The 72089-nt window shown below is 39.1% G+C and overlaps 1 protein-coding gene across 1 annotated transcript; it reads right to left on the bottom strand.

Moving 5' to 3' along the window:
- Positions 1 to 30025: 30025 nt before the first annotated feature.
- ANKRD46 (ankyrin repeat domain 46) lies at positions 30026 to 71824 on the bottom strand. The gene is made up of 5 exons (XM_036735593.1): positions 71647 to 71824; positions 47774 to 47869; positions 43805 to 44145; positions 40035 to 40193; positions 30026 to 32499 (listed from the first exon to the last, which is right to left on the bottom strand). Exons 3-5 carry the CDS (start codon positions 44113 to 44115, stop codon positions 32283 to 32285), a joined length of 687 nt encoding a protein of 228 aa, XP_036591488.1. The 5' UTR covers positions 44116 to 44145; positions 47774 to 47869; positions 71647 to 71824; the 3' UTR covers positions 30026 to 32282.
- Between the last annotated feature and the right edge of the window lie 265 nt (positions 71825 to 72089).

The following is a 72089-nucleotide window of genomic DNA, read 5'->3' as shown; positions in this document are numbered from 1 at the left end:
TGGTGTCTACATTTTTCCCGGTTCTACTAACTTTACTCTGCATTAGTTCATTGGCTATTCTATCTACTGTCTCTGCTTTTCGCTCTCTCTCCTCCCCATTACCAACATCTGTCCAGGACATCATGATGCAGACTCAGCCCCTTTGAGGAAGATTTTGGGAAACAAACTCAGAGTAGTTTGAATTAACTTCCCCCTTGGGTGGATTGATCTGAAACACCATTGAGGGCCCTTTGGGTAAAGAGCGTATAAGAACTTAGGCCTCAGGAGACCTTCTTGAAGGCTACTTTTACTCGCAGGTCTCCCGGTACCTTTTTAGGGAATGTAATTATTGAGTAATTGTTTACGATTACTTTAGCATATAATTGCTGCTGCCCAGAGGCTCCAGATGTGAAACCCTTCTTGAAACAACATACAAAATTAATAGAAGATCATTTGCAGGGGTAAGGAAAGGCGCTGGTAGCTAGGGGATCTGGGAAGATCTCATGTAGGAGGTGAGATCTGCGCTGAGCTTTGAAGGACATTAGAGATTTTACAAAAAGGGGGTGAAGAGGGAGTGCACTCCAGGCAGGGGGAAGCAGATAGCGCAGATGCCTGGAGATGGGTGATGGAGGTTTGTGGGTGAGAAGTAATGAGAGAGAGAGAGAGAGAGAAAGAGAGAGAGAGAGAGAGAGAGAGAGAGAGAGGAGTATGAGTTAGCAAAGGAAAGGAAGATTGTTATAGCAGGGGGAGGGAAGGAGGGGGGCAGGGATTCTACTCAAGTCTGTATTTTTTCAAAAGGGGCTCTTCCTCATAGGGCACCTACAGTAGCTTGAGTAGTTAGAAAAAAACAAACCCCCCCAAATTTATCAATTAAGGGGAAAGGAAGGGACTACGCATTGAGTACGTGCCTACCATATGCCAGGCACTGCATTAAGCACTTTACAAATATTATTTTATTTGATCCTCACAACAACCTTAGACAGTAGGTCCTATTATGATCCCCATTTTACAGTTGAGGAAACCGAGGCCGACAGAACTTAAGTGATTTGCCTAAGGTCATACACCTAGTAAGTGTCTGAGGACAGACTTCAACTGAAGACTCCAAGCCCAGTGTTCCATCCATTCTACCAAACAGCTACCAGTTAAATCCCTGCCTTTCTGGTGTTTGACAAAAGGGACTTGTGGTTTGCTAGGAGAAAAGGGATGGCTGACTGGAGCTTTGGCCCTGCCTCCCCCAGCGAACTTGGCCGTGCCCCATTCTTAGGGTCTGAGAGCACGAGACGAACACACGTTCTGAGCTGCCTGGAAACTGTTTTGCTGACGAATTGAGGGCTGGGCCATCGTTATTTATTACGATGCTCTGTAAAGCATGGTGGACAGATAAGTGCTTTCAGCCAGAAGGAGACTGCAACCAAATAGCAAACATTCATATAGTGCTCGCTGCGTTGCAGGTACTATAGTAAGAACTTTTCAAATATTATCTCATTGTATTCTCACAACAACCCTGGGAGTTGGGTGCTATTATTATCCCTGAGGTAAATAGCTTGTAAGTGACTTGCCCAAGGTCTCACAGCTAGTAAGTGTCTGAGATTGGATTTGAACTCAGGTCTTCCTGACTCCAGGCCCGGCACTCTATTCGCTGTGCCACCTAGCTGCCCAAATGAATTAAATTAACGTTAAATAACAGAACTGGGATTTGAACAAATATCGTAGGCCCATAGTTGGAAGGGGCTTTAGGGGTCTTCTAGTTCGACTCCTTTATTTTACAAATCGGTGAAGGCAAATGACTTTCCCAAAAAATAGCAAGCATCAGAGGTAAAATTTGAACTCGGTTCCTCTGACAGGATTGTGAGCCAGGGCTCATTCATTCCACTTTGCTCTGTTAGCCAGAGCTCTGAGCTTCAATCTTTCACATTTTGGTATCCCAGAGCATCAGTGGAGTGCAAAGGAGTACCAAAGTATTGGTGGGTGCAAGATTGAAACTTAGAGCTCTAAATAGTAATATATTTTTTAAAATTTCCCCAGGAGAAGAATGAAGTTGTTAATTCTCTGAGTAAGAAAACAGGTCAGGTTCTGAAACTTCCTGCTGGCTTCATATGGGCAAAGATATCAGATTGAGGCTAATGCTCCCCACCCCCATCTCCACAGTCTGCTGGATTCGCCCTTTGTAGTCTGAATTGTCATACCTTGTAAACTGAAAGGGGATACTGTAAACATGGCGGTCAGAGCACCATGGGAACCTGCCTTTGGTTTTCAGGGTTATTAAACCTCCAGGCTTCTTCTCACATGGCTCTTAAAAAGGCCAATGGCCTTGCTTCCCTGCCCCTCCCCCTAAGTAAGGCAATGCTGAATTTCCTCTCTTTACCCCATTTCTCATCCAGGCAGCCTTCTGCATTTGGTTTGGTTTATATCTTTCATAGCATAAGAGGGAGGTTTTCAGGGCTAGCATGAAGCAGATGTGTAGGGGGAGTTTCATACAAGCCTCCTGGCTCCCCTCCAAGCTAAGAAAATAAACATCTCTACCCCCCTCACCCCCAAAGCTCAGACTCCTTCCTAATCTCATTCTCCCCTCTGTTCTGTGTGTCTCCATTTCTAGGCCCAAAGCAAGTCATGTTAAATGACAGATTTTGATTCTTTGTTCATGCCTCATCAAAAAAGCAACAATTTTTTTTTTACTAGATGGCTGAGACCATCAAGTTCAGTTCATACCTGAATAAGACTATTACTTTTTTTTTAACCACAGGCATCCTTAACCCAGGAACTGTGAACTTGCTTTTAAAATATTTTGATAATAGTATTTCAAATATAATTCATTTGCTTTGTCATCCTATGTGGTTTATTTAATACATTTAAAACCATTATTCTGAGATGGGGAGCACAGGCTTCACCAGATTGTCAAAGGAGTCCATCACACAAAAAAGGTTAAAAATCCCTCTTCTACAACATTCTGACAAGGGGTCATAGGGCCTCTCCTTGAAGACTTCCAGTGACAGGAAGCCCACTACCCACAGAGACAGTCATTTCTTTACATCTTCTCTCATCAACTTTCAGGATTTCTTGGGGGATGGTCAGTTAGTCATGAAAGTGGCCCGCCACACACAAGGTCAGGGTTGAGTGTGGAAGAAAAGGAAGCCAGAGTGGTAAAGGATGGACCAGGCCAGGGGTTCCTAACCTGGGTTCGATTAACTTACCATTTATATATTTTGATATAATTGGTTTCCTTTGTAGTCCTATGCATTTTATTTATACATTATTCTGAGAATAGGCTTCACCAGACTGCTGAAGGAGTCCATGATACCAAAAGGTTAAGGATCGCTGGCCTTGGGAAATAGGGAAGGATAAAGGGACTGGAGGTCAGTGAACTTGGGTCAAAGGCAGATTAAGTCTGGGTGGAATGTTTCCTTCAACAGCATGTAAGCTCCTTGAAGTCAGGCACAACTTCATTTTTGTCTTTGCATCTCCCTAGGCTAGGGGCAACAAGCATTCATTAAGTCCCTACCATACATCAGGCACTGTGTTATCTGCTTTCCAACATTTGATCCTCACGACCACCCTCAGAGGGAGGTGCTGTTATTATATTCATTTTACAGTTGAGGAAATTGAGGCAGACAGAAGTTAAGTGACTTTCCCAGGGTCACATAGTACTCTAACCACTGCTCCACCCAGCTTCCTATATAGCTAGTACCTTGTACATAGTGGGAGCTTAATAAATGATTGTTAGTTGATTTATTGATGAGAGATTGTGGTCAAGGAGTAGAATTTAAAAGTTTAGAATCTTAGAGGTAATCTTACTTTGTGAGATGATGATCTCTGAGGGGTAACCACAGTGCTGTATGGCTGAAGTGGGGCAGAAAAGGAGGTTATCTTTAAAAACGGCAAATTGTAGATAATATAATTTACAATTTCATATATGATCCTTTTGTTATCGTTCCTTGTACACTGAAATCTTCATGTTTGCTTTTTCTTCTATTGCTTTGCCTATTATTATTTATTATTTATTCTATATGCTTTGCCTATTAGCCTTTATAAAAACAAATCAGTTTTAATTGAATTTTTTAATTCTAATTTTATCTCTTTTTTGATTTTCATAATTACTATTTTTGTGGAATTTTTAAAAATGTGGTTAACAATTTTTTAAAGAAGAAAAGAAAAGGAGGTCTTTAGGGGTGGGTAAGACAAATGACCTCTGAGGTCCCTTCTGGATCTAAATCTATGTATTCTAGGGATGACAGGATGGGGAGTGGGTATTACAAAAGGTTTTCTTCTTCTCCTTTCCCCTAGTCCCCTTACTACCCTTTATTAGTCTAAGACCTTCTTTCCCTTTCCAGGAAACGCTTCAACCATGACAATGTAGCTCCATGGCATGGGTCAAGTCAAGTCGATGAGAAGTCAACAAGCATTTATTAAGCATTTACTATATGCCAAGCACTCTGTAAAGCCCTGGGGGTACGAATATAAGCAAAAACAAAGACAGCTTATGAATTGCCCTTTACAACTGTGCCCAGTCTGTGACATGAGAAAATTTTAGAAGCAAATTTTGCCTCTTCAGGAATACTGAGAACAAGGCACCAAAACAATCTCCTCTTTTCACATATAGCCTCAGGCCAACTGTGATACAGAAAAGAATAGAGAAAATCTTCTAGGAAGCATGGAAGTTCCTCATACCTAAAATCTGGGCCTTTGCCTATCTTTCTTGTTGGGACCTACAAGTGGTGAAAAAATATTAATTCTGAGATGGCTGCCTTTTCAAGACCTCTTCCAAGGTCTTGGGGAGGATGGGGTAGGAATGGACCTTCTTGCAAGGTTGGTATTGCTAACTTTGGTGGAATCAAGTGATAGAGTGGATGTGATGGACGTATAAGCTCTGCCTTATGTTCTTGCTAGTTAAGTATACTTTCCTATACTGCTATCACCCTAGGGGTCACCAGGTTAAAGCTCATGGTCTGACGGAGCAGATTTAAAGTTCCAAGTTCATAATGTAATAAGGAATATCATGTATGGCTCAGAGGTAGGCAAAAAAAAAAAGACATCTCTAGCATCTTCTCCCATCCTTCTACAAGGAAGACTTTAATTCTTGTCAGAAAGAGAAGTAGGAAGTTGGAGCCAGAAGTTGATTCCTCTAATGTCCTCAAAGAAAGAAAGTACTGACCTAGAATTATATCTATTTGCTCCCTTAAATATTATTACTCTAGGGGATATAATTTTTAGGTTCAAGCTAAATTCCTGGCTATTGTTTCTTAGTGGGGAAGGGATAACTTCAAGCTTTATATCTGAGGCTTGACTTCTTTCCTGCAAAATGCCAATTCCACAATAAACATTGATAGCAAAAAGTAAAGAAACCCACTTATTCAAGTCAATAACAAAATAGGAATCAGAGGAAGTATGCAGTTGAGAATACATAGCAGAAAATACAGTGAAGGAGCTCTCCCACTGAGAGTGAGATTAACTAAGCTCAACCAAGAGTGAGAGTTCCGGATATTACCCAAAGGGAAATTCCCAAATGTCTCAAGTGTAGCAAGATGAGAATGAGGACATGATAGAAGTTTTACATGTCAGCTTCTTCTCAGAGTCTTTTTCTCCTTTCAGTGACCTAAAGAGAGGTTGGCATCACCCATCTTCTTTCTCAAATATGGAAGCCAGAACAGCCTGAAGTAACTGAAGAGGCTAAAGCTCTTTTCTCCTACTCTTACCAACTCTGCCCCACCTCTCACACAGGAGTGGGACATTGATCTCCGCCCAAAGAGGAGAGAATCTCACCACAATAAGTTTTGGGGCTTAGGTTACATTCCTCCCCTGGGCCAAAATTCTTTGTAATCCCTTGCAAATATCAACTCGGAGCAAGTCTAATATCTATAACTATACAGTATAAACACATACATCAGTGCTTTGAAACAAGAATGATTTTCCTGGTGTTCTAAGTAACCAACCTTCAGTACTACTGAAACTGAAATAACACAAATGAACATTAACAGTACACATAATGGACATGGCCCTATACAGAGCATCGCCTAGGAGGATACTATAAAGACACATGCACATTTCAACAGTAAGTATGTATCCATAGTAACCTGAGATCAATCCAAAGCAACAAGCATGGCTAACCAACAAAGCAAAGCTGGTTGGCTGCAACAATAACACTGTCAATAGGCAATATAAAATATGACTTAACTATAAACAGTATCATATATGCCAACAATGAACAGACATTGCTATAGCATGAACATGACAGCAAAATAAGAAAGAAGCATTCACAAATAGGCAGTAATTCACATGTATAGCAGCAGATACACACAATTACATTTCATGGTCCCTTTCCCATGGGCACTGTTGCCTAGGAACATGTGTTACTATATCTTTAGGTTCACCTGCACTATAACAATAACTCAGTCTAGTGACTGTTCTATGTAGATCGAGTTCTCTTGTTTCTGACTGATCTCACGCTTCCTATACTAGAATTAATAATTGGTACGGACTGACCATTGGGATCATTGTAGGCTTTTTTGTCTACACCTGAGCTGGTAGCCAGGCCAGGTTGGCTATCAGTATGCTCATGCTCTTTGAGTTAAATCTATATCCGTGTGTCTCTGTAGCAGTTTTGGGCAAGGAAAGAGTTGTCTCTGGCTTTAATTCTCCCACTATGCAATAATACACACAGTCTCCTTCACTGGATAGTCTTTGTATAGCTGGGAACAATCTCTTTTCCTCAGCCATTGACAAGATGAGTGTCTATCAACTCTCGCTTAGAAAGTACAACTAACTCTCCTGCAAACAATAGATGGTTGCAGTATATAGTCTTGATACCCTCTCTGCCCCACTCTACGTGATCCCATGGAAAATGATCATGGGTTTTTCTTGATGAAGATACTAGAGTTATTTGCAATTTCCTTCTCCACTATGCCCCCATTTTACAGAAGAAGAACTGAGACAAATAGGGTCTAAGAGACTTGCCCAACGCTATAGCTAGTTAGTTCCCGAGGCCAGGTTGAACTCGGACCTTCCTGACTCCAGTGCACCACCTAGCTGCCCCCTTGACACCGTACTCTAGAATAATGTCATTGATCTTCTAAGCTGAAGCTGTGGCTAGTTGGGAGGCATCCCTCAGCTTCTCCTTCAACTGAAAGATATACTGAGTTTGGATAGCTGCACCACCTCGTTCATCTGAGGTCAATGGTTCTTGCCCAAAGATGAGGAGGGATGGTATAAAGCCTATAGCATCATTCCTGGTAGAACTGTATGTACTTACTAAGAAGTGATAGGTGACTCCACTGAGCCTTTTGTTCAGGCTGCAGGGGCAGCTAGGTAGCCCGGTGAGTAGAGCACCAGCCCTGGAGTCAGGAGGACCTGAGTTCAAATCCAGCCTCAGACACTTGACATGCTTATTAGCTGTGTGACCTTGGGCAAGTCACTTAACCCCAACTGCCCTGCCTTCCCCCCTCAAAAGACAAAGTTCAGGCTGTGGGTCTCCTTAAGGATAAGCAATCCTAGATTTTTTTTTATACTTGCCAAGACTAATATTTCCTTGAGTAACTTGTTTTCCAAGTCTCTACCTTGGTCAGAGTGATTCCTGGCAGAGGATTCATATGCTGAAAAGAAAAAATACTTTCCCCAGAATATTTTTACAAAAATAGATGTTTTTTGGTTTCTTGTGCATACCTAGTGAAATAGTTACCAAGATTGTTGTTGTGGAGTTGTTTCAGTCATATCTGACTCTTTATGACCCCATTTAGGGTTTTCTTGGCAGAGATACTAGAGTGGTTTGCTGTTTCCTTCTCCATCTCATTTTACAGATGAGGAAACTGAAGCAAATAGGGTTAGGTGACTTGTCCAGGGTCACACAGCTAGTTAAGTATCTGAGGCCAGACTTATCCTCCAGGCCCTGCACTCCTAGCTCCACTGGAGCACCAAGATAAGGCCTCATATTTTTTCATCCTTTCTTTTCCCTCTTTCTGAGAATAGAAAATCAGTCCACACCTCTCCTCTGATTGTCTCCGGTCCTGTGACTGCAGCTCAGTGCTGTGGGGCTGCTGTTCTGCTTTGCTTCTGTGGTTTATACTCAAGAAGGTGTAGAGCCAGCTGAGAATGAGACCTGTGGATTATATCGATCCTTGGAGTTCAAGAGTACCTATCTCAACTCAGACTTTGTTGACAACAGTTTCTGTGTCTACATGGATCCGATGAAATAAGATACACAAGGGTCTCATACCAAGCTCTGGTTCAATCTCTGCAGGGCAATTTCCCCTGCATTCTCAGGATTTATTATACCTCTCTGTATCAGTCTCTACACTCATTGCTCTACCCTGAGGAAAAACTCAACAAAATTTTCTCATTAGTACCAAACAGTATTACAGACAAAATTAGCATTGGAATCTTCTGATCTGCTCCCCTTAAATACCCCTGCTAACGTTTGGATATATTCATGTCCAGTTACATCTGGCCTTGCCTCTGTGAGGCACTATGAGGTACTACCACCACAGCTGTTCTCTTAGGCTATGTGTCAGTCTCATCATTTTGGTTCAGGGGCTTTCCAGTATCTAGAGTGTGTCTCAGGCACACTCTATCGAACTAAAATCTCCCAGGATTGTTTTAGAGGACACGGTTCACGTCCAGAGAAAATGACAATTTGGGGCCTCGGGGAATCTGTCTACTACAAGGAGTATGGCTTCAGTCTTACTCAAGATGGAGTATAGCCTCAGTCTTACTCATAAATTCCTTGGTTTAATTGACTTTCAGTATCTGTGTAGGAATGCCTCCTACCTTTTTAAGCAATTCCTCATTCTCAGAGGGTGGACAAGTCTGAAACTACCAGGAATGACTCCCTAATGTCAATTTCTCAGGTAAATCTCCATAGTGAAAATTCTTATGCAATATTAGAAAAAGTCCCTGGGTTTTCTCACCTGCCTTAATGTCAGTGGCCTTAATTATAGACTTCTAATTCTTTCACTTTTCTATCCAATCCCTAAAATGTCCTCATTTTTAAAGTCTGGGTCTATTCCTACTGTTAGGAGGCCCCTATGCTTTTAAATTGCAAAAGAAAGATAATACCTCTTAATCATCTTAGTTTCCATCTTTTCTAGATACTGCTCCATGCGTACCCATATTAATACCCAAATATTAATGCAATTAATAAATGTACAATATAGCAGCAACAGTCTATTGGATTAACATCCTGTGCTTAAACAACACAACACTATAGCAAAAGACATGAATTCAGATCAGTAAAAAGTGTAGTCATTAATTATACATATAGTTGCATTCAGATGTCTAAGAAATATACCATATACACTTGCATAACAGCAGGATAAAGCCAAGCCAGGACAAGCCTTTTCATCTATAACAATGACAATAATGAAATTCCAAGACACAATTAGGAAAAAATAAAATTATTTGTGCTTTTTAAAAAAATCTACTTCCTATAAAGAAAAATGCAAATAAAAAGTATTTTTTTCAGAATGGGAAGACAAAATTCCCTTGAATAAATGACCAGAGTAAAAAAAAAATCACAGAAACTTTATAAGTCAAAGAAGTTTCCCACACTCAGACTTGTTGCCTGAGACAACATCCATTTAATGTCAAAGGGCTGGGCAAAGGAGATGGCCTCAGGTTTCATCATCGCACACACAAAAAAAATCAGTCTGGGGAAAAAAAATCTTTCCTCCAAAGTTTCTCACAAAAAAAATTTGTTAGTTTATAAACTGTAAACCAGACTGTTTGTGGAAAACAATTCCTATCAAAACTCATTCCAACAAGCAAACCTAAAACAATGGACTTTATAGAAGTGAAGGCTGGAGCCTTTAGTAGGCATTCAATAAAAGCTGGAGGCAATTTAAGTTAAAAGGTGTACTCGAATAACTCCATTTAGAAAGAATGTTCTTGGGGCAAAATACTAAAGAATCATAAGAAAGACAGAAAAAAATATGTCTACTGCTTTTAGAAATACTAGCAAAAACCACAATATCTTATCAAAATAAGAGACTAGAAATTATATTTCTATGGAAAGAGCTCCCATATGTAAAATGGGATATCACACGTGGCTCACAGGAAGACCAGAACTGATATATCTCCAGCATTTCCTCCCTGTTACCTTCTCCAAGGAAGATTTCAATTCCTGCCAGGAGGATAAATAAGCAGGATGTTGGGACCAGAGTTTGTCTGTCACTCTGCTCTACTCAAAGAGAGGGTGTACTAGGCTAGAATCATATTATCTGATGCTTTAAATATTGTTACTCTAGGGAATAAAATTTTCAGATTCAAGCTAAGTTTCTGATCACTATTTTGTAATGCAAAAGGTGGACCCCAAGCTTTATATCCAAGGCATGACTCCCTTCCCAACCAAATACCAGTTTCGCAATGAATACACAGAGCAAATAGCAAAGAAATCCATTTATCCAAGTCCATAACAAAACAGAAATAAGAGGAAGTATACATGTGAGAATAAATACCAGATAATACAGATTAAAAGAGCTCTCTCATTGGAAAAAATGCAACTCAGCTCAACTGAGAGAGAGTACCAGATCTCACCCAAAGGGAAATTCCCTGAAATTTCTAGTGTTTAAACTAGAAATAGAGACATGATCGAAGTTCTGCATGTCGGCTTCTTCCTGGAGTGTTTTTCTCCCTTCAGCAATCTAAAGAGAGGTTGGCATTAACCATCTTCATTCTTGGAGCCTGAAGAGACTAGATTTCTCTTCTCTCTTGCTCTCGCCAACTCCATCCCACCCCTCATATCAATGGGTTTTGGGGCTTGGGTTACAATAGTAATTCTGCTCTTGGAAATGTAGTTATGAAACATATTGAATGGCTCGTTACTATGCCTCAAATCAGAGGAAAAACTTTCTAACAATGTGTGATGCCAATCAGTGATTAAAGATCTTTCCCCCACCCATTCAATAGGCCTCAGGTGGGGCCAGTTAAGGGAGGTTTGATTAGAAGCAGGCCTACACCCTTTATTTACTAAATGCTAAGCCCCAGGCCTACACCCTTTTGCTGATTGGGTGTCAGGCCTTTGGGCCCTAAGAAGAGTGTATATACGCAGAAGGTAGCCATTAAGGTCAGAATTCAGCCCAGGGAGAAGAAGTGAGAGCTTTTGAGACGACAGAGCTGAGAATCTGCAGACTAGTGAGTTACAGAACTCAGAGAACAGAGAGAGGGCAGAGCAGAGAGTGGAGACCAGAGAACTGAGGGGGGAGAGAATGCAGGCAAGCAGACAGTTGGGATTTGTGAGTGTTATGGGGGGGAAGGTTACAGGATGACTTGGTTCTTTGCTGTAATACTGTGTTATAATTTCATTGTCGTTACATTGAGGTGGACTTACTGGTTTTTGAATACAATTGTTGCTATGTCGAATTGGAATTATTGGTTTTGGGATTTGATCCTCTGGAGTCTAAATAAATGTTATACTTCCCCTGCCTTCTACCGAGAGAATCTCTTATACTTTGCGATTCTAAACTGTACAGGCATGTTCATGGTCATCTTTGAGGTCATGAATCTTGCCTTACTAATACACAATGGGTTGGGGAAATTTGGCATACCAGCCCTCCAGATCATTCTTACCCCATCTAAAAGAAGCATCACACTTCTAAAGTCATGCAATGTAAGCAACCATTAAACAGACCAGGAAAGTGGATTGAATGAACATCAATGAAGGTGCTGAATGCAGCCCTCAGAAGGGCCACCTGACCCTGATACCATGGTTGGAGCAGGTCCAAACTGGTTGGGGCCAGTCTTATGAAACTCCCAGTAGCTGCACCTGGAGCCTGTTGTTCTGACCAGATGTCACCACTCCCCAGCCTCCCCAGACCTATCTATGGACCTTCAGTTGTTATACAAAACAACATGCAACAGCTTGCTGGTCTGTACTTTCCATGAGACTCCCTCCCTGCTGAAATGTACTTAAACCCTGCTTCTTCTGCCCCCTTGGGCACTCCAGTACTTTGGTGCTGTGTGGTACCCTGAATTGCAGTTCCTTGACCTCTATTAAAGACCCTAATTTTTGCTACTTCAGTAGTTCTCTTTATTTCAGGTTGACATAGGAAACTCATTACTCACCTGTGACCATATGAAGATGTATAAAGTTGGGAAGGACCAGGGAAGTCAGATTAGAATCAGTCTCATTTCATCATAGTGAGAACTCTCTCCACTGACTTCAGCCAGTCGACTAACAGCTTCAAGTCTTATGTGAGTAGCCTGAGGCTCAAATAGGTTAAGTGACTTGTCTGTGGTCGCACAACTAGTAAACTTCAGAGGAAGGATTTGAACTCAGGTCTTCCTGACTTTATGACCAGCATTCTATCCACTCTACCAGGCTGCTTCTCAGACTCAGTGGAGAAAATCTGTACCTATCTATACACATAATTACATGTTGATAATTACCCTTTATGGTCTAACCATCTGACAGCTTTCTTGAGTAACCCACAAGCCTCATCAGATACAGGGCCTGTCCTGTCAAGTCAGGGACTAGAAATTTGAGAGTCGGGTGAAAATCTGAAACTAGTCACAGCATATCATTGGAGATACCTCCACTTCTAGGCTCCAGAGGAGGAGAGAGAAGAGGCTTGAATTCTTAAAATAGTGAATATATGGTGTTCAGAGTTACTGACCTGATTTAGAGTTTGAGTTTCTGTGTCTGTTTCCAGTCTCCATCAGGAGACGTTTTTGGTGGTAAAGTAAGAGACCTGAATTTATCTGTTTTGTTTAAGTTGATTAATACTGCCGTGATAGTACTATACATTTGGAGAGCACTTTTTAATTTTTCAAAGATCTTTCCTGTAGAATCATGTTGGTGTTTGGAAGGATTTTAGAGATCAGGGTATCCAACTTCCCTACTTTGAAGGGACCAGAGAGAGGGGAAGTGATTTACTCAAAGTCACAGCTAGCTGATGGCAGAACTGAAAATAATAATAATGGCAGCGATGATGATAACTTACATTTATGCAGTGCTGTTTGGTTTACAAATTGCTTTCCTCACAACAACTTCACATGGTATGTAGCATGAGTATATTATCCCCTTCTTAGAGATGAAGGAGCTAGGGTTCATAGAAGGGCAGGTAGGTACAGCAGTGGATAGAGCACTGGGCTTTGGAATCAGGAAGACCCATCTTCATGAGTTCAAATCCGGCCTCAGGTGTTTACTGGCTTTGTGACCCTGGACAAATCACTTAACTGTTTGCCTCAGTTTCCTCATCTGTAAAATGATCTGGAGAAGGAAGTGCCAAGTCACTCCAGGATCTCTGCCAAGAAAACCCCGAAGAGTTGAATGTGACTGAAATAACAACAACAAAAAGGGTTCATAAAAGTTAAGTGATTTGCCCAGGATACACATAGCTATTGTGTGTTAGGTCTGCTCCTCTAAGCCAAGTCTCCTGACTATAAGTTCTTTTTAATTTTTTGACATTCCTGGTCCCCAATTCAGGTTCTTCCTTTCTCCAATTAGTCTAAATTAATGAGCTCTGAACTTAAGTAAAATCAATTGATAGTAGTAGGTAGTTTTTAGTAATGCCACTAGAATTTGAAGGGCAGAGAAATACTTTCCTTTCAAAATTTCTTTGCAACCTTCTCCTAAGCCTGAAATGCCCACATTAATTACTCAGGGAAGGCTCCTGTTCACAGGCAAATGAATTTTCTGGGAGCCATTGACTCTCTAATACAAGCCTGTAATCTCACTCATCTTCACAGCAACCCTGAGGGGCAGGCAGAAAAGGCACTCTTGTCCCCATTTGACTGGGAAATGAAGTGGATGAATCTTGCCTAAGGTCCCCCAGTGAATAAGTGGCAGAAATGAAGAATGTCCAGTCCTTTTGCCTCTTAGCCCTCTGTTTTTTCTGTTATATTAAAAATAAAAGCTGGTTCTTCTGTTGGCATTCAGAAGGAGGAAAGAATTTTTACTATTACATAAAAAGCTGAGAAGATGAGGTTCCATGTTGGATTTAAGAGTTGGAGGACTTGGATTCAAATCTCAACTCTGCCGCTTACCCTCTATGTGACCTTGGACAAGCCATTTCATACTGCTGAGTTTCTGGCTCAGCAAAATGAAAGGTTGGATTAGATGAATTCTAAGGTCTCTTCCAGCTCATAAGCTACCAGCCATACCCTCATAACCATAACCATGAAGGTGGCCCAGAAATGAGAGATTGTAGCTTCTCATAAGTGGGGGAAGACAGATACATGACCAGAGGGTCATTATCATCAATAAGGCTATTGTGCAGATGGGGCTTTTGCTGAGCACCGTGAAAAGAGGTGGCTAGATTTGGCTACTGTCCTTTGAGGGGTTCATATGGGGTCTCGACCTACAGATTTAGAAGCACTGAAAGGGTCATGAGTAAAAATGTTTAAGAAGTTCAGAGCAGTCAAAATCCCAGAATCGTAGTCAGAAGGTCCTCTAGTCTTATCCACACCCACCCAAATAAATTATTCCCTCCACAATATGCCCAGTGAGTGATCACCTTGCCTTTGCTGGCAGACCTCCAATGAGAGGGACAACACGACTCCAGATAGTCATTCAACTTTGAGATTGCTGCAATCTGTAGAATTTTCATTTGTTATTGGGGTAATTTACATTAAATCTAAATTTCAGCTTCCATCCACTGCTCCTGCTTTTGTTTGCCTATTGGGACCAAATGTCCAGACCCATCCCTCCTATGGGACAAACTACCATAAGATAGCCAGACCCAAATCTGTGTTCCCAAGACAGACCAGTTCACATCAAGTGGGATATCATTCTTTTTGCCTTGCTCCAGTCAATGACTGGTTGAGTTAGCTGTGTGGAGCAGGGGGAAGGGTCCTAGAGGGGAAACTGAGACACGGGTTCTTATCCTACTGTTGGCACTGTCATTTTGTAAAGACTCAGGCCAAAAGTTAAACTAGACCTAGCAGGGCAGCCAATCTCCAAAGAGAAAGGCCAATTCACAGTTAACACTGGTGGAAGGAGGGAAAGTCTTACTCATCAAGGTTAACACTATGTGTACTGTTCTCAGGAGGAAGTGGGAATTTCCATATGGGAAGTTCCCTTCCATGTACAATGAATTACTATCTTTATGGGAAACCCGTGGGCAGCTTCATGAGAAGAGAAATGTGTTCACTGAATGAGAGAATTCACCCTCTTTCTTTTAATGGTGACACCATTTTTTTTCCTGGAGGGGGAGGGGGTGTATGCATTTCTATATGCAGTTGCACATTTGCTGATGCACATTTATCTGTCTGACTGTAAAGTGCGTGCCTGGTAATTGTTTCCCTTGTCCAGGATGTGTCACCTTTGCCACAATTGTACTTTCTCTGCCACCCCCTGAGCACTACGGAGACTAAGTGTAGGCTGAAAGTTTCCCAGCGTTCCAAGGCCAAAATGGGAGAAAAAAAAGTCCCCTTAAAGCAGGGGAAGGCCATTCACTCTACCCAAAGATGGGAAGAGTCAGGCAGGGTTAAAAGAGCCAGGAATGGGGCTGCCATGCGTTTCTCACTTGCTCTCATTTGCTCTCTTCCTTTTTCTCATATTTCTGTTCTCTCATCCCTATACTGGATAACATGCCATTAAGTTCCTGTCCCCATTCCCGCCTGTGTGCCAAGGTTTCCTTCTCCTTGGACAATAGCAAGGGTTCTCAGCTCCCTTTGGTTCTGGGGTTCGTGCCTTGCAGAAAGGAGAGGGATAGTGAACTCAATAAGCCAAGTAATTCAGACCTGATTATGACCACCCTTCCCAAGAGTTACTGGGCCCCGCAGCCCATTCTACTTTCACAAGGCCCCTGATTGTAGATCCCCCACAATGAAGGTGGCAGCTTCTCACCAGCTCTGGGATTTCCTGCTCAGCCTTGAGATCTTCCACATTCTGTTCATTGGGAACCCAAAGGGATTACACTTATTGATTAATCCCAGAGCAAAGCTCCCTTGAGTTCCCAATTAGGATGATAATAAATCTTCCAAACTCAAGTGGCCCTTGGCAAAGGAGATCTGACTTTTAAGGCCTGTGAGAACCTTCATTGTGGGTAAGGTAAATTACCATAAAAACAGAGAATGGAAATTATTGGAAAGTCTTTTCAATGCAAGGAGATAATGTCCAACACTTACTAAGGAAATCTCAATTTTTTTTTCCTAGGGACTGGTCCAAACCATGTCATCCCTTTTCCTCAATAAACTTCAAGGGTCTCCTATTACTTCCAGAATTAAATATAAAGTCATCTGTTGGGAATTTGAATCCTTTCACAACCCGGACCCTTCTTACCTTTCCAGTCTTCTTACCCATTACTTCTCTGCACATAATCTGGCCCCATATCTGCTCCTCACACATGTTCAGACTCTGCCATTTCACTAGTTCTCCCTCATGCCTAGAATACTTGCCTCTTTGCTTCACTGACTTACTTCAAGACTCAGTTCAAATTCTTCTTTCTCCCGGAGGCCAAGGACTCTCAGCTTCTAGAAACTTCCCCTCTATGACGACCTTCCATCTAGTCTGTCTATATCGTGTATGTACACATTGACAGACATGTTGTCTCCTCCTTTAGAAAGTAAGCTCCTTGAGGACAAGGAATAGCTGTACTTTTGTTTGGATCTTCGAGTACTAAGTTGCTTACTGTAATAAGGACCATAATAATGCTTGTTGATTGACTGGACCCTCAGATGCCACTGATTCATAAAATCAATCTTACTACCACAAAGATTTCTGCACAACAGACAGCTTTCCCAGTTCCAGTACATGGATGGCTCACTAATTTCAAAAAAAGAGTTAATGCAACCCATTTCCAGTACAATGAAAAAAAAAATCCCTTGGAGTTTACTGGACCAGGATTTGACCTGTATAATGAGGGTCTGGTTTAGTAAAGATTTGGTATTGTTTTTATTTCTGGATTAAAGTGTCATGAAAATTTCCCCTGAGGGGAATAAAAGCCTTCAATACACACCAGACATGGATGACCCAATCTTCAGGGCACAAAGTAAGAGGCAGTCTTTTCCTCGGGGACTATGTGGGATAGAGAAAAGGGGCTGTAGGAGACTATTAGCAAAGCTATGGGGAACAGTTTGCTTGCCTCAGCTTTGGAGAGACTCCACCAAGTCTTCTAAGAGGTAATGTGACTTCCTGGAGTCCAAGGCCAGGGAAAAAGAAGCAGCCAAAAGCAAATGTTGGATACAAGGAAGGGAAGAAAGAGAGGGAGAAAGACAGGAGAAGGATAGAACTGTTCAAGGAAGGGGAGGTGCTATCCAGACCAACTGGAAGGAAGAAGAACCCTTCAATACCCTGCTCAAAATAATTCCTGCCTCATCCCAGGAAACGAGGGGTCCGAGGCTGAAGATTCTAAGAAACTCATGAAAGCAGAACAGAATCCCTCTTTGGGGAGGGCAGATTTTAAAAGCTCATTGTGTAGATTGTAGGAAGAAAGGAAAAGAAAGAATAAAAGAAATCTCTTTCCTGCTGCCAAGAGGCAACTAATTCTCAGTTCACTTTGCTTCCATTCATGTGGATTCTCTTTTCCTAAAGCTCAGGGTTTGAGTTGGTCCTTCAGTACCAGAAGGCAGGGAAGATGTTGGTTTAGAATTTAGCAAGGAGCAGCACAAGTCAAAGATGAGAAAGTTTTTTTTTTTAAAAATAACGACTTTACCCAATAACTTTAATCTAGTGAAGTAATGAGAAAGATGGCAACCATTTATGAGTTCTTGAAGGCCACCCAAGGAAAAGGAAATGGAGAGATATTGGAGAGAAATAGAGAGAATCATCCAGGGGAGAGTAAGACGGATTGAACAGGGTGTGATTTTGGGTGAACACCAGGAAAAAAATATGTAGACAGCCAAGTCTTTTGGGCTGCAGATTAGTCCCCAAAGGGAAGAAAGGAATTGTCCAAATCAAACCTGCCCCAGGAAGCAGTCATATATTGCTCTAGGCTAGGGAAGGCAGTGGCAGGGAGCAGGGCCAGAGAACAGATGGTTCCTCCCCTACTATGATGCTGTGTGACAGGACCTTCATTCATTCCTGCAATTAACTGGCCCTTTTATAATGCTAAAATGAGAATCATGGGGCTGCCATTATGAAGAGGAAGTCTTGGAGCCTGGAAGACTTGGGTACAAAACCTGTCTGTAACATTAGCTGTATGACACTGAGCAAGTAACTTAATGTCTGTGCCTTAATTTCCTCATAGGTAAAACAAGAATAATAACACTTACCTTGTGGATTGTGGTAAAGATCAAGTGGGAAAATATATATAAAGGACTTAGCAAGTCTTATGCTACTATTTAATTGTTTTAATTAAGAAAAAAATCTTATTTTCTCTCCCACCCACTTCTAGCTCCCCTACTGTAAAAGGAAGAAAAACAAAGCCCTCATAACAAATATTCATAATTAAGCAAAACAAATTCTCAAATTGGCCATGTCCAAAACAATGTCTGTGCCTTAGTGTGTGAGGTAAATAAAATGTGAAGACTTTACAGGGAAGATATGTATAAATATATATCTATACCTATACTAAGAAATGTTTAAAAATCAAGAAATAGGGAAGTGGAAAAAAAAATTCTGAGGCCTTGAGAGTCTGATGGCTCAGCCTCTGGGAAAGTTTACCCTGAAACTTTTTGTTCTCTCTTCTGGTTCTGGTTTAAAGATTTGCTCAGTAAGAATAGGATCACCGTGACCTGCTTTCCTTTACTGTAAAAGTACTATAAGAGAATGGAGAGGGTCTCCCCCTCCCCTTATCCTATTCTCCTTCTTTAGATTTATAGATGTCACCTCAGCTGTAATCATTAACTAGGGGAATGGGAACTGGCGTTTCTGTGCCTCGATTTCCTGGTTCTTTGTCTAGCATTTGTGCTCAGATTGTAAGCCCGCCTCCCAGCCAATGGTGAGAAGGGCCAGAGGTGGGCAGGAATTCTCTTGTGTTAGGTATAATTATGGGTGCTTTGCACCTTGTAAAGCGTTTCCCTTGCTAGACTTGTTCTGGCAGAGGATGCCCAATTCTTGAGAATTGAATAAAATTTATTTCTGTTCCCATCCTGAGATGGCTCCTTATTAACTTGGTAAGGGTCTTTCATCCTGCACACTTGGTCTACACTCCAAATCCATCATTTCTCTGTCAAGGAGGGTAGCATCTTTGACCAGGAGTTCCCTAGAATGGCAGTTGATTTTTGCATTGATCACAGTTCTTCTGTCTTTCAAAGTTGTTTGCTTCTACAATGTTGTTCTTATATAAATTACTTTCCTGATTCCGCTCATTTCAATCTGCATCATTTCATCCAAGTCTTCCTAGGCTTTTTCTGAAAGTTACTTTCATCATTTCTTCTTACAGCACAAGAGTATTCCGTTATATCCACATTCCATAATTGATTCAGGCATCCCCCAACTGATGAGCTCTCCTGTAAATTCTACTTCATTACCACCACCATAGGGAAAAAAACCAAGAGCTGCTTTAAATATTTTTGTACATATGCCCCTCCTTTTCCGCTATGATCTCTTTAGGGTATAGACCTATGGTGGTATCTTTTGGCACACAGTTCCAAATTCCAGAATGGATGGACCAGATCCATCCACTTCCCCAACTTCACCAACAGTGCATTAACATACCTATTTTCCCATAACCCTTCAAGCACCTGTCATTTTCTTTTTCTGGTTATTTTTGGGTAAATTTTGCCAGTGGAAACTTCAGAATTGCTTTATAATGTGCATTTCTCTAACTACCAGAGACATTTGGAGCATTTTTTTTAAATATGGCAATTGATAGGTTGGATTTCATCTTCTAAAAACTGACTGTTCATATCCTCGTAAGTGCTATTATTTATGAAGGAAAGCAGCAGGGGCAAGGAAGCACCTTTGAGTTTTTCTGTCTTCCCTGAAAAGTTGCTTTCATCAGCTGCAAACAACTATTTATGACTTCCTGGAATTTCCCCTGAACCAAGTAACTCCACACCCCCCACCCCTCCGCACCACACCACTCCCTTCACAACTGAAATCTGAGCCCCGAGGCACACGGAGACAAACAAAACAATGTGACATCACCCACCCAGGGATTTGCACTTTCAAGACTACAGCGTCAGCCTTTTGTTATAGATCAGATATGGAGGATCTGCCTTGCCAGGCTCACATCCGGCCCATACAGACCAGTGCTTCTTGTGATCTCACAGCGATGAGGCCAGGATGGCTGGGTGGTAGTGTTTGGGGGTGGATGGGAGGAGGGATTATGGTTCCCAGCCCTCTCCCCCACCCCATCCCCAGTCCCTGCCTCCCTCCACTTGCAAGCCATCTTTTATAATCATGGTGTAAGGGAGAATAAGAGGAGTTCTGTGCAGGTCGACAGACAGGGTTTAGTAAATGATGTGAGAGTCAGCATGTTGTGTTGAGTAGAGATCTAGATGGGGAATCAGGAACTTCTAGGTTCAAATCCTGCTCCAGACACTTAGTAGCTTCATGACACTGGGCAAGTCACTTAACCTCTGTTAGCCTGTTTCCTCAACTGTACGGTGAATGGTAACACCTACCTCACAGGATTGTTGTGAAGTTCAAATGAAATAATATATTTGCAAAGTGTCTAGCATATACCTGGCACTTATTAGGTGTTTAATAAATGTTTATTGAACAAATGAGTCTCTTGGCCTCAGTTTCTTCATCTGCAAAACTTGATGGCCTTCTAAAATCCCTTTTGGCTCTAAATCTGCAATCCTGTGTGATTCTGTGAAGCCAGCAGAAGGACTTGAACCCCAGAATCAGAACCTCAGAGATAGAGCACCTCAGAGTTAGTCCCACCTGCACCTCAAGTGACTGGGGATGAGGGAGCAGGGAAACCCATTGCTTCCCAAGGCTGCCCATTCCACTTCTTTGCAACTTTACTCATTGTTCTTGATTCTGTCTATTGGCCCCCAGACAACCTGTCAGGGAGGACACTCCTGTAGGGCAAACTGTGACAGGCAGAAGTCAATGTGGACTGTCAGGAGCACAGAGAGGTCCATTTACAGGAAAAGGGATGCTATTCTCTTTCCGTTTCTTCCATCAATGATCGCAGGCATTAACTGTAAAGGAGAAGGGAAAAAAGGAACCTAAACATTGGCCACATTTTGGCACTATGTGACTTTCAGAAAGTCATTTAATTCCTCTGCTTGCCTCCGCTTTCTCCTTCGTAAGAAGGGAATAATAACAGATCTTGTCCCATTGACCCCTCAGGAAGGGTGTTAGAGTCAAAGACAGCGACAAATCTGACATTTATAAAGGACTATAAAACACCAGGTGTTACTGCAGGCCATCCTGCTTCTATCCCCCACTTCCCATCCCCTAGTGGGGATATACAGGCAAATAGTTTGGGTTAATTCAAATATCCAAGGCTTTTATAGGGGAAAAAATAGGTGAGACTGGCAGATGTCATTTTAAACTCAACACCCTCATAAACTAATGTTTAATAAACTACTTTTTTATAAGAGCTTTGTCAGGGCTAGATACCTCATAAAAATGGAACCAGCAAAAGTCATAAGTGATAGACAAGCCACCTTGAAACACACGTTGTCTTCCTGTAGCTAACTAGCGCTGGCTGCACTATTAGAATGAGTCAGAGGGCTGACATTACGGAGAGGCAGTATGCCTCTAGTGAACGCTAGGTCAGGAATCAGGAAGACCTGGGTTCAAATCCTGCCTCTGATGTCTAATAGCTATGTGACCAAGTCATTTAAACTCTCTAAGGCACAGTTATAAATGAGGATAATACTACTTGAAGCACTTGCCTCATGGGGTTGTAAAGATAAAATAAGGTAATATTTGTAAAGCATTTTGCAAATCTCAAAGTGTTATATGAATGCCAGCTATGCCAGGTAATTCTGGCAACTGGAGAAGTAGGTAAACACACCTTTTTAGAAGGTAAACAGCAAACAGCCAGTCAGTTGATGCTGACAATGAAAGGTAACCATTGTGATACAGTGGAGAGTGATCCAGTGCATGAGGTGTGGCTTCAAGTCCTGAAGCCACTTACAGAATGTGTGGACATAAGCAGCTCATTTAACTGTTCTGCTTCTCAGTGTCCTTACCTCTGAAATGGGGATGATAATTCTTGTGAAAGGGGATGATAAACTTAAACTTGTCACTGTTGTTGTTGTTTAGACATTTCAGAAATGCCTGACTCTTGGTGACCCCATTTGGGATTTTCTTGGCAAAGATACTAGAGTGGTTTTCCATTTCCTTTTCCAGCTCATTTTACAGATGAGGAAACTGAGGTAAACAGGGTAAAATGACTTATCCAGGTTCACACAGTGTCTGAGGCCAAATTTTGAATTCAAGTCTTTCTGACTCCAGGCTCAAAGCTCTATCCACTGTACCACTTAGCTGCCCCAAATACTCAAACTACCCAACTTACTGCATGTAAAGCAAATGGATATAAAGGCCTTCGTTAACTTAAACTGTCTTGTAAATGTGAGCAGTTCGTATTTCTCTCAACATTTTAACTGGGACAGTGGAGAAGTAGAGAACATAAGCTCCTTGAGGGCAAAGGCTATTTTTTTATGCCCTGCACCCTCTTCCCAGCACCTAGCACAGTGTTGGCTATGCCTGGCAAATTTAATTATCGTCACCATTCTACCTTCTATAGGAAGCCTTTCTATAGACCAGTCCAGAAAGAAAGAGAGGCTTTATTAAAAACCTGAATTGCTTACTATCCATAAAGAAACCACATATGCATGTGAAACTCCCCCAACTCCTGGCTGGCATCAACACGAATTATTTCCTTTCTAAAATAACATTTCAGTGTCTGGTTATGCACCTCACCTAAGAGGGTCCATGAATGTGGATGGGGGTGGAAATACCTCTTTATTTTCACTAACCTCAAACTGTAATTTAGTATTTCCTTCAATTACGAATGTAGGTAACAAATACTATTTTGAGGAAAGGTCCACAGGCTTCACCAGACTTCCAAAGGGTCTCATGGCACACAAGAAATGTTAAGAACCCTGGTTTAGAGTCTCAATTCCCTGGCCTGTAAAATGGGGATACTAATGATGGTGAGGAAGGGGCTTTGTGAACCTTGAAGTATAAGATAAATGTAAGTTATTAGTATTAGAATATTTTCTAATCAGAAGTAGGTACTCAATCTCTACTGAGTAATATGTCTGAGGCCTTGTGGAATGGGAAGTTAGAAGCCAGGAGAAAAATGTGGGCAGGTAATAAGTTAACTACTCATCTTTCATTTCTCTGTTCTGTAGCCTCAGGAGAATGGCAGAGTTTAATCTGTAGTGCTGTATGTGTGCTCGTAGGAGGGGAAAGGAGATCCTAGCTCTCAAGCTGGAAGGGACCTAGTCAAATGCTCCCATTTTACAGGTGAGGACAGTAATTCTGAAAAGTAAAGTACTACAAGCTTGCATTTAGCTCCTAGAAAGTCTTCATCAGAGCTTACTCACATTTGGGAAATGGAGTGACGGAGTATGGGGTTAATTGTGTGTAAGAACACTGGAGCCCAGCCAATGAAACACATCACTTACTCTGCTAAGTACACAATCTGATCCCAAATAGTCCCTTAACCTAGGATAGCAAATGAATGTGGTTTGATCACGGAAGGGAAATAACAGAAATGATATATGATTAAGTTTGCCAGATGATCAGTAAGTGATCATTAAGAGATAAAGGGAACTATCCCCATTGACGCTTGTAGGGTAAAGATCAGTGTCAAAACACATCTGTGGGCCGGGCTGACATCTGAAGATGCCTGTATTTTTCAGTTTTCTCTTAAAATTGAATCACAATCTAAGTAAATAGAGTTTGTGCAGATGGAACCATACAAAATAGGCTTTAATTTTCTGCAAACTGTCTGCCAGTGACCTGGAATCTATTTCGAAACCTATTTTTGTTTCTTAGAGTCTGGTATTTCAGGCTAACACAGTCCGGCCTACTCTGATCCAGAACCTTCAAATTTAGAAATTAAAAACTCTGTGGCAAAGGAAAATGAACCTTTATATGGACTGAGATTAACCTTTTCATTTTAACTACCAGGAAAGGATAACCAGCTCTGCCATACCATATTCCAACATCAACAAGCTTTAGGTAAGCACCTGCTAGATGTAAGACATTGTACTTCTGAAAGATTTTTAACCTACAGGGACAAAGGGCTCTTTGAGGTAACCCTGTCCAGATAAGAATTTTGTGTGTGCGAACTTAATTTGAGATTCACTTTGTAAAGACATATATATGTAGTACTTTGGGGGAAGGGAGATGGGACATTGAGGAGCAACGTGAAAAAAATGAAAATACAATCTAGTAATCTAGGCTCGTAGCCAAAACTCCATTTTTACAGTTAGTTAGATGTCACTGGTCTTCTCTGAAAAATAATGAACAACATGTATACATATGTACATATTTTAAGTCATAAATGCCCATGTATACACAAACAAGTTGCAACTAACTGTAGGGTGATGACATGATTCTCACGTGAATTGGGTTTAAGTGAGGCAGAGCTGCACAAAGTCATCAGCCTCACTCTCTCTTCCAGAGTCACTGGAGTCCAGTGGCAGGACAAAATTCAAGATAACTGGCAATATAACATATCTGTATATAAAAATCTGTATATACGTATGTCTATGTTGCAAGACTAAGTACAAGACTTAAATCAGGCCCACATTAATTTCAGATGATTGTAGCCGATAAAGGAGTTCAGTTCTTTTCATTTCAGTAGCAAATCCACTGAACTGAGATTTCCCATTATCCAAGGTTGTTAATCCACTAACAATCCTGAAGCAACACCCTTAGTTTTCAAAGAGATATTTATGATAACTTTTTTTTTAATTTTATTTTTAGTTTACAACACACGGTTCTACATAATTTTGAGTTCCAGATTTTCTCCCCTCCCTCCCCAAGACAGCATGGAATCTCATATAACCACCATGTATAACTTCGCATTGAATTAATTTATACACTAGTCAAGTTGTGGAGAATTATGACCAATGGAATGAATCATGAGAAAGAAGAAACAGAACCAAAAAAAAAAAAAGCAAACCACCCAAAAACAAAAACAAAAGAGAAGAAAAAAAGGGGGAAAAAAGGCGAGCATGAAGTGTGCCTTAATCTGCATTCATACTTATGAAAATCTTTTAACCAAAAAACCAATTGGTGTCAGTCAATCAACAAACATTTCTTGTCTACTATATTTCAGGAACTAGGGCTACAAAGACAAAAGTAAAACATTCCCTGTCCTCAAGGAGCTAACATTCTATTAGGGAAGGAACTGGTAGTTGAGAGGAAATCAGGAAACCCTTCATGTGGAAGGGGATGCTTGACCTGAATCTTGTGGAAGTGAGAGTTTCTAGGTGGAGGTGGGGAGGGAGTGCTTGCCAGACATGGGGAATGGCTAGTGCAAAGACATGAAATCTAGAGACGAATTGTCATGCCTGAGGAACAGCAAGAAATCCAGTTTGGCTACATTATAGAGTATGTGAGGGGAGGATCGGATAATAAAGCTGGAAAGGTAGGTTAGGAGCTAGGTTATGAGGGGCTTCAGTTGCCAGACAGAAGAGTTTATATTTGAATGGCAAAATAGATAAAATGCAAGCTTTGGAGTCAGGAAGACCTGGATTCAAATCTCACCATAAATGCTTATTGGCTGTGTGACTCTGGGTAATACCACTTAATTTTCAGTACCTCAGGTTTCTCATCTGTGGGAATTAGACATGATTGCCTCTAACATCCCTTCTATTTCCAAAGCCAGGAGCTAGGTGGTGCAGTGGATAGAGTGCTGGGCCAGGAGTCAAGAAGACTTGTTTTTGTGAGTTGAAATCCAACCTCAGACACCACCTGTGTACCCTGGGCAGGTCACTTAACTTTATTTGCCTCAGTTTCCTCATCTGTAAAATGGGCTGGAGAAGGAAATGACAAACCATTCTGGTATTTTTGCCAAGAAAACCCGAAATGGGGTCACAGAAAATCAGACATGACTGAAAAAACAACTTAAGAGTTCCAAACTAGGGTCCTAGGATCCAAAAGGCAATAGGGAGGCCCTGGAATTTATTAAGAGAAAGACATAATTGGACTTGCAATTAAGGAAAATCACTTTGGCAATTTGGGGGAGGCTGGACTGGCATAGGTTGAGAGTTGAGTCTGGAAGACAGATTAGGAGGATGCTGTAACAGTTCAGATGAGGGCCTATCCTGGTTAGTGGCTATGTGAGTGGGAAGAGAACAGATGTGGATAATGTTGAGGTGGTAGATACAATATGATTTGGAAACTGACTGGATAAATGGAGTAAGGGAAAGGAGTTGAGGTTGACACAGAGGTTGTGAACCTGGGTAACTGGAAGCATTGTGGTTCCCTTTATGAAAATTCAAAAGAGGAGTGGCCTTGAGAGGAAAGAAATGGACTCTGCTTTGGACATATTGATTTGCAATGCTTATGGGACATCTAGTTCAAGAGTGTAGGCAATAATGAAAACTCAAAATTATAAAATATTTTACAAACCATGACAGGCTTGAGGTAAGGGAGGCAGAGTTTATTATACCTATTTTATAGAAGAAAAAGTTGAGGCTGACATTAAATGATTTGCTCAGTTACATAATTTATCGGTATCAGTTTAAGCTAAGACTCAAAGCTAGGTGGTCTTGTGGACTTTTCCTTGTGGGAAAAAAGTGTATTTGGAGTCAGAGGACCCAGTGTTGCCACTTTACATGAGAGCAAGTCAATGGAGGTCAACTAATAAGCTAATATACCTTGAAACCTTCCTTTAAGAATACCTCCATTGAGCCAATCAATCACAGGTATGAACTAGGTTTGAACAGGGGTAGATATTCCCATTGAATCAAACAAAGGAATTTCAATTAGGAGCTCTGTTGGGATTGGTTGAAGACATTCAGTCATGCCTTATGGGGATAGTATAAAAATAGCAAGCTAGTTTGGCACCAGGGATTATCATCATTTGGCATCACCCTAGTACCTGCCATATAGACAATAAATGTTTGTTACTTGCTATTAACTTTTTTTTGGTTAAAAAATTTTATCATAAATATCAAATACCTGAGCATCTGACAGCTTATGGTAGAAGCCCCTGAGAAGGAATCACTAGAGGTGAAGAGGAGAACACCTTGGCCTCCTCCTCCTGGTCATTTTAAAAAGAGGAACTTGTGAACTTTGGAGGGCTTTAGTTGGACTTTTTCATTGGCATCCTAGCAACATCCCTAGCACAATAGTACTTGACAGCAGAATCTGCATCAGGAGCGGAGTACAGACTAGATATGCTGCAGAAAGGCAGCTTCCAGTCTCTTGCTGCAAGAAATCTAGCAGAAAAGATACATTAGGTTCCCTAATGGAAACCTCATGAATACCCCACAAAAGGGAGAAACAGACTTTGAACTTCCGAGAGCTGTGAGTTAAACGTTGGTCATATGTGGTCTCAGCTTGAGCCTACATTATCTTGGACTCTGGATGTGCTCATGGGATACTGTCATAGACTCATGGGGAGATGTTTTATACTAACTGTTCTTACCACATCACTTTAGTAGACAAAACAAATGCCTCCTTTCTAAAAGTGAATTAAGTCTGGCTGACTAATTGATATCAACTGATAATCATGGGGAAAGCATATTCCCCCAAGGGGTGAGGACTCCAGCGTAGAAAGACACACTCCCAGCCCCTCAGGATTAATCCCTAGAAGCCTGAGAAGTGGCAATTGAGCTCTGGGGACTCTGTAAAGTGAAGAGGTTGGACTAGATGACCTCTAAGACCTCTTTTAACTCTAAATCGATAACCCTTGTCACTAGGCTGGTATAATTTTGTTATTTAATATCTCTGGGCTTTAGTTTTTTCATCAATGAAATTATGAGGTTAGGATTAGATCTAATAGATTAAAGTATCTGAAAACTTACAAAGCATTTCGCTCCTAATAGCCCTGTGAGATAGGCAAAACAAATATTTTTATTCCCATTTTTACAAATGAGGAAAATGAGGGTCAGGAAAACTAAGTGACTAGTCCATGGTAACAACCAGAAAGTGTCCAAGCCAAGATTTAAACCTCAAGTCTACTACCTCCAAATCCATTGCATTTTTCATTTTATTATACTGTTTCTAATTGATCTCTATGGTCTTCCTGGGAAAAACATTTCAAGAATTCTATGGAACAAAATCTCCAAATAATCTTTAAAAAGCAATTTCCAATCAAGACAATGATGGTTTCATCATGGCCAAGGAACATAGCATAATCATTGCATATTTTTATAAACAGCCTTTTTTTTTTGAGAAATAGCCAGGACCCCATTGAACAGAAGATAAAATAATTTTCAAGAATTGAGATCTGAAAGGCTTCAGATGACTGATGTCTCTGGCATAATTGTAAACACCGGAAGTGAATGAGTTTTTATCGATACCATCAGGCAGGACATTTTATAATGCTAGGTTTAAGTTTACAAATGTTCCTGCAACCATCAATCTCTTAACTTGTACTAAAAGAATGTAGGAGACAATGAGCTTGGAGAAATGGTAGCTCTAACAAGGAGGCACTGTCACTGGAGATCAGAAAGTGTGGTAACACTGTTACAACACCAGAGGACCTAATTACCTTTTAAGAGTTTGCTCAAAGTATTTGGGGGAGAGCAACCTATAATAATACTTTGTATATTCAGGCATGAAGATGAATAGAATTTTATTTCAGAGAGAAAAAAGCATAACAGCTTTTCAAGTAGTAACAAGGTTTACTTAAAATAAAACTCAAGAGAAAAAAAAATGTAGATTTATAACACCTCCTTTCCTGCCTCCCTTACTAAAGAAGCAAGAATTAGGTTATAGAAACTTAAGCACTAAATTTATGCCAAAGAGCAGAATATCAATTCAATTTGGTTAGCATGTCAGTTTTTTTAATGTTGAAAGGACATGGAACAGAATGAAAGGAAAGATTGATTTTACTTACTGTACCTTTTAATATAATTTTGGTTAATTCAAACTATTGGTATAGGGAGACATAAAAGGCTAGATGGCTAGATGTACATCCTTGATGTACATTCTTAAAACCCTATTCAAATAATTTTTTTTACCAGAGTCCTAGATTAGGATAATCTGGGAAATGATTTTCATGAGGTAGACACTACCTAACTATCTTGGGAAATCTGGATGACCCTTTGCAAAAAAAAAAAAAAGATAAAACTAGTAAAAATATAATTTAATTAAAAAAATTAAAACATTCTGGCCATTCTGTGAGGCAGGTGACTAGGAGAGTTTACACATACAGAAAAAAATAAAGTGCATGTCAAAAAAACTTTGTTCTAACTGAAGAGAACAATGCATCATACCTAAAGGAAAAATCTTTCAACGTTATTCAGTAAGCATTAATTGTTTAATTAATTACAGCATGCAAAACCCTACTCTGGGGATGGTTAGGGGGATACAAAAGAAAGAGGTTACAATCCTCGTTTTCAAAGAATTTATAATCTAGTAAAAGGTAGAACATATTCCCATAAAATCAAGAAAAGTATTTTTACGGAGCAACAGAGCTAATGAACGCAAATTAGGTATAACAGTAACTTGTACACAGTAAGTACCTGACACCTGTTGTTGAGCTGAATGCAATTCCATGTGTTCACTGTATGTAAGTGCAGAGGAACTGCAAAATAGAGAAGTCAGGTTTTTGATTAGTTATGGAAAATTTCCTTGAAGATGATGGGTTTAAACTGGACTTTGGAGGAGTTCAAGCACACAGGCTGGTAGAGGTGAATTACTGGAGATATTGAAAAGCATGGTGATTTGGGAGATTGGGGGCGCCGGAGGAAGGGGTGGGAATGAAAAGCAGGTAACTTTGGTTTGTGTGGAAGGTTGATGAAGGAAATAATGTGGCATGATGGGGGGTAGGGAGCAGAGGTAGCTAGAAAGGATCTTAAAAGCTGGACTGGCAAACAATTTACCTAACGACTCTTCGTATTCTTGCACAGAGAAAATTCATAGAGACTATCATTCCCAGACTGTATATGCTCCATCTAAGTATGTTTGAAAAGATATCTTGGGCTCCTTAGCCCATTCTAATTCTGCAGTATCAACCCACTGTAAAATTCAATTAAAAAAAAAAGAACCAATACAAGCAAAGAAAGTGACTACAATAATACAGAAATAAACTAAAAAACAAAAATAAAAACCAAAAAACCACCACCACCAAAGCTTGGAAAACACAAACACGTTTATTGGTAGTATTGTCAATACACAGAATAAGGTCTTCAAAGAGCATAGCACTTAGAAGGAAACATTAATCAATCTGTAACTTTTAAAAATGCGACATATCTGCGTACCAATTGTGTGCATCTTTGCTGATTTGCAAAGCATTCATTCTGAATATCTTTCTAATTAGGTTTTAGAGGATTCCATTTTAGGGTTATTTCTAGTTTTCTGTATTTATGCCAACTAGGATTGGTTTTGTTTGCACCTACCTTAAAAATAAGCCTATGTACAAGCCTATTGTGAAGCAGTAATTTTATCAAGAAATTCAGAACAGTACTTTTAGTAAAGATAAAACCATATAAAGCAGCCTCAATCTGGATACAGAAATACAAAACCAAAAACCATATGAAGACATGAAAAGAATAAGAGAAGCAAAATGTATAATTTTATTCTACAACTTCTAATTCCAGAAACACTTCAATTAGCAGTAGCTTATGTACTTTTGTTCTAAGACATAAAGTCATTAGTTTGCTCAAAACAATTTTCTCATTTCTTCCAACAAATAATTTTCCAACTTTCAGGTTCTTTTTCTTAATAACCTAATAATTTGATTTATAACATTCCAGAATTATTAACAAATGGGGCCTTCAGCCTTACCACTGAAGTTGCAATATGGTTTGGGGGCCAGATATGAATTTACATATCATACTCATCCACAAAGTGTTTACAATACCCAGGACAATACTGTTCAGCAAAGCTAACTCAGAAATATCCCATCAGTATGTGCCATCAGAGAACTACTGACATTGAAGGGATTGTTATGAAATAATAATAAGGCCTCCAAACAAGATCATAAACAAGAAGATGAAAACATTATATGGTGCAGTTGTGAAAATGTAACTGTCTTACAAGATGAAGTTTATCACTAAAATAATAGCACTGCAGAATTAAACTGACAGCCAAATATTTTGCACCACAATCTTCTTTCCTCCAACCATTAAGAAGAAAATGGGTTTTTTGACATATTTTTGATGAATAGGAGGCTTTTGAAATGAAACACTAGAGAAGAAATGGGAAATCAAATAGGGAAAACTGAACTTTTCAAGCTTGTTTTGCATAGATACCAAAGCAACCTGAAAATAAAAAACAAACTAAACAGCACAACCACCCCCTCAAAGACACTCTAACATCATTAACACAATATTACCTGAAAAACAAATAAATAAACATAAGATTGACGCAATCACTTCTACAGGAAACAAAAAGTGAGGATTGAAATGTAGCTGATTCCCAAAGCTTTGTTTGGTTCGTGACTGAACAAGAAAATATCTGAGTGGGTCCTAACATGTGGCTTCATAGCTGCGGGGAACTCTTGGTAGCCCAAGAGTGCAGATCAGCAATTCATCTATAACGGACAGTCCTAGTTACCTGGGGTAACTAAGCAAGGGGGTAAGTAGCCTGCCCATGGTCACCCAGTCAATAAATGTAGGATTAAGGACTTGAACCAAGGTCTCCCTGACCTGAAATATGGGCCTTCTATCTACTAGGTTCATAGATTTAGAGCTGGAAGGGATTTTAGAGGTCATAGAATCTAACCCCTTCATTTTATGGATAGGGAAACTGAGGCCCAAGGAAGTTAAATGATCTTCCCAGGGTCACACAGGTAGCTTCTGAGGCAGGAATCGAACTTAAGTTTTCTCGGCTCCAGGTCTGGCGCTCCATCCATTGCTCCACCTAGCTGCCCCACTTGCCATGTTACCTCTCAATGTGTTATAAGGGATAGTATAGATGCTATCGATTTAAAATATGAGTTCTTCATCCTTCTTTCTCTCCTTCTACTAGAGAAAGTAAGTAAAATGTTACGAAGGGGGGAAATGCCTCAATGAGAATACCTTATATCATATTAACCCTTTTTTAAAAAAAACTGCATTTTTAATTGGTCCTTGTGACAAGATAAGATTTCTAGATTAACAATTATTAGCCATCTTATTTTCATTCTTTATTAATCCTTATGTTTCACCAGAATTGGCTGCTGCTAGTCCTAGACTGTACTAAAATGTTAGAACGTGTCAGAGGTAGCTTTAAAATACTTTAGAACAGTTAATTCAAATTAATAAATCTCCCTTCCTATAGAGTAACAATACACTAAATAGTATAAAAGCCAAATAATATGGTACTAGCTCTGCACTAGGACAAGCATTTTGGGAAACTCAGAACACAGCTGAGAAGTAGGCAAGGGGCCCCTGCCTTCTTTCCATGACTAATGGACCAGTTCAGGCTGATTCTCCACAAAGGGAAGAACACCACTGACATAGTATGCAATTCCAAGAGAAAGCAGTGCGATGACAACAATCAGAAGCAACACTCGCCAGAAGCCCAGATCCTCCACAAACTCCTGCCATGTGGTTCGGAAGCTCGAGAGCACTCCTTCACCTTGTTGTAAATTGGGATTGAGGAGAGAATGGCTTTCCATGGCGCTGAAAAAGGAATTAAAATATAGATGAGAGTTATAAAAGATAAGACAATGTATTCTTTACTTATTCCAAATACCTCAAATAGCAAGAACTTCTTTTTTGCCCACACCACAACTCTTGTGAAAAGTACAGCAAATCCAACTGGCTAACACAAATACAGACAGACGGACAGACAGACACACCCCCCACACACCCACTTGTGTCTATAATTACTTTCCACGCATGTATGGATTTACTATTTTTAGTCTTCCATCTGCGGACCCAGCACGTGCGGTGGCACCAGCAAAGTCTACGCTGGAGAGTAAATTGTTACAGGACTGAGATTCTTGATTCAGTGCCTAACCCAGCACAATAAACAAAAATACATTTCAGAAGAAGGAGTCACAATCAGACATACTGGAACAAACCAAAGAAGAGCAGTCCAACGAGGACACCAAGCAAAGACGTATTTAGCTCATCTGCTTTATGTATAATTTTAATCATGATTTCACATTTATGTGATTATCTGTTTTGTTGACGGTTATTACATTTATAATAACATTTTAAGGAGTTTCCCAATAGACTCTAAACCAAAAATAAAATTTAATTTTTAATAAGAAGATATTTCAGTGAAATGTCAACTCATGAATTGTCAGCAAATGTCAGCAAAAGCTGACATACTCTAACCTGTACGCGAAATCACAGGCCACGAATGTGCTAATGTCCTACTGAAAAATGTTGCAACCAAAACTGAACACAAGATTCCAGACAGAATTTGTCCAGGTCAGGGTAGAGGGTAGTAATCATCTCTTTGCTTTGGATTCTAAGCATCTATTAATGTAGCCCAGGAGGTCCTATGGTTACGATACTGAAACTAAAGATGTGTAATCCTTCCACGTTTTTAATGAAAATCTACACAGAAATTTTTTAAAGTTCAAAATTAAATTCCACCTCCAGAAAAGCCCTAAAAACAAATGGATAAAGAAGTTTAGGAAGGAGAACTCTGTTAAACCTTAACATGAAGTTTTAAGGGAACAGAGTAACTCAGGGGCCAGATCAATTTCATTTAATACATCAGAGCTAGTGGCCAACAATTCTAAGTCAAGAATTAGGTATGAAAAATAAAGATTCTGCTGAACTCTCTCCATAAAGGCATGGAGCTGTTCCTTCAGGAGTTCCTTAGGTAACTGTTTTCAGAAGTTGGTTTTCCATAAAAAATATCTTATAGTTTCAAGGCATATGCAGCTATACTTTAAGGGTGAAAATTTTTAATGTCTGTTGTTATACTTTCCCAAAGTCACCCATAGAACAGTGAAAAATAAGCTGTAAGATTAAAAGTGCTGAATATATTAAAAATATTGAAATACTTTGACTATGACAACCTGTACCAGGTTTTGAGACTCTTGTGAGATGCTGTTTCTTAGCTACCATATTCCTGGAGTTAATGGAATATGTTGTATAAAAGAGTTTGGAAAATTAGCTCACTCTAGTTCAAAGAAACAAGTTAATCTTTTCACAGCTTCATGAAACCTCTGTAGCAACATTGTGTTGTTAATCCCCCATGTTAGCCAGTCCCCTTAAGCTTTATTTTTAATTTAAGAAGAAAACCAAGGGCTTAAAAATCCATTGATTTTTAAAAAAGAAATTATGAAAAGCAGAGTTCAAATATTGCTGTTGCTAAGAATAAAGTGAGGTTGAAACATATGTAGGATAACTTCTTAAAATCACAGTCTTTTTTTTTTTAATTTTTCCACTAAGTACTGCATAGTAATAAGATTAAGTTTCAACTGTTACAACATTACCATGAAGGGGAAGGATGAAGTAGGAAAGTCAGATAACACAGGTACTGATTTAATTTTTTAAAATGTCAATATATTATCTTAGCAACATACATATCTACAAGTGTGGGAGAACAAATTCTCACTTTGAAGCAAGGCATATAAAAGAACAGGAGTCAATACATCAAACAGAGCTACTCAAACCAACTAATCACCTTCTGGTTAATAAATAAGAGGCCCTTAATGGGATCAAATAAACAGTTTCCAATGCACACTAAACAAACCATACTTTGGCTACTTTCTATCATAGAACAATCTCAACTAATATTAAACAAAGTTGGAATACCTTCTTTGAATTATTTTAGAAGATTATCACAGTTCACAGATACCACCATTTCTAACAAATGATGAAGACATGATATAATGTTATTGATTCACTTACATGGGATTCTGGTCATAAGATATGGATCGTAGACATTATTTTTTGTACAAGAGGAAGCTCAAGTCAGTAAGCTGTAGGAGACTGATAAAATTTTAGAACTGAAAGGTGCCTTTAGAGATCACCTAGTCTGCATTTTCCAACCTGAATAATATTGTAAAAAAAAAAACTGTAAACTAACAAAACTCCTAAATTCTATAACTGCCCTTCTCTTTTGCCTTAGAAAAGTGGCTTGGGGGTGGGAAGCACCAATTTGTAGACAAGAATGGAGTCCAGAGTAGGAGAAGCAAAATGCAATATGCAGGCTGAAGGTATATTTGTTGTTGGTTTTTTAATGTATAGTTTTTATGAAGGATGAAATCAATGGTTAGGAAACGATAATCTTGTCAGTTTTTTTCTTTTCCTAATGAAGAAATTGAAGCCCAGGTAAGTTAACTAATATGATTATGATTTTTGACCAATATCATATGGCTAGTTAATGACAAAGCCCTAAGTAGGCTGAGACTTCAAATGTTAAGGCAAAGGTAAATAGTTAAGATATTCACCCCCAAATTAAAGTGTGAGGAATATGTGATCTTTTGTTTTCAAACCAATTAAGAGTTGAAATCAACTTAAGGGGTACCTGAGATGACTGTTTCTTGGCACCTTCCTCTTCTGGCCACATAGGCCAGTGGCAGAATTACTCAGGCTCTAAATAGGGGAAGCTCCTTCCTCACCTCCCATTGGAAGGAAGCTCTATTCTCACCACTTGATTTTTATTCTTCCTATTTTCTCGAGAGAAAGACTATGGCAGATTAATCTTTAAAGAGATTTTTAAAAAATCCCAACCCAAACCCAACTCTACATCACCAAAAAAAAAAAAAAAAAAGAGGAGAATGTGACCAGTTTGACTGTTTACTTTGAGGCTGGCAAAGAAAAAGACAACAAGGGAGTCTTTCACTTCAGAAAGCACAAGGTAAAAGATTATTTTATATTTCTAGCTGGCCGTGACTTCTTTGTTTTGTATCATTTGTGAGGTGTCAGTTTTCAGTGATTACTCATTGGGGGTTTCCTTCTAGATAACGAACCTTTAATTTCTTTATAAGAGCACTCAGAGAGTAAGGTTCTGAGTGCTCTGAAAGTATCTAAATGAAACAAATTAATGTTTGGGGTGGTGTTAATGGCCCTCTGAGGGAACACACTGGCCAACCTAGAGATGGAGAACAGGAAGCAAAGTATAGAGGAAATAGAATAACAGTAGAAATGGTGGGTAATTTGTAGAAAATAGCATTATTTGGAGAAAACTTCTGGAGAGAGAAAATGAAAATAGTCCCTATTTTCACAGAGAAGGATTTTAACAGGCCTAATGATTAGACCAAATGGCAATATGCCCAAATTCTGGGTATAATTCTACTGAAAATTTGGGAATAAAATGTGGAGAACATTCCTTTTTGCCTTGCAGTTTACTTTAAATTACTGATAAAGACTACTGAAATTAAACAGGTTTTGGCTAGATTCTTTTCATGGAATCAGTGGAGCCAGTGAAGTTGGGAGAAAGGGTAAAATTTCCTTATGCCCTTGCCCTATCTCCTGATCTGTTTTTGTCAAATACCATAATATATGAGTAGTTCCTGAGTCATATATGTCACAGCCTCAATGCCTCCGTTGCCTCAAGACATTGAAAGTCAACTTAAAATAACTAGATTTTTTTAAAAGCACATACTTCTTCCTTCTTTGAAATCATCAAAGAATCACGAAATATTAAAGCTGAAAAGAGCCTTAGACATCATCTAATCTAACCTCAGCTGACATATCAAAATGGGGAGTTAATACCTAAGCTAAGTAAGGAGAGGGTAAGGTTGCCCTTGATGAATTCAAATCGCTTGGCACTCAACTACATCCTCAGGTCTTAAAAGATCTGACAGATGTGACTGCTAAGCTACTGCGAGTGATATATGAAAGATCATGGAAAATAGGTGAGGTACCACAGATTAGAGAAAGGCAAAAGTTCTCCTGTTTTCAAAAAAGGAAAAGAACAGTTCGCGAATTATAGGCCTGTAATCTTGACTTCCATTCCTAGGAAGGTTCTAGAGTAGATTATTTAAAAGATGGTTGGCAAACACCTAGAAAGAGTCATTACAAAGAGCTTTATCAGAAAAGCTCATGTCAGTCTAATCTTATTTCCTTTTGGTTAAAAGGAAAATTGTAACTGGGGGTAAAAAAGATGGACATGGGGGGTGGAGCCAAGATGGTGGCTGGAAAACAGGGACTCACTTAAGCTCTTCCCCAAATCCCTCCAAATACCTGTAAAAAATGGCTCTGAACAAATTCTACAGCTGCAGAACTCATGAAATGGCAGAGGGAAGCAGGTCTCCAGTCCAGGGCAGCCTGGATGGTCGCTGGGAAGGGTCTATCACATCATGCTGGGAATGGAGTACAGCCCAGTGTGGGCTGTGCCAGGACAGACCAGACCGGGAGTCAGGTGGGCAGAGCAGGCCTTAGGGCCAGGAATCACTGAGCTATGGTAGTTACCAGACTTCTCAACCCACAAATGCCAAAGACCACTGAGCAGGTTAGTGGGAAAACTGCTGGATCAGGATGAGAGTGGTCTGACCCCAGCCCTGGGAGTGGTGGAGGTGGTGTAGTGGTGGCGGCAGCAGCAGCAGGAATCTCCAGTGGCTGCTTCTAGAGCTCCAGCTTCGGTGGCTTCCAGAGTCCCTGGACCACATGGTGGGAGGAATCAAGCAGCAGATCAGAGCGAGAGTGCAAGGAGTGCTTTGCTGGAGCAGAAGCAGCTTTGCCCTGCTTGGAGCTGGGTCACAGTCCTGGTTGAGGGTTCTTGGGGGAGGAGGAGTGCTGGTGTGGCAGAGCTTGCTGTGTAGAAGTAGCTCTGAAAACAGCAGCACAGCCCCTAAAGCTTGGGACAAAGTACTCTCTACTCTACAAGCAGTCATACCCTGACAAAAAGCTCGAAGGTCAATTAGTTGGTTGGGAATATGACCAGGCAGCGCAAAAGGACTCAGACTCAGACTACAGAATCTTTTTTTGGTGACAAAGAAGATCAAAACATATAGCCAGAAGAAGTCAACAAAGTCAAAGAGCCTATACCAAAAGCCCCCAAGAACAATATGAACTGGTCTCAAGCCATGGTGGAACTCAAAAAGGATTTGGAAAAGCAAATAAGAGAAGTAGAGGAAAAATTGGGAAGAGAAATGAGAGTGATGCAAGAAAACCAGGAAAAACAAGTCAATGATGTGCCAAAGGAGACCCAAAAAAATACTGAAGAAAATAACACCTTAAAAAATAGACTAACCCAAATGGCAAAAGAGCTCCAAAAAGCCAATGAGGAGAAGAATGCCTTGAAAGGCAGAATTAGCCAAATGGAAAAGGAGGTTGAAAAGATCACTGAAGAAAATGCCACCTTAAAAATTAGACTGGAACAAGTGGAGGCTAGTGAGTCTATGAGAAATCAAGAACAGAAACAAGAACAAGAAAACAGAACCAAAGGAATGAAAAAATGGAAGACAATGTGAAATATCTCAAAAGCCACTGACCTAGAGAGATAATTTAAAAATTACTGGACTACCTGAAAGCCATGATCAAAAAAAGGGCCTTTCATCTTTCAAGAAATTATCAAGGAAAACTTCCCTGATATTCTAGAACCAGAGGGTAAAATAGAAATGGAAAGAATCCACCCATCACCTCTGGAAAAAGATCCCAAAAATAAAACTCCTAAGAAAATTGTCATCAAATTCCAGAGCTCCCAGGTCAAGGAGAAAATACTGCAAGCAGCCAGAAAGAAATAATTTGAGTACTGTGGAAAGACAATCAGGATAATACAAGATCTAGCAGCTTCTACATTAAGGGATCGAAAGTCTTGGAATACAATATTCCGGAGGTCAATGGAGCTAGGACTGAAATCAAGAATCACCTACCCAGCAAAACTGAGTATAATGCTCCAAGGCAAAATATTGACTTTCAATAAAATAGAGGACTTTCAAGCTTTCTCAGTGAAAAGACCAGAGCTGGACAGAAAATCTGATTTTCGAATACAAGAATCAAGAGAAGCATGAAAACAAGAAAGAGAAATCATAAGGGACTTACTAAAGTTGAACTGTTTTGTTTACATTCCTACAAGGAAAGATGATGTTTGTAATTCATGAGACCTCTCTCAGTATTAGGGTAGTTGAAGGGAATATATATGTGTGTATGTATATGTATATGTATATATATATATATATATATATATATATATATATATATATATATATATACATATATATATATATATATATGTGTGTGTGTGTGTGTGTCTGTGTGTGTGCGTGTGTATGTGTGTGTGTATATGTATCTATATATGTATAGACAGAGGGCACAGGGTGAGTTGAATATGAAGGGATAGCTAAAAAATAAAATAAAATTAAGGGGTGAGAGAGGAATATATTGAGGGAGAGAAAGAAAGGGACGGATAGAATGGAGTAAAGTATCTCACATAAAAGTGGCAAGAAAAATCAGTTCTGTTGGAAGGGAAGAGAGGGCAGGTGAGGGGGAATGAGTGAATCTTGCTCTCATAGGATTTGACTTGAGGAGGGAATAACATACACACTCAATTGGGTATCTTACCACACAGGAAAGCAGGGGGAAGGGGATAAGAAAGGAGGGATAATAGAAGAGAGGACAGATCAGGGGAGGAGGCAATCAAAAGCAAACACTGTTGAAAAGGGACAGGGTCAAGGGAAAAAACTGAATAAAGGGGGACAGCATAGGATGGAGGGAAATATAGTTAGTCTTTCACAACATGATTATTGTGGAAGTGTTTTACATATTGATACATGTGTAGCCCATGTTGAATTGCTTGCCTTCTTAGGGAGGGTGGGTGGGGAGGGAAGAGGGGAGAGAATTTGGAACCCAAAGTTCTAAAAGTGGATGCTCAAAAGAAGTTGTTTTTGCATGCAACTGGGAAATAAGACATACAGACAGCGGGGAATAGAAATCTATCTTGCCCTACAAGAAAGTAAGGGGCAAGTGTATTAGGAGGGAGGGGAGTGGGGTAACAGAAGTGAGGGCTAACCGGGGAACGGAGCAATCAGACTATTTGCCATATTGGAGTGGGGGGAGGGCAGAAGTGTGGAGAAAATTTGTAACTCAAAATCTTGTGGAAATCAATGTTGAAAACTAAAAATATTAAATAACAAAACATGAAAAAAGGGAAAAAAAGGCAGATATTGGAGACAAAGCAATCACAGCTATGTACTTGAGAAATCAAATACAAGAGCTCCTACAATGATAAACTCCAAATGATCTATAGGCTGACACTAATTTTTTTCTGATTGTTAAAGTTACTCTAGCATTCTTTCAAATACCTTTCACTCTCAGCCGTCTGCATGGTTTCCAGCTTAGAATGGGCTCCTCTGTTAAAACCTTTCACCTCTTGCTCTTCCAAAGATTCCAGCAATCGGATGACATCTTTATTCACTCCCCTCCGCTTTGCCAGCACCAGGGGTGTTGCACCTTGGTGATTGCTTTAATTGGGAGAAAAAAACCCAAAAAACAAAAGGCTCAGAATAAGAATAATAAATGGCCAGAAGTTTGATTCTGTTGCTAGCATACATTTGACAAAGATCTAATGGAACATTCCTACTTTTCCAATTTAATTAACAAACATTTATTCAATAAATATTTACTGAGTGCCTGTTACAGGTTAGGGCTAAAAGAGATACATGGTTCTTGTCCTCAAGAAGCTTATAACCTACTAAGGGCTGAAAAAGCAGGTATACAAATAATCACAATATTATGTAGAATGAAATAAGTGGCACAAGAGAGTAAACAAGTGTTCCAGGAGTACAAAAGAAGGAGAGCTATTATTTCTGACTAGGAGAATCAGAGAGGAGTGGCTATTTAAGTTTTGAAATATTAACATTTTGACTAAGGACGCCAAGGTGAAAAGCATTATTGGTAGATAATATTGTGTAAGAAAAGGCAGGGAGTGTGTAAAGCAAAGGGTTATATAGAGATTGTTCAGTTTAGCTATAACAAAAGGTGCACGAAGGGAAGTAGTGAGAGGTAAGGTTTGAAAGAAGTTTAGAGAAATTATTTTATACTAAATCCAGGAATAAGGACATTATTCTGCAGGCATTCTATTGTATATTTCATAATCCAGCTTCAACCTGGGTAATGAATTATTCAACACTGCTCTTAAAGGAAATTCTATCAATATATGGAAACCAATGTGATAAACAAGGAGGGAATGGTGCTGGGCCTGTAGTCAGGAAGACCTGAGGTTCATATAAAACTCACTAGCTGTTTGACCCTGGACAAGTTATTTAACCTCGTTTGCCTGAATCCACTGGAGGAGGAAATGGAAAACCACTTTGCCAAAAAAACCCCATGTGGGGTCATGAAGAGTCAGACACAACTGAGTGACTGAATGACAATGTGATAAACACATAAAGTTTGGTAAACACCAGTAAATAAAGCAAAAATTCCTTTTTTAGGAATTTATAAAGAACTAAAAAATCTCAAATTCTTTCATACTTGTAATTATCATTTTACAGGGATATTTATGTTATAGTAAAAAGTCTAAGAATAAAATAATTCTGGCAAACCGAACTGTTTCAGTTCAATCAACTATTGATTTGGTTCCAATGGGCCTGTCCGAAGACTGGTCTCTTTTAGTTCTAAATGAAGAGCAAAGAACACTTGAAAATAACAGTACTCAAACAAAACCTACAGTTCTTAAAGATTCCCCCACTTGCCACTGAAAAGAAAAACAAAATACCACTTCAGATAACTGAAAGGGACCACTGAAAGGTCACCCTGGAAGAGAATATAATATGAAGGAACTAAAAAAAGAAAGCATTTATAGCATTCTTCTTATAGCAGTGGTGAGCAAGGCATGATTCTGGGCTAGAAGACTAGACGTGGAAGTGGTTAGTGATTTATTTAGTATATGCTCCCACCAGATGGCCAGCCAAACCAACAAAAACAATGTCAACAGGACAGAAACTGAACCAGACAGACAAAATGCAGCTAATTCCCTTCACTTCTTGTTCCATAGCTCTGATGGAAAAAGAACTACTTACAGCTTTTCTCTGATTTAGAACATTAAAACAGATGACAATGCAACAACTGTTACAAAAATAGATTTGCACAGAGATGAAACTTAAAATTCAAGCTCAATCTAAATGTAGTCTGACACCTATCACACCCTGAGATCAGCCTAACATTCGCAGAATCAGAGAATGTTTAGTGCTAGAAGAAACACTGGAGTTCACCTATTCTAATTATCTCACGATCAGATGAGGAAACTTGAAAGCCAGAAGGTTGAGCATATTTGCCCAGTCACAAAGTCAATTGAGAGCAGAGCACCAACCAGTCAGAGAATGTGGCTTTGAGTCCCAGTTTTGCCACTCTCTGGCTGTGGGACCTTGGACAAATCTCCTCACTTTAGCACCCTTGGTTTCCTCATTTATAAAATTAGGGGGTCAAATCACTAAGGTTTCTTTCATCTCTCAAATGCTGTGCCATATGATCTAAGCCAAAAGAAAAAAAATCTCATTAACATGTCTTGCTATTTTCACATGAAAAACTTTATAACACACCTAGATATAAGACCACTGGCTCCCAAAATTTTCTATCAGAATAATTCTGTTGTTAATGCTTTAATTTTGGCAATTAAATCAGATAAGAAAACAAACAGGCTTGGATAAGAAGCGTTCAATTGTGGGCTTAGTGATGGTCGGGGAAAGGATCTTGTGTGTGTGTTCTTTCATTTATTTTTAAAAATTTAATATTTTATTTTCCCCCAATTACATACATAAACAATCTTTAACTTTTTTTTAATTTTTGAGTTCCAAATTGTCTCCCTCCCTGCCTCCCCTACGCCCCTCATTGAAAAGGCAAGCAATTTGATACAGGTTATACACGAGCAGTCATGCAAAACATATTTCCGTATTAGTCATGTTGTAAAAGAAAACAAAGACAAAAAAAAGTAAAAGAAAGTAAAGAAAAAGTATGCCTTGATCTCCATTCAGACTCCATCAGTTCTTTCTCTGGAGACGGATAGCATTGTTTATCATTAAGTCCTTCAGAATTGTCTTGGCTCTCTGTACTGCTGAGAATCGCTAAGTCATTCACAGCTGATCATCATAAAATACTGAAGTTTCCATATACAATGTTCTCCTGGTTCTGCTCACTTCACTTTGCATCAGTTCATGTAAGTCTTTCTAGATTTTCTGAAAGCACCCTGCTCATCATTTCTTACAGTAAAATAGTATTTCATCACAATCATATACCACAATTTGTTCAGCTGTTCCCCAATTGATGGGCATCCCCTCAATTTTCAATTCTTTGCCACCACTAACAGAACTGCTATAAATATTTGAATATGTATAGGTCCTTTTCCTTTTTTAATCTCTTTGGGATACAGACCTAGTAGTGGTATTACTTGGTCAAAGGGTATGCATAGTTTTATAGCCCTATGGGCATAGTTCCAAATTGCTCCACAGAATGGTTGAATCAGTACACTACTTCAGCAACAGTGAATCGGTGTCTCAATTTTCCTACATCCCTTCCAACATTTGTCATTTTCCTTTTCTATCATATTAGCCAATCTGATAGGTGCAGGGTGGTAGCTCAGTTCTCTAATCAATAGTAATTTAAGGCACTTTTTCATAGGACTATAGATAGCTTGTTTTACTTAGTCTAAAAACTGCCTGTTCATATCCTTTGACTGTTTATCAACCAAGAAATGGCTCTTATTTTTACAGATTTTATTCAGCTCTATATATTTCTGAGAAATGAGGTCTTTATCGGAGAAACTTGCTATAAAAATTTTTCAGTTATATTACTATGCATTTCCCTCCATCTTATTTTCCCCATTTATCCTACTCTCTCCTTTCACCCTGTCCACTCAAAAGTGTTTTGCTTCGGACTTTTGCCTCCCCCCACCACCCTCCCTTCTATCAGCCCCTGCTTCCACCCCACTCTCTTATCCCCTTCACCTCCCATTTTTCTGTATGATAAGAGATTTCTATACCCAACCAAGTGGGTATGTTATTCCCTCTCTGAGCCAATTCCTATGAGAGTTAGGTTAAAAAAAGGGGGGGATCTTTAAAAGCACCAATGTACTTACCAAATGTCAATTTTGAGTCCATTGGAAACAAGGAATTGTATAGTATCCACATGACCACAGAGGTGAAGGGCTGTGTTTCCTTGATAATCTGTGGCCAGAAGATCAGCACCAAATTTGTGCAACAATTGGCAGATGTCTACATTTCCTCGGGCTGCAGCAAGGTGAAGGCCTGTTCGGCCTCTGCTATCACGAATGTTTGGATCAAAGCCACTTTCTAATAGCCTCTTGGAATAGTTAAAATCCCCATCGATACAAGCTTGCAGCAGAGGCACATTTGTTTGAGAAGAATCATTTACAAAAACATAGGACATTGCTCTCAGTGGGTGGAGGTGATGGGTAACCTGCAATTATAAATGAAGCAGGTGAGTCTTGCAGAGCTGAGCTAAGTCAAAGCAGACAAATACTTTTGATATTCCAGTTCTTCTCAACCTTACCCTCTGTTTCTAGTTTATTATCTTAACAAGCAAAAGCACAGATGAGTATAATTTTTTTAGTACTTTAATAAAATAATATTTTCTTTTCAATATCTTCATACACAAAAATTAGAACTACTTTGAAGGTCTGCTTTCAGCTACCACCACAAAAACTGACTAAAAGGTGATCACTTTAAGTGAAGCTCAAGATGTCAAATGTTTATGATGTGAGATTACATTAGAAATTTGCAAGAATGGGAAAGGTCACCTTTAAAACTCAAAGAGCTACCTTGTAAGACTCCTTCATTAATGTAATAAAAATACTAATGCTGAACAGCTTTTATTTAATAGAATAAGAATCTAATGGGATTTCCTCTCATTTATCTGTTCCTTATTTACATTTGAACTACTTTATATAATAAAGAGTGACTATCCCAAAGTTAAGAGTGCAGCACTCAAGACTGAAGGAATTCATGTTATTTAGTGCTAAGAAGTTTGCCCTTCATTCTTGAAGAGGGTGATTGATGCCTAACAAGGCCCTGTTACAACACGTTCTAATGATTTAAAATGGAAAAATATTAAATCTGAGAAAAGAAAATTGCTGAGAAAAGAAAACTGCAGGGAATAATTGGAGAAGTGCTTTGGTAGCTATCTCCAGATATACAAAATGAGCGTAGGATTTTGAGTTGTTTGGAACCTTAGAAAACACCTAGGCCAACACCCTCAATTTACAGCTGAGGAAACTGGCTCTTCTAAGCCACAAGGCTCATAAACAGCAGAGCTAGAATTCTAAATTGGGTCCAGTGTTCTTTCTACTACTGTGTTGGTAAGCAAAATGGGCTCCTTAGCACTTAGTTCAACCAAGTGCCCTTGAATAGTTGGCCTTTGTCTCCTTTGAGTAATTCAGTATATTTCATTGATCCTTACTAGGTGATAAGCCCCAGGTCCAAACCCCTATTAGGTGTGGAACCTATGTGGGTGTGGATTGGTGACTGAGGTGGGGCCCAAGGTGGGGCTGGCTAAGGGGAGGTGCTAACTCCAGAGCCATGCCCTATTAGGTGTTAACCTAACCTATGTGGATGTGAACCTCCTAGGGTCCTAAGGGGAGGGGTTAACTCAAAGAGCCAATCATAGCAGCCTAAGTCCTGGTCATTCAGATGACTTTTGATGACTCTGAAGCCCTATAAGAAGGGAGGACAGAGCCATTTGTGCAGGGCTCTCGAGATGGTGTTGATGAGGAGACTCTGGGCAGCTGTAGCTAAGGAGCCCTCCAGCTTGTAAACCCGGATGCTGAGACTTTGTTGAACTCTGGTAACTATGTATTGGGATTTGAATCAGACAGAGTCTGTCTGTTGATGTTTGTAATTTGTTTGTCATTTGCTCTGAAGTTCAGTGTGCTGGTCTCTTCCCCTGAACTAAGTGAATGATATTTGAATGCTGAATTAAAGTAAGCTTGTCAACCCCTTCACCTTGCTTTCCTTAGTTAAGCAGATCAAAAGAACCTGTGCTGTTGGCAGCTTTCTGGGTGCTGGCTGTGAGTGGATCTTACACCCCCACAGAAGCTGCTAGCCTTCTGGGTGCTGGCTGTGGGTGGATCTTACACCCCCACAGAAGCTGCTAGCCGGATTGTTGAAACAACTACACCGCTGAAAAAGAAGGCAAATTATCTCTCTGAAGAGAACTTTCGGGGAATAATGTTAAAATACAGTGAAAGAATTAGGTAAGATTTTTTAAATGCATATTTTCTGGTTGTATGTGTCAATGAATCATTTAACAAGTTAGTAAGGTAAGAGTGTAGTATCTCAGTCATTAGCTATTTTAAGGAGAAAAAAAGATCCAAACATCTAGAATTGTTTGGGTACAGTTTTGCCCACAAGTGGGAGTATGAAGAGAATTCTCGATGTTCTCTCCAACCCTATAATTCTTAATTGTAATTTTAAAAAAATAAGATACATCAATAACCTTGCAGAGAATGCCTTCTCCCCAACCACCTCTGATAAACATTAAGTGCTCTCAGCTAAGATTACATTTCTGGTACTTTGCAAACATGATTCTGTATTACATCATGAGACCACACTGCTTCTCAGCACGACCTCTTCTACTTTACTAAATTCAAAGCTATTTTTATGTCTTTGGTTATTTTCTCCATTCCAGCCTTTTGTACGAGCAATACCTAATGCCATCTACTTAAAGTATGAAATAAATGCGAGGCATGCTGATCCACTGATAAGGCAGTGATTTGAATGATATCTTTTTTACCATATCAGGTTTATTTAAAAGACCAAAAGGAACAGACTGCTCCTAAGAATTAGAATAAAGAAGCACTGGAAGGGACTATGGTCATGAAATGGGTCCAACTTCCTCATTTGTGTGAAGGTGAGGAAACCGAGGCCCAAAGAGGTTATGTGCCCAAGGTACAGTGGCAGTGCTGGCACCAGAGCCCAATAGCTTTCTTAGTTCCTAGTTTAGTGCTCCCAAAGGGGAAAAATGAACCTCAAGTACTGGGGATTTAATCTGATATCCTGTTGTTGTTTCTCAAACAATTCCCTACCCACTGAAAGTAAAATACTCAGGGCTTCACTGTTGTGTATTAATTTTTTGTAAGCTGATATGAGGGCAACCCCTCTACTCCTCACCCTACTCTAACGCAATTCGACAGGTATTTACTGAGCACCGATGTGCAACGTAACGCACAGACAAAACAACCAAGAAGCTGCCTCTGCCCTGAAGAGTTTCCCTTCTACAGCAGGGTTATCTATCACATGTAAACAGAGAACAGGTACCTGTGTACACGACGATATGAGGAGCAAGAGAGAACTAACATCTAGGGGGATCAGAAAAGGCTCGCCATAGGAGGAGACTAGGAATTCTGAGATGAAGTAGCCAGGGCAGGGAAGACATTCAGGGCATAGCGGAGAGTCCCAACAAAGGCACAGTGGCTGGAGGTGGAACGCAAAGTTTGGGGAACAGCAAGGAGAACAATGTAGCTAGAACATAGTATGTGTAAAGGGGAATAATGTGAAGTGAGACGAAGGTGGGTTGGTGTCAGACTGTAAAGGGCTTTAAATGGCTGAGGTGTCCTTATTTTCTCAACTTTCTTCCCCACTCTAAACTGGAAAATAAGATAGGCCTAAAATTGTTCTTTAACAAAATAAGAAATAAAATATAGAGCATTGTCAGGTGTGTCTTAGTGAGGCAATATGTGCTTGGGTAAAAGCATACCAAGAGCAGAGAAGAAAAAACAACTGGCATTTCTATTTGAAATGCAGCAAGAATTCTTGTGGTTTACAGACTGGAAGCCTGCTGGCTGTTGGCTCACTTGAAAGAAAAAGCCTTTTTTGGCCTGTTTTGCATCCAGAAAAAGTATTTTTAAAACATATCTTATATGTTTCTTTCTGCACTTAAGATACTTGTAATTTTACTCACAAGTCTAATACACTCAGAGATAGGTAACATCTTTCATCTCAACTACAGAACTAAATAATTCCTAAAGTAAAGTCACAATTTATTTGAAGTTTAAAATATTAGAAGGAAATCAACAGTATAAAATACTCACTTGTACTTAATTAGGTCTCTCAGTGATCACTGTGTAGCTTGTCTGAACTGTTAAAACTGTTATTAACAAAACGTCCCGTAGTGTGCCAGTCCAGATCTACAATAAACAGACAATTCATTTAGAAGAAAGGTGTGGCCTGAAAATGAATATGACATTCTATTAAGTCCAATTTGTTGAGATCTATAGGAGTTTTCCAGAAAGTCTGTGAGTGAAACATGATATAAAGTTAGTACATAGCTAACTGACAAGTAGGAAAAGCACTGAAAAAAGGGGACAGGAATTGGAAAGAGGGTTCAATAAACTATTATTATATTATGCACAAATGGAAAAATGTTGACTAAAAGATGAACCAAAAATACAGGCCATTAGGAAAGTACAAGCAGTCCCCAACGTACATGTTCCAAAAGATCATCTGTTAAGTCAGTTGTCTGGATTTCCAAATGCATTTTCCCATAGAAACAATGTCATAAATGATGGTTAAGTTCCCAGATTGTCCCACAAAAGCCTATTTAACCCATAATATAACCAAAATACTTGCAACACTAATAAATGCCAGAAAGTAAGAAAACTGATTTAAATAATTTTTAAAATCTAGTCAAGTGCTTCAAATCTAGCTAGTACTAGATCTGTGTTTGCTTGTTTCTCCAACCAAAATTAACTCTTGCTTGGAACCTCTACTCCAAACCAATCTGCAACCCTATGCTTGTTTGAACTTAGGCTTGGACCGTGGTACTATACTGGTCACTCCCATGATTATCTGGGGAAAACTGTGGAAGGGGCAGTTAACTCAACTTTTTACTCTCCCGGGAGTAAGGAGGGTGGAGGAGGGTAGATTAGGATAGTGGAGGATTCAACTTCAGTAATTAGTGGGACAAAATAGTTAGCCTAGAGTACAGGTTTCTGGCTAGATTTAGTTATTCTGGTGGAGGTGGAGGTGGTAGCAAATTTAGCGCTGGCTTGAAGAAGAGTATGTTAAGGGAAGGAGGTCATCCACAAAGAAATAAAGAAAGGAAAAGAAAGGCAACGTTCCACATACCTGAATGCTGATGGGCAAGATGGCTACATTGACTATGTCTGGGAAGGGAAACAACCGTTGAGCCTTGGTTACAAATTAACCCTTGATAAATATATCTATATTCTATGAGACCTCTTACTATAACTGCCTTCAAATTATGTAGTGAATGCATTAATGCTATTTTATGAAGTTTTATTTATATGTATAGGTCTTCAATCAACCTATAAGCATTTGTTAAGCACCTACAGCATTCTAGGTACTATGCTAGGTGATAGGGAGACAAAGACAAAATGAAATAGTAGCCAGCCTCAAGAACTTACATTTTATAGGGAGAGATGACATGTAGCTATATAGGTACATATAAAATGTACTCAAAATAAAACAAAAGATAATTGGGAGAAACACTGTTGAGAGGAGCTTGTGCTGAGTTTAGAAGGAAACTGGAGACTCTCAAGAGGCAGAGATAAGGAAGGAATACATTTCACACATAGGGTGCTTCCCCCTAACCCCGATTACTTTTTATTTCTTTTGCATATATTTTGTATATATCTATATATGAACATGTTACCGCCACCTACAGAATAGTATGCTCTTTGAGGCTTGAGTGGAAAAGAGGATCAATTAGGGAGAAGTAAAAGAATTATCTAACTATAGGGTGAGGGTACAATTGAGACTGGATTGCATAAATGTATAGTGGATTCAGTCAGCAATCTTATGACTCTCTAGCTCTATCTGGCAGCAAGTAAGTAGGTGCAATGAAGGTAGATGACTGGGGTTTGGCAAAACATGAGGGATGAGAGGATAGGGCGGCAAGGGATGAGAGTAGAAGACTGTGTGATATTTCACTGGTAAACCATGAGGTGAAGCCTGAGAAAGGAAGAAAATGAAGCCAGAGTAGAAGTAATAACCTGGTAGAGAATATTGAAGAATAAAGCAACTAGAGGACATATGAGCATAAAGAATAGGTTTAAGAAAAGTAAGGCAAAGGAAGAGACAGAAAGAGGTTAAGGTCTGATAAAGTTCAAAATTCTTGATCACTGAATAGTAACATTTATGAGTGACAGTGAGATCAAGGGTGTGATTGTCCCTGTTTGTGGCTGTGAAGGAGAAGTACATAAGGGTTAGGAAGACTGAGGTGTCCCCAATAGACAGATGGTCAAAGCTATTCTCAAAAGTCCTCAAGAGAAGAACTATAAACTATTAACTACCATATGAAAGAAAGCTCTATCATTAATAAATATAAATGAAGATCAAAACAACCCTGAAGCTTCACTGCACCCCCAGCAAATTAGTAAAAGTGACAAAAGATAGGAATAGTCAATGTTAGAAAAGTTGTGTAAAGATAGGTACAATAGTGCATTATTAGTGAAGCTATGAGTTGCTCCAATGGTTCTGGAAAGTAATTTGTAATTATGAAAATTAAGTGACCAAAGTATTTATGCCCTTCCACAGCTAGGCAAATATATTAAGGTCACTGGCAGAAATAAATGCTATAGTCAAGAAATATTTATAGCAATAGTTTTGTGGTAGCAAAGAACTAGAAGCAAGGAAGATTTGGGAATGGCTAAAAAAATTGTGATAGATAAATGTAGTAACAGAATGTAAGACATGATGAATCTGATGAATTCAAGAGAAGCCTGGGGAGTCTTATATGAATTGATACAAAGTAAAGTCAGGGGAACAATATATATTTGACTACAACAATGTAAATGGAAAAAACTAAACTGTAAATGAATGATTCAAAATTATAAAGACCAAACTTGCCCCCAGATATAAGATTTAAGAAGATATCATCCTCCATCCTTTGTAGATGGAGGGATCCATGGGTGTGGAACATCACATACACCATTTGATTTTTTCAATGACTTGACTAGGTTTGCCAAATTTTTGTTCTTTTTTCCCTTAATTCTTTGTTACAAAGGATAGGGTTTCTGGAAGGGAGAAAGAGGGATACAGGGGGAAATGCAGGCTATGCCAAAACAAAAAATACCAAGAAAATTTTATTTTAAAAAAATGAGGAACTGGGTGGATGAAATGTTTGAGGGAATATCAACATATATATTGAGGTCTCTCAGAGTAATAGCAAGGGCTGAGGTAGAGAGCAAGGCAGTGGGTTTCATATTGAACATCTAGAGACAAAAGAGATGATGACCTGAGGGCTGGTAGGTAACTGCCACCAGCATCTGTATTCTTAAATTGGTTGCTTTTATGAGACTGCCTATATACAGTAGTACTGAATTGGATGCTCTACTCTGCCTGCACTTATTAGTATGAACTGATGAACTAATATTTGACTCACCCCCTTAATAGACCAATCATGTGTGAAAACTGGCTTTAAAAAGCAATACAGAAGGGAGGGCTGACTGGGGAACAGGGCAACCAGAATATACGCCATCTTGGAGTGGGGGGAAGGGTAGAAATGGGGAGAAAATTTGTAATTCAAACTCTTGTGAAAATCAATGCTGAAAACTAAATATATTAAATAAATTAAATAAACAAATTTTTAAAAAGCAATATAAATTGTTCATCACGACAATGTCTTTTGACAGCAGACACTGCTAACAGTATGCAAGCAACTTCTCTCCTCTACAGTTGCATGCCAGCAGTATACAGCACTGCCACAATGTCTTAGATAGATTTTTAAGCCTTTAAAGTGTTTGATTTTATTGTTCTGTGATAATCTTTTCTAAATAATAACAGCTCACGTTTATATAACACTTTAAGATTTATAAAGCACTTTGCAAATATTGTCTTATTTTATCCTCACAACACCCTGGGAGGTAGATGCCACTATTATCTGTTTCACAGATAAGGAAATTGAGGATGAGGGTGTTTAAGTGATTTGGCTATGGCCACACAGCTAGTAAATTTCTGAGGCTAGATTTGAACTAATGTCTTTTGGACTCCAGGTTCACTGCTCCATCTACCTGGCTCAATTCACCACAAAGAAGCTACCTAAATTAACTAGATTTTTTTCTTGCACTTTCTCCCCCAACTACCCTAGACAACTAGAGTTGGATGTCTATTATTGCGGATTTGGTTCCAAAGATGTAAGATAAAATATTTCCCAGAGTATCTGAAATATACTTTTTTTTTTTACTTCTAATTAGTGTGCTACAGTATCAGTATTATTACCTGAGTGAGTATGGAAAAGACTGATAACTTTATAGGTTGGTAAATTTTTTCTGCAAACCAATAAATTTTATACCTGTTTTTAACACTGCTGTATCAATCGCTCAATCAGTGGCTGCATACTCATCAATATGGTATACTGGAAAGAGTCCAGATTTAAAATCAGGAGACAACTTCTGTTCAAATCCCATATGTAATCCTTACCAGCTATTGGACCTTGGGAAAGTCACTTCTGAGTTTCAGTTTCTTTATATATAAAACGAGGATTTAGGATTAGTGTAAAGAACAGTGGCTCAAGAATCAGAGGTTTGGGGTTCAAATGCTTCTTAGTATTATTAAGTTACCTTGATCACTTTGCACAAGTCACAACCTCCTGGCACCTCAGTTTCATAAAAGGAGGGACCTATAAAGGCCTTTAGATGGCCTATAGAGATCCTTTCCATTTCTAAATCTATCATTCTATTATCCTATATACTTAATAGATATAAGTGTAGATTGTATGGAATATAAGGCTGAACATGTTAATGGCCCCAGCAATTTCCATGAAACTTTTTTAAAAAATTATGTTCAGTTCCGTGATCTTAGTTTCCTCTTTGGCCTCATACCTTTTTCTCACAGCGGTAGAATTAAGGATGTGCAGCTACATGACCTCCTGGGTAGATTAACAGATGTGCCTTTTACTAATCAAAGACTGAATGAAGCAACTTCCTTCCCCTAAGTGGTTTAACTACAGTCTCATTTTTGGACATGCTGAGATAGAACCAATTTGTATAATCAGAGGGATCCTATAGGACATTGAAAATATGTGACTGGGGTTGAATCCATTCACATGTATGTGGTTCTTATCATTAGTAAAGCAGGTCAAGAAGTTACTAGGTACTCTCCTTTTGACAGAGATAACTCTAGCAGATGTCTGCATAATCAAAGTCCTTCATCACAACTATATCCTATCTCTATCCAAACTCCTCATTTCCTTCTTCTCTCTGGATGGTCTACATGCAGGGGTGGGGAACCTGCGGCCTTGAGGCCACATGTGGCCCTCTAGGTCCTCAAGTGCAGCTCTTTGACTGAATCTAAACTTCACAGAACAAAATCACTTCCATTTATCATTTGATCTTCATTCAGATACCCTTTGTCATGCATCGCCACTGGTTACTGTGTTTCATAAGATTATATCTTCTTAATGTACAATGATGCCACACATACATACACAAACACACACATGCAGACACATACACCTTTTACTGCTGTTTCTTTTTTGCTTGAATAAATAAGCAAGCTTTTTGATGAAGTAATTCATACTACTGTGATGAAAATGAAGAGATGTGAACTAGACAAATACAATCAAATGGATTTAGAATTGTCTAGATAGTCAAACTCTAAGAGTAGTTATTAATGGCTCAATTTCAATGTGGTGGGAGGTCACCAGTTGAGTACTTCATAGATCTGTGTCTGGCCCTGGGTTATTTGTCATTTTTGCTGATGACCTAAATAAAGACTGAAGATATGCTATCAAATTTGCTCACACAACGCTGGCAAGTATAACTAACACCCTAGGTAAGTCAGAATTAAAAAACAACTTGACTTGCTAGGGCATTGGGCTAAATCTAGTGAAATATGAAATTCAATCGGGATAAAAGTCTAATCTTGAGTAAATAAAAATTAATCTCACAAGTACAAGACAAAAGAGACAAGGTTAGACAGTAGGCATTTTGAAAAATAGATATGAGGCTACTGGTGGGCTGCAAGTCCCACATGATGTGGCAGCCAAATAAGCTAATGAGATCTTAGGTGGTATTGCGACACATAACTTCTAGAAATGGGGACATGATATTACATGTGATTTTGTCCTTGTCAACTCCATCTGGCATACTGTGCTCAGTTCTATGTATCAATGTCTTAAGAAAGACATTGATAAGCAAAAGAATAGAGAACCAGGATAGGGAAAGGCCTTGAGTCCGTATCACAAGAAAATCAGTTAAAAGAAATGAGGCTAGTTAGCCTGGAGAAGAGATGACTTGGGGAAGGCAGAAGGGAGTAATAATCGTCTTCAAGGGCTGTCATGTGGAAAAGGACAAAGATTTTGTCCAAAGGACAAAACTAAGAGCAATGAATGGGAGTTGCAAAGGGGCAAATTTAGAGCTTATGTCAGGAAAAATTTCCTAACTCAAGCTATCCAAAAGTTGAATGGCTTACCTCTAAAGGTCATGGATTCCCCCTCCTTGGAGGTCTTCAAGCAGAGGCTGGATGATTTATTGTCTGTCATGTTACAGTAGGGATTTTTTTTTTACATGGGCTGGGCTAAATGGCTGCTGAGGCCCCTTCCAACTCTTAAATTGTGTGATAATATAATTAGTTTTTTCATCATCATCAAACACTGGGTCTAAAATTTGCAAAGCATTTTACATACATTATCTTTTACATTTTTTACTAACAAGAATCTTATAAGGGAGATGCTATTATTATCGATGTTAGGAAACTACGGCTCAAAGCAATTAAATGACATGCCCAAGATCACATAACTAGTGTCAGAAGTGGGTTCTGAACCCAGGTTCTCCTGACTCCACGTTTATGATCATGCTACTATATCATGGAGCCCTGACAGTAGATGAGTTCACTGAGTATGGGAGTATACAGGGAGGAAAGAGAAAGAAGAGTAAAGTCTTAAGAAATGTCAACAGTTAAAAACAGACACATTGATGCCCTGTTGATAGAGCTGTGAATTGGTACAGCCATTCTGGAAAGTAATTTAGAATTATACCAAATAAGTAACTAAACTGCATAACATTTGACTCCTAATACTACTATTACTAGGCCTATATCCCAAGGAGAACAAAGAAAAAGGACCCATATCTACAAAAATATTCATAACAACTCTTTTTGTGGTGGCAAAGAACTGGAAACAAAGGGGATTCCTATCAATGACTGAACATTATGTTAAATGAATTTGATGTGCTACTGTGCTATAAGAAATGAAAAAAAAAATAGATATCTACTGTGCCACTTAATTGCTATAATAAAGAAAGAGACTTGGTTTCAGAGAAACCTGGGAAGATTTGTATGGACTGATGCAGAGTCAAGTGAATAGAACCAGGACAACAATTTACACTATAATAGCAATATCATATAAACAAATAATTTCAAAAGATTTAAGAACGCCGATCAACCACGATTTCAGAGGTCCAATGATGAAGAATGTTACCCGCTTCCTGAATGAAAGGTGATAGGATAATACGTAGAATGAGACACATTTTTTGATATAGCCAAACGGGAATTTTTTCTTGTTTGACTATTCTTATTTGTTGCAAGGTTTTGTTTTTCTTTTTTTCAGAGGTAGAGTAAAAATAAATCCTTGATGATTGAAAAAAATTAATTTTAAAAGAGAAAAAAAATGCCCACAGTCAGAAATAACAGAATCATATATTTAGAACCATAAAGGATGTTACAAAACATCTAGCCCAATCCCTTCATTTTGTAGATGAGGAAACTGAGGCCCAGAAAGGTAAAATGACTTCCCTCAGGTCACATAAGTAGTTAGCAGCAGACCCTGTTTGAAGCCAGGTCCTCTAACTCTAAAGCTAGTGCTTTCTTTCCCTGTTTCTCTTAAGAAGAAGCCAAGTCCCTGGTATTTTTGGGTTATCTCCCTTCACATACCAACCAGGCCCAAACCTGTTTAGTTTCCAAGATCAGATATGATGGGGAACGTTTAAGAGAGTATAGCCGTAAACAATAAGGAGGAGGGGGACTTTGAGGGGAGTAGAAGAGTCTGAGAAGTCAGTGGAAAGGAAGTAGGAAATAGAATCAGGTCAAAAACAAAACAATGAGCTTTAAGAAATAGAAATTGGTACAGAAGTGAGGCTGAAGAACACATGCCAGATAGTAGCCATCTTATTTTTAGCATAGGAAAATCAGGGCTTTTGGCTCATTACACAGCATACAGCCATGGACAAAGAATTATACATTATGAGATAACTGATATGTCAAAAGAATATAATGCATTCTTATAGCTAATATTCAGACTTATAGTGATTTGTATGCCTTTAGGGTTCTTGTTAAACCTACAAGGATTCTGTATGTACAGAATAAGAAATACATACTTATATTTTCATATTTTAACTGATGAGATAACAATACTACCTGCAAAATACCATTAAATAGCATGTTTAATTAAATTAACATATTCCTAAAGGTAGCTCATAACAATGGTGCTTTTATTTAATTTGACCATTCTCAATGAATTTTCAAGAAGGAATAATGAGACACAATAAGAACTCATTTTGTTTTGCCATCAGGCATCGACAACCATTAAACCCTACACGTCTCTTCAACTCAAACATCCCAACCAATGTTATCAGAAAAATTCACTCAGATGCTTAAACTACCTACAAAAACAAATAATTCACATTTATATTGCACTTTAAAGTTTATAAAGCAATTTCCTCATAATAAATCTTAAAGGTGGGTAATACAAGTGTCTCCATTTTACAGATGAGGAAACTGAGGCAAGAAGCATTTAAGTCAGAGGTGTCAAACACAGCAATACTCTGGACTGAATCAAATTAAAATATAATTGGGAAATAATCAACAAAATAAAAACACAATAGGACATAGATAATGTTAATATGTGGTTTTCAAAGTCAATATATGTGCATATGTACACATATGTTTATATGAATATCTAAGTATACATGTATATGAGTACATGTGTATATGTATATTCACACATACATACATATACATCCTTTATCTCCACTATACCTTCCAGCTCTCTTTTATGTAGTCTTCCCCTCATTGGAATGTAAGCTCCTTGAGGACAGGGACTGTTTTATTTTTTGTTTATATTTGTAGACTACTGACCTCCTTAGATTCCTTTAAGTTCCACCTAAAATCCCATCTTTTACTGGAAGTCTTCCCCAACTCCTCTTAATTCTAGTGCATTTCTTCTTTTAAATATTTATTTATCTTGTATACACCTTGCATTGTTGCATGCTGTCTCCCCCACTTACATTGCAAACTTCTTGAGGACAGGGAGGGTCTTTTGCCTCTTTTTGTATTCCCAGTGCTTAGCACATTTGACTGGCCCATAGTAAACCTTTAATAAATGCTTATTGCCTTGTTTTGCCTATGGTTAAAAGCACCTAGGAAATAACACTCTAAACCAGATGTTCTTAACTTGGGGTCTGTATATTTTTTCAAAAATTGATAACTATATTTCAATATAATTGGTTTTATTCATAATCTTACATATTTTATGTATTTAAAAGCACTGTTATGAGAAGACAATAGGCTTCACTAGACTGTCAAAGGGGTTCATGACACAAAAAAGAATAAGAACTCCTGCTCTAAGCTATCTTGTGGTAAGGTTTCAGATTCTTACCTTATAGAATAATCTGCCCAAGCTGAAAGCAGACATTCTGAATATGTATTGTGACTTTATATAATATTTTTCAATTATTTTCTAAGGATACTTGGCTATTGTTAAGAACATATGGAAAAAGCACTTTACTAAGTGGATTCTTCTGAATTTGACCCCTTACAACCAAAAAAAGGTAATATACTTTTCACAAAGTGAATATGGTGGGAGCAAACCAATCTGGTTTATTTGGATTTTTATTTTTCCTTTCTATGTAAAATTTACATTTGAGAGAATTTTGAACACTTTAATCAGTTTTTACTGTTTAATATTTTTGACTTAGCAAACGTCTGTCTCCTGCGCAGTTTTCAGTTTTGAGCAAATTAATACTTCAATACCCAAACCTCACTAGTTCAGCAAGGAGTCCAATTTGAATGAGTCAAGTCTGAATCACAAAATTCTTTGAAAGAAACTGTCAAAGTATACATTGTAACTAGAGCTATATAACAAAGTATTGCTCACTAGAGATCATTAGGGAAAGGAGACAGATAAGAATGATTCGAAATGACTATCAGTCACAGCTTGGATACTAGCTGTATGAAACCATTGGGCAAATTAACTCCTCTGAGTTTGCTTCCTTGTTTGTAAAAGGAGGCATCTATTTGTACTACCTACAGAGTAACAGTTCACACTTACATAGAGAGAATTTTAAAATTTATAAAGCACTTCTTCACAATAATATAAGCATTATTATCCCTCTTACAGATGGGGAAACAGAGGGTCTTAAAATTTAAATAACTTGTCTAGGGACACAAACTAACAAGTATCAGAAATGTGATTTGAACTCAGGTGTCTTGACTCCATATCTAATACACTTCCTACTCTTCTGTTGTTGTAAGGCTTCCACAAGATAATATATGCCAGCACTTTGTAATCTAAAATGTCCTATATATTAAGGTAAGATGCCATTATATAAATGCTTTTAAAGCACCTAAAGCACTCTTAAAAGTTCGATCTCATAATTATTTTAAATATTTCTTCAGCAATTTCATTGACATAATTAGTTTCTTACTAAATCCTTGCAGTACAGAAAGCAGAAAGGCCCAGGCCAGTACAGGTCTTAAGTATTGAGGTTTTATGATATTGAGAAAAAGCCCTTCAAGCATTTTTCAGATTTTACTTATTGCAATTGATTTACACAATGTGAACATTTAAAAACAAAACTCTTAAATATTTCTTTGTTGGTTTTTTTTACAAGAAGTGACTAAATTCCTGGGATTTGGGTTTGTTTTTTTTTGGGGGGGGGGCGCTTTGTTTTTCTTTTACTATTTCCAAGTGTACCTTACCATATAGAATATTTTTTATCAGTACTTATGGGCATTTTTCCTCTTCTACCAGGAAATCCAGAAATACTAAACAAAGATTTTTAGCAATATTTGCAGCCTAAGGTATCATGAAGGTCACTGAATTTGTTTAAATAATGGGGATGAATGAATTACAGATTGAATTTAATTCTTCTTCCTTCTTGGGAAACTTTTTTTTTTTAAGCAGAATAACTGCCTCAAAGCTACTGACTTACCTTAGACCTTTAATAAGCTAAATATTTTCCAGTCACACTAAGAGTGGTTTTGTGTGGTTTAATGATGCCACCCTGTGGCCTTCCAGTCTTCAAGCTCAACTGCAACAAACAGTAATTGGCTAAATTGTAGATCAGAGATCTTATCAGTGTTGGTACTTACACCACACAAAACAGATCACAACCCATTCTCCCTTTTCATTCAGAGTGACTTTTAACCATCTAATCTATAAATCCTCTGTAAAGGATCCACCCAAAGTGCAAACAACCTTTCTCTAGGTCTTTTAAAAAATAGGAAATTGTATGAAACCATAGGAATGTCCTTTTTCTATCCCGACTGTTTCACTTCACAAATAATCAGTTCAACCAGTAGTTTAAAACAGCTAACAAAGGTAAAACTTTTTTTTTCATAATCTTCTCCAATATTAAAGTTAACTTTTGCAGGAAACTTGCAAAAATACATTTCATTTAGCATTTACTTTTCACAAAATCTCTTTCTTTATACTTATATATTATGAAGTATTTTTAAGAATTCTAGTTCTAGATCATCTAAATAACTTCTTTAATTAAAAATTTGCTGATTTTTTTTACAAGATCTATAGTAGATTCTATAGTACAAAATCTGAATGCAAAAATGGATTTGAAAAAATGACACAGCCCACCTACATTTTCATTTGAATAATCTCAACTTAGTCTGTTTTAGAAACAATGATTCATAAATTCCTAATTTTATTTCAAAAGAAACTTGCTGCCCTTCTGTTCTTGACTAATTAGGCAAAATGTTAACTTTTATCTTAACTTGAGTTGTATAATTATATTTTATTTTACTGTGGAATTTTACTTGTTGAAGATTCCTATAAATGTTACTTCAAAAATGTCTGGGAGGCCAGGTAAAGTAGTACATTCTTTGATACCAGGGAGACTGTAACTTGTGGACAGCTTGAGCTTGGGAGTACTGAGTTGTACTGAGTTGTAGTGGGTAAGCTAAGCATGCAGCAGCATTAAGTGCAGCACCAATACGGTGAGACTGGTCAGGTCAGTAATGAAGCAAGTTTAAAGGTCCTGGTCAGTGGTGGGAACTGGCCTTGGGTGGCCATTGCCTTCCATCCCAAGTGAGATAAGAAGACCTAATCTAAAGAAAAAGAGAAGAAAAAAAAAGTTTTGCATTAGAAAGGTGTCCAAAGGCATGAAAAGACTCTGCCAGTCTGGACATTTTTTTTTTTTTGCTTAAGTGGACGAATGATTTGATTTAGAATAATGATAAATTAATAAAAATGGTTTCTCTCAGGCTTCTGTCTATAATGCAGAGTGCAGCATTAATATTTTTTCTTCAATAAATAAAAATATGAATACAAAATAAATACAGAGTAGTTGAGGAGGAAGGGCATTTGCAATGGGGATCAGGAAAGGCTTCATGTAAAAGCTGATGTTTAGCTGTATTCTGGAGGAAGTGAGAGATTCTGTAAAAAGGGAGCGCATTCCACCTCTGCTTTGTAAATCTGTGCACTATATGTGTCTCCCAGTGGGATGTGAATTCCTTAAGAGCAAGGGCTGTTTTTCTTTGAGAGGCCCAGAGAACCCAAGGGACTTGTTTTACAACAGAGGTCATACATAGCAGAGAAAAAATTTGAACCCAAATCCACCTTATTCCAAACCCAATGTTTTTTCCATTAAATCACACTGAACTGTTCTGAGCTATGAATCAGTGAGCCCCTGTTATTTCTACATTGGGGCTATGTTGTAGGAGTTGACCAATGAGCTTCCACTAGATTACCACAGGAAAAAACGGCTAGTTGGGAGTATCGCTTGGAGAGGATCTGTATACCTAAGTTTTAAGAGCTCTGTGTCTAACCCTCATTTATTATTTTCCACAAAATTTTCTCAGTGAGTAGGTGGAGCTTTGCATTTATCACCTATAATTGTTTGAAAGTATTTGCAGGAATAACATTTCACTTACCATTTATTTCTCAAAATCTCTAAAGCCCTACTGGCTTCAGTGGCTGCTATATTTACTTTGAGATAGTAACAGCTGAACAAAACTGAGTCCATTTCAGACTCGAATTAGAAAAGTGGCCTATGGTTCAGATGATTTTACAATACTACTGAAATATGGCATCATAAAAAACCCCACAGAATTAAAAATTAATAAATTACTAGAGTAGTATTTTAAAGAAGCCTATTAAGCCTATTTTAAGAAAACACAATTCTAACAATGAAATTTTTTTTAGCTATTATCACAAGATAATTATTTGATAGTCTTCAAACAATAGATAGCAAAAATATCTTATAACTAAACCAATGAACAATGGATTGTGTTCTCAGAACAATTTCTTACATTTTTATATAGTGATTTAAGATTTATAAAATGCTTTCCTCATAATACTGGGATATAAGTCATACAAATATTATAATTATTACTCTTATTTTACAACTGTAGAAACTGAGACTCAGTGAATTATTTTTAAGAAACTATCCAGTGCTTTGTGATGTTTGGTCCTCTCGAATTGTAGAAATGCATCATAAGAAATGAGAAGATGGATTAATTTGGAAATATGTTTAATATGATTGTACATATAGCTTATGGATTGCACTCTATCTTGGGGAAGGGGGAGAGCAGGAAGGTGGAAAAATTTAGAACTCAAAATCTTATAAAAGTGGATGTTGAAGACTAAAAATAAATTAATTAAAAAAAGAAACGAGAAGATCTAAGTATATTAAATGCAATTTAATTGTGGTTCTCAAGATACCTGTTAATTTACCACTTCTTTCCCTGTGAAAATCATAATGATCTGGAAGTTTTCTGGCCCCTCAACCCACTTCACTGCTATTCAGTTCAACAGAAAAACATTAAGTATGTTGCATGAAAAAGGTACTCCCTCAGCTCACCTTCACACCTGGCTACCTCCAGGGGTGGGGAACCTGCAGCTTCAAGGCCACATGTGGCCTTCTAGGTTTTTGGTTGCAGCCTTTTGACCAAGTTCAAGTTTTACAAAACAAATCCTTTTATTAAGGGATATTTCTGTGATATTTGGATTCAATCAAAAGGCCACACTTGAGGACCTAGAGGGCCATACATGGCCTTGAGGCCAAAGGTTCCCCACCCTTGTTCTTAGACCATCTGAACTCCTCTTCCTTGAAACTTGTCATCCGAGGCTACTGCTGCCCTTCAAGTTTTTGAAACTGGAACTCTCCCTCTAACAACCCCAATTACCTTTTCTTTCACCTCTCCTACTCTCTTATATCTCAGAATCACAAAATCTTACAAATACAAAGTCCAACTTGTAACTGAACAAAAATTCTGATTACAATAAATCATTATCTTCTCCTCAAAACCAGCTCCCTCTCTAAACTTCCTAAGCTGGCAATGGTGCCTTCATTTTCCTGATTAACCAAAACCCAAATTTGTGGGTCATCATTTGACTACGCCTTCTCCTCAACATTGTTTCAGTAACTAAGTTTTATCCATTCGTCCTTAAGTAAGGCATTCTTTTTCATTTGCTTTGGTACCACCTTAACTTTGTCTCTTAATACCTCATGCTGGGACTTCTTGACTTTTAACTGGTCCCTGTGCCTCTACTGTCTACTTCTTTCAATCCATATTTTAAAGATCTTACATGAACTTTTTGCCAAATTTTTTATTTCAACAGTACAGCACTATGCTTATAAATGGCACTCAAATATCCTTCTGTTTAAGGTGCTAGAAGACTTGGACTCTACATCCCAGCCTGCCACTAACCTGCTGAATGATTTAGCACATAACCTTTCTGGGCTCTCTCATCTGTAAAGTGCAACTAATACTTGTCCTGCTTACCTCAAAGGGAATCTGTAAAGGCAAAGTAAATGTTGTTGAAGTACTTAAATTTTAAAGTGCTACATAGTTGCAAATTATTATTTGCTCATTTTCCTATACTCTGTATTTATAGCAATCTCCTGTTATTACTTCTCTAGGATGATTAAGGCAACTTATTTAACCAGGTTGACAATTATGATTGTGAAAGACTAGCCACTGTTCACTATAGTTACTAATGAACTTTATTTTCTCTAATAATTATCCCCTCCATTCATACCATGATATTTTTACTATAAAACAGAGAAGGAAAGGGGAACTATTTGGGCATCTACTTGGGTCCTAACCCATCGACATTCTTCCAAAGTTACATAATCAGTGTCAAAACTAATTAGAACCTGGGGTAAAAGGTGATTATTACTAAGTCCACCGACTACCTACATGATAGTCCTGTTATAGGAAAAGCACTATATCTGAAATCCGAAGACTTCACTTCAAATCTCTAGCTTTACTACTCACTATTGATATGACTGGGGAAGTCATACAACTTCTCAGTCTTAGTTTCCTCATCGGTAAAATGAGAGGTTTGGATTTTATGACCTCTACGTAGGTAGGCAACAAGCATTTATAAAGTGCTTACTAAGAAAATTCAAACCAAAAGAAAGGCAGTCTTTGTTCGAGAAGCTTACATTCTAATGGGGGAAGACACAAAAAGAAGATGGAAAAGGGAAGAGGGAGGACATAGGGTAGAGAGGTGGTGAAGTTTGGAAGCGGGGAGAGAAGTAGAAAAGAATATGCATTTACATAGTGTCTACTATGTGCCAGGCACTATGCTAAGCATTTTACAATTATTATCTCAGTTGATCCTCACAACCACCTTGGGAGGTAGATTCAGTTATTACCACAATTTTACAGTTGAGGAAACCGAGGCAAACAGTGGTTAAGTGATTTGCCCAGACACCACACAGCTAATAAATATCTGAGGCTGTATTTGAATTTAGTCTTCCTCACTCCAGACCCAGTGTTCTATCCATTATTATACCACCTAGCTGCCCACTCTGGAGTCAGAAGCAGAGCCAGGAGAAGAATAAAAGACAGCCTACCTGGGCCCCTTCCTAAAATGGAGGTCCCAGGAGGAACTCAAAAAGTGTAAAGGCTAGATAGTTTCTTGTCATGCATGTTTTAGTGGGGATTCTTTTTCAGGCAGGAGTTGGACTAGATTGATGTTAATATTCCTTCCAACTCTGAAATAACGTAAACCGGCTTCCTCTAGTTCTTGCCCAAAACTCTTTCTGAGAAGTTTTCAAGTACGTATCTCTTCCCCACAGCTCCTACCATATCACTCCCTCTAAGGAATACTTTTAAACTCTCAAGAGGGATAAGTAGATAAGGCTGAAGATAGATTTACAGGTACTTCTTGCCCAGCTATGAAGACATCAGTGAACCTTTACTGACATATTGGTATGATATATAATGGTTCTCTTTTTTATATAGAGCTCAGAGTCTGTCAATTAGTAATGAAAAATGGGTTAATTTCTATGTCCATCATGTTCTCCAGAGCAAAGAAGAGAAGGAGCCTTTCTCTCCTCAATGACCTAGGGATTGTTGTGTGCCTGACATGGGCCTAATATGAAATTGACATGGAAGTGCATAGCTGAGGAATAGGAGCTTTTTGGAAACAGATCAATTACCACTGCAACAAATGATCAGGAGTAGCTGATGCTTCCCTCACAGACACCTCTTACAACAGTAGTGGGGGGCAGGGAGGGGGCGGAGAATGGGCAACAAAAGAAAACAGGTTAAGTCAGTAAGAGACATTATTTTACATATTACTAAACACATTTGATGTCAGTGAAACTCGAAGCCTACTTCAGGGTACCTGAAGTTGAGGTCTCAGACTACCTGAATGTATTCTTTATCTGTGCCACATAACTGGAATATACTCCTTTCTCGTTTCCACCTCAGAGAATCCATCTCTACCTTCCAGATGCAGCTCAAGCACTACCTTTCAGACAAAGTCTTTCCTGATTACCCACTGCCCCCAAATCACTAATGCCCTAGTATTTCCTACTTTGTATTTAACTGCCCTGTATTCTTTTATATTTATTCTGTATATGTGTGTGTATACATATATATGTTGTCTCAGCTGAGAAAACACAAGCTCCTTGAGAATAGGTAGTTTCACTTTTTTTGTCTATATCCCTAATACCGTGCCTATTTCAGTGCTTCACCCATAGCTTACTGACTGAGGCTGCCACAGAGCTCATCAAAATAGAACTCAAAGCTTGCTCAGGATCACATAATCAGTATCAGAAGTGAGACTTGAACCCAGGTTTTCCTGACCTCCTGAGGGAGGGAGGAAGGAAAGAAGGAAGGAAGGAAGGAAGGAAGGAAAGAAGGAAGGAAGGAAGGAAGGAAGGAATCTAGGGGAATAAGTCCATTAGAAAATATAAGTTCCATCTCCAGAGGAAGAACTGATGGAGTCTGAAGATAGATTGAAACATACTTTTTTTTAACTATAATTTTCTTGTTTGTTTTGGCCTGTCTTCTCTTTTGTAGCATGGCTAATACGAAAATATGTTTTACCTGACTGCACATATATAATCTGTATCAAAGTCCTTGCCTTCTTTGGAGGGGAAAGGAAGGAGAGGGAGGGAATTTGGAGCTCAAAAATTATTTTTAAAAAATGAATGTTAAAATTGTTTTTCTATGTAATTGACAAAAACAGAATAAAAATGTTCTTTAAAAAAAATAAAAAAGAAAATACAAGTTACCTAGAATGATCTTTAAAAGAGATTTTTCTTCTGTAGTTGCTTTAGTTTTTAAAAAGTTGTTTAATACTTCAACAGGGAAACTGGATTTATAATCCTTGACAGTGGAAAAGTAGAAATGGCAGCAGAAAACCTTACGTATTCCTTTCTTCCAAATGGGTTTCAACCTGTCCTCATAGACTCAAATGCTAAATTCTGTCTCCATCTACTGAATTAGCAACAGGGATGATTCAGAAAAACAATTTCACTAAAGAATATTGAGAAGCCATCGAGTATACTAAGAAAAATGCCTAGGGGAGTGCTGCTTTACTCAACTCCTCCTTAACTATGCCTCCTCTGGATTTATAAAATGTCACATATGAGAGGAGAAAGCCTCTACCTGCTGAATAAATACGTGCTCCCTAGGGATCTCAATGCATATTTATGCAAACCTGATTCCCCTTCACAGGAAACAAAATCAGGAACGAACATTTTCTATGATCTCTTAGCTCAAGATATGCATCTTAAGGGACTATTCTCTGGATCTAGGAAAAATTTTTTGTTTTTAAAGAATTTAAAGTCAAATTTAAGGTCCTTACCAGTCTTCCAATATACATGCTTAGTATTACCAAAAGTAAAGACATCTGAACACACTATATGGCACCTATAAAAATAATTTTAATACATTTTATAACAACAGTCCTGCAACTGGAAAAATAACAGCACAACATACTACACGGTTTCAAATATTCCTATATTCCAAAAGATTCCAAAAATAACCTATTTTTTTGGAAAGGCATAAGCTTTTACAATATAAAAACAACATTTACGATGCATTTCTTCATCTGATAATTAAAAGAGTATATGCCAAAGGTTGGCAGCCCCTGAAAAGTGGTGCCAAATTGGCAATCCTTATATTTCTGGCACAATGGCAGGGGAGGGATGGAGAGATGGTGGTGATTATTCACTGACACTCAGTGGGAGAAAGGAGCAAAAAGCATAATGATTCTTGCAAGCAGCACAGAAGAATGTGGTAGCAGTGACAGGCTCATGCAAAAATCAGCCCACATCCCCTGGAGTCAGGAGGACCTGAGTTCAAATCCGGCCTCAGACACTTGACCGTCTTCTTGGGCAAGTCACTTAACCCCAATTGCCCTGCCTTCCCCCTCCAAAAAAAAAAAGAAAAAAAGAAAGAAAGAAAAAAATCAGCCTACATATCATTGGTTGCTGGTTCTCTCAAAGATCTTGGAGAATAAAAGAGATACGGAAGGACTGGAGGAGGGCAAATTCAATTCACTAAGCATTTATTAAGTACCAACTATGTTCCAGGCACTGTGCTAGGTATTAGGGAATGCAACATGAAACAGTCCCTGCCCTTAAGGAGTTTACACTCAGTTGAGGGCAAACAACTTGTAGACAGAAGATTAAATACAAAATATATACAAATTAATTTCCCAGGGTGAGGCATTAGCAGCTAGGAAGAACAGAATAGGTTTCCTGTAGGAGGTGGCACTTGGGCTGAGCTATAAAAAAAAGACAGTGATTCTATATGGTAGAAATAAGAAGTCAGGAAACTTGATGATGTCACAAGTCTTTCGTTTGAGTCTCAGCTCTGACTTTCTAGTTGTAACCTTCTGGGTCAGTTACTTAACCTCAGTTTCTTCATCTGTGAGATGGAGATTAATTCTTACGCTACATACATCTTAAAGGAAAATCATGCAAAAGTATTTCATAAACTGTAAAGCACTATTTAACACGGTCTTTTATTATTAGATGAAAACATGGGTTTGAATTTGCAGAAATATATTATAAAGGGAGGGGTCAATTAGGCAGGTTATCTGAAGTCAAACTACTTCCCTTCAAAGAAGTCAAGACTGGTCTGTCATTAAAAACCAGGCAGGTAGTCAAGAAATACCTGAACCAAGGAAGGTGAAGCCAGAAAACAGACTTATGGCATTGTTAGACACAAAGAAATCTTAAAACCAAGGTAACATCAGTTGTTTCTTATATATACTTATATAATCTCTCTGCCATTTCCAAGTCATGGGTAGCCCAGGAATTTCAGGGCAGAGGAGCTTAGAGGAACCCCGCTGTTGTGAGATGCATGGGGTTAGAATTAAAGGTAGACCTTGACAAAGAAACGGTATCAAAAACCTGACCATAAGATTATTTAGGATAAGTCCCAAATGTCAATAATTTGCTAGAGATACAGTGTTTAATTTATTGAATGACAGAATAATGTCTTTTTCTACTTGAAAGTTTTCTCTGTAAGTTGGAGAGGGGTTGCTAACATGTTGTCCAAAATCATTTCTGGGGGAAAGATCATTATAGATTTGGAGATGAAACTGAGATTAACCACAGTGTTTAGGTGGCCAGAGCTCTCATTGATCCAGACTTACCATATTTAGTTATCTGTGCTCCTCAGTAGCTTGAAATGTTACATAAGTGTCACAGAATTTTAGAACTGGAAAAAGACTATAAATATCATATAGACCAGCATTTCTCAAATTGAGCTCCACTTGAAATGGAGCCTCCCTCATAAAAACTTAATGCTAGCAATATAAATATGGAATTTAAAATACTGAATTAAAATTACACAGAAAAATACCTGCTATGTGAAGCAACTTCAGAATGAAGATAAGCTTTGTTTTGCCTGTTTTGCTTTAAGGTTTCCCTGACTCCAACTCCTTTTACCTCACAGGTGTTCAATACCTTCACATTCAATCATTAAACAAGCAAGAATTACATTATGCCAAGCACTGTGCTAGGTATTAGGGATACAAAGAATGAAACAGTCCCTACTCTCAAGGAGCCTACCTTCTATCAGGGGAGAGAACAATTACATTTATAACTGGATACAGAAAAAAAATACAGGGACACATAGGCAAAAATGCATATTTTCAAGAAATGAAACGAATGAAATTGTCAACATTTTATTTAATTGGAATATTAACAAATAACATCTTCAATATGATTTCCATCATTTGTGATGCAAAGGTTGATGTGTTTTGCAAGATTCACACGAACTCGATGCAATAACTCCCTATTGCCGTCAATTTTAGCACATTCACTCTTTATGCATTTAATCAAGTGTGTTGCATCTGTGATTTTCACTGAATACACCTTCTCCTTTAGCATACACCAGAGAAAGAAGTCAAAGGGGCTAAGGTTTATTAATATTCCAAATATTTCAAAAATATGCATTTTTGCCTATGTGTCCAGACTTTAGGGACACCCTGTATAATGAAAACAAATATAAGGAAATTAAACACAACATAGCTTGGGAGGGACAGCACTGGAAGTAAGAGGGATCAGGAAAGGCTTCACGGAAAAAGTAGTGCTTTAGCTGAATCCTGAAAGGAGAGAGGAATTCTATGAGGTGGTGGTGAGAAGGAAGTGAATAGCAGGCCTGAGGGACTGCCAGTGCAATGGCATGGAGAAGGGAACTGGAGTATCCTGTCTGAGAAACAGAGAAAAGGCCAATTTGGCTGGATTGCAGAGTACACGGTCAGTGTACTCTGATGGAAGGTGGTGTGCAATAAAATTGAAAAGATAACTAAAGAGAAAAGGTTATATTTTTATCCTCAAATGGGAATTCTTAACCTGAGGTCTGTGAACCTTTTAAATTTATTTTGATAACCGCATTTTAATATACATTTAACTGTATTTTAATATACATTTACACATTTAAAAACATTATTCTGAGGAAAGATCTAGGTTTCACTAGACTTCTAAAGGTGCCCATAACACAAAAAAAAGCTTTGGATCCCGCGTCATCCAGATCTGCACTTAAGAAAAATCCCTTTGGCAGCTGTCTGGAAGATGAATTGTAGGGGAGTAAGTAATGAGGCAGGGAAACAGTAGTCTAGGCCCAGTGCTTCTTAAACTGCTCAGGGTGTTGAGTGTCTAGGCAAGAGTTGATAAGGGCTCGGACTCAGGTAATCATGACTGCGTGAGTAGAGATGAGAGGTCCTGATGTGAGAAACATTTTGGAAACAGAAATGGTAAGATGAGCCAAATGAATGGATATATGGGGTGAAGGGGAGTAGGAAAACACTGAGGACATTAGAAGAATGCTGGTGCCTTTAACAGAAACAGGGAGAAGGACACAATTGAACAACTGAAGAACAATACCAACAATTTAGGGGGATCAAGGATGGTTTCATGGAGACAGCACCTGAGTTGAGCCTTGAAGAAAGATTTGGATTCTGAAAGGCCAAGACACAGATGAGGAGGAAGCATGTTCAAAGGCATGAGAAACATCTGTGAATGTACCAATGTGGGAGGTGGAGCACGAAGTTCTGAGAACGGAAAGCAGGACAATTTGGCTAGAACACAGAGTAATGGGGAATATTGTGAAATGAGGCTGAAAAAGTAGGTTGGAACTACAATGTAGAGAGCATGAAATGCTAGACTTAGCAGTTCATATATTCTTGAAGCAGGAGTGTACTATGGTTAGAGCTGTGCCTTAGGAAGATTTCAGTAATTGTGTGGAGAATCAATCGGAGAAGGCTAAGATGGGAGGTGGAGAGACCAATTAGAAGGGGAAGATGAGATGAGAGGCTGAACTATAAACACATGACTGGTCTGGAGAGGGAATGGAGATACTGTGAAGGCAAAAGTGACAGGACTTATCAACAAATGACATGGGAGGAAAGAGAGGGAAAAATCAATGACTCTGGGCTCTAAACCTGGCTGATTAAGAGGACAGTGATATCCTGAATATAAACAGGGAAGTCTGAGGGAGCATAATGTTCAAGACAAAAGATGACAAATATGGTTTGGGTCATGCTAAATTCGGAATACGGCAGTCAGGTGGTGCAGTACATAGAGTGCTGGCCTCAGATACTTACTAGCTCTATGACTCTGGACAAGTCACTTGACCCTGTTTGCCTCAGTTCCCCATCTGTAAAATGAGCTGGAGAAGGAAATGGCAATCTACTCCAATATTTTTGCCAAGAAAATCCCATTGGGGTCATGTAGAGTCAGACACAACTGAACAACAAACAACGTTTGGAATGCTGACAGAGTATCCAAGCAGGTGGATAATGCAAGGCTGGAGCTGTGGTGAGAGTTTTGCTTTTGAAGTTATATGGACTGAGAAGATACTTGAACACATGGGAGTTGATGCCATTACTAAGAAAGAGAAAATAGAAAGAGGACCCAGTACAGAGCCTTAAGGATATCGCCCTTAGGTGATGAGTAAAAACAGTTCAGGAAAAAAAAAAAAGAATATCCGAACAATTATAAAAGTAGAAAAAGAAGGAAAGAGGAGTGTTCTGGAAGACAAGGTAGGGGAAAGTACCAAGAAGAGAGAATGATAAAAAAGAGACAAAAGTTGCAGAAAGGTCAAGCAGTCACAGCATGAGCACTGAAAAAAGGCCACTAGATTTAGATAGTAAGACTGTTGGTAACCTTTGAGAGAACAGCTTCAGCAGAGTGGTGGAGGAAGACAGATGGCAAGACTATATATAGAGGTAGTGAGATCAAGGAGGCACTGAGTGTAATTACACAATATCAGACATAATGGAGGGGAATTTACCTGTTTTTCAGCAAAAACAAAACCATACATAAGCTTCCCTTCCTGGGAAGTTAATGAACATCTGTTCCTACAACTGGAATGCCTATGGAAATTACTTTAAAAGAAAAAAAAAACAACAGTGATCCACAAGTTCCCTTTTCCTGTCCAGACAATTCATGAAAATCTCGGTAACTCACTCATTTCTGGACTTGTGGCTATCTGCTAATGTGTTCATCCACCCTACCTCGCTGCTATTTCAAAGATCACTCGGTGGCTTGCTCTGACAAGGATATTACTGGGCTTCGCCCCTTCCCATTCTGCACTTAGAGGTGCTCACAGCTCCCAGGGGACGAGGGGGAGTCCCAGCCTGGGGGAGGTGAGGAGGAGGGGGAGATGCTCCTCGCCTCCCAGAGGCCACGTTCAGGAGGCCGAGACCCCCCTCTCTCGAGCCCAGAATAGGCTCCCCCCACGCTCCGTGGGGCGTCTGGAGCGAGGGTGCCCAAGACACCCAGCGCGAGGACCCGCTGGGGCCCGGGTCGGGCAGGGCGGTGGTCACGCTGGGAGTGGGGGAGGGGTTGGGGTGGGGGACACACTGACTGACAGACAGACCGAAGAGGAAACACAGGGCTGGGCCGGCGCCGGCCATAGCGCCCCCTCCGTGCTCTCTGCCAGGCCGACCCGCTCCCACGGGAGAGGAAAAGGCAGAGGCCGTGATCCCTGGCCCGGACCTGGCTGGTACCTTTAACTCCGCCGAGCAGCGGCAGCAGCGTCCCCGCTTCCCCGAGCCAGGCCCATCTCTCAGCGGCGGCTGCACAGCGACTGACAGGCAGGGGGAGGGAGGGAGGGAGATGAGGAGGCAGGCAGGCAGGCACGGAAGGAGGCAGAGCGCAGGCGCAGGCGCCACTGCGCTCAGGGATGAGGGAAGGGGAAGCCGCTCCTGCAGCGGCGCTGGCGGCGACGGAGTCGACCTCCCCCTAGAGGCCGGCGGCTCTCATTGAGCTGCCTCTGGGGCCCCTCTCCGAGGCCCCGCCCCTACTACTTCTTAACGCAAACTGGGGAAGGAGGGCAGTCAACCAGTATTTATTAAGCGCTTACTACGTGCGGAGCGCTCAGCATTATCCATCCCTCCTTAAATCTTAGTGCCTTCACTCTGAGACTACCTGGCCAGTTTTGTCTTACCGT

Source organism: Trichosurus vulpecula, chromosome 1, assembly GCF_011100635.1.
Source record: "Trichosurus vulpecula isolate mTriVul1 chromosome 1, mTriVul1.pri, whole genome shotgun sequence".
Lineage (NCBI taxonomy): Eukaryota > Metazoa > Chordata > Mammalia > Diprotodontia > Phalangeridae > Trichosurus > Trichosurus vulpecula.
Note: the sequence above shows the minus strand (reverse complement) of the source record. Positions and strands in the feature narration are given on the sequence as shown.

Excerpts from the sequence above, each read along its gene's own strand:
- ANKRD46 (XM_036735593.1), bottom strand. The coding sequence starts at position 44,115 with ATGTCCTATGTTTTTGTAAATGATTCTTCTCAAACAAATGTGCCTCTG. Across the intron at positions 40,194-43,804 it reads GGACTCAAAATTGACATTTG|CAATCACCAAGGTGCAACAC; the intron begins GTAAGTACATTG and ends TCCCAATTAAAG. Across the intron at positions 32,500-40,034 it reads CAGACGGCTGAGAGTGAAAG|CGCCATGGAAAGCCATTCTC; the intron begins GTATTTGAAAGA and ends TTCCTTTTTCAG.